This window comes from Schistocerca piceifrons, chromosome 1, assembly GCF_021461385.2.
Source record: "Schistocerca piceifrons isolate TAMUIC-IGC-003096 chromosome 1, iqSchPice1.1, whole genome shotgun sequence".
NCBI classification, from domain to species: Eukaryota; Metazoa; Arthropoda; class Insecta; order Orthoptera; family Acrididae; genus Schistocerca; species Schistocerca piceifrons.
This window is the reverse complement of record NC_060138.1, coordinates 951,568,523-951,640,611: the sequence shown is the minus strand read 5'-3', so window position 1 is coordinate 951,640,611 and position 72,089 is coordinate 951,568,523.

Below are 72,089 nucleotides of genomic sequence, written 5' to 3'. Positions count from 1 at the left end.
CTACAAAAGTTTTTTTTACCTTCATTGCACTGACGGGAACGTTTAAGTTCATGATGTTAACGAAGTAGTCGACTAAACCGGTGGCGTAAGAGAGCAAGAGAATACTGAAAATCTCGTGCGACGTTCATGAGCTGTAACATGGTTGGCTTGTGTAGACAAATTTGAGATTGTTTCACGGCTTCATAGACTCCATGTGTCCTATGTCAAACTCTTCGTCTCGACTTCCCTTACACCACAGTCGTACGTTGCAAAGATTATTCGTTTACACATTGTACCTGTGTATAAAGTCTGTGGAGCTCTTCGTAGACGATTCAGTTGCGAACAGGGAGGCGGCATCGTCAAGAACGGTTATGAAATTTATAGAGATTTGTAGATGATCAGTTCCTACTGAAAAGAATAGCAGCCGACCATAAACATAAATAAATATGATTTAAAGAGCGTAAATGGGCGAAAAGATCCGACGTCGTTTGGGTACGCGATTGGAATCAGCCAGTGAAATTGCTCACGACTTTCATAGTGTGTAGGAGGTTCTAACGGGAGAATCTAAAGGCGAAATAATCACAGACGTGGTGAGTCAAAACATAATAAGGATCAATTTAATAAGGTGTTGGTCTACCTTTGGAACGCAATAAAGCACCGATGGCATGGTTTCGACCCGAAGATCTCTTAGCGCAAGGCACACAGTAGTAAATTACAGGCCGGTGGTTTCCCATTGTGACACTGACATTTATCTTGCTGGAAGATGCCATCGCTAAGGAAAGCATCAAGGATGACGGGAAGCAGTGGCTCGCAATAATGCTGAAGTGGCCCACAGCTGTTATGGTGCCTTGATTACTGCCACAGGACCGATGGAAGCCCTTGTTAATGTCGAATACAGCTGCCCTCGCCTGTCTCAGTCCTTGACGCGGTGCACATTTCGAGCATCCGTTTGCCAGGATGTCTACGTATCCAGACGCGAAACAAGAAACTTGATCCACGCCACCTAGCGTCACGTATCCACTGGTCCACTGTTCCAGTCTGGAAGCTGCTGACTGCGGTGCTGGTCGGTATCGGGGCACATATGAGTCGTTTGCTGCGGAGAAAAGTTCTCAACATTGTGCCCTAAACGTTTGTTCCGAAACATTTGTGTGTGCACCAGCATTGTACTTTGCCATCATACCCGTCACAGCTCACTGCTTTTCTTTACATATCTGGCGACCCTCTGAACTCATCGTTCCACTATGAGGCTTGGACATCCAACACTTTGTCGCTTTTTTGTATGTTTGGGACATAAAGTGAAATCAAAACAGTTACGACTGTAAATAAGTTTTCCATCAAATATCGACAGCTAGGGATAAAAGACTAATAATATGCCACAGCAATAGGGGAAAACAAGATGAAAATTGGGAAGAGAAAAGTTCGAACACGAAAACGTGCTTATGTTTCGTAAGCGAATTTACAACGGATCTCAAGCATGTGACCAGATGAGGGCAAACGCAAGTGCCAATCAAAGACGTGAAGAAATGTCCCACTGAAAATGTCTTAAAGTCAAAGTCGAAACGCATCTCGGAGAAATAAAATACATTGCAGCAAGGAAACGAGGTTTTTATTTACAAAACAAAAAATTTCTGTGCTTGCTGCAGATGATGGCCACGCAAACAAACTTGTTTTCCTGCTCAAGCCTTACACTGATTCCACCTTTGCACTTGAGCCTACTCATCATACAGCAGACATTCATGTGTTTATCGATGTGACGTGAGGCTAAAGATAAGGCCAGCCCTCGCGATAAACGGGAAATCCAGGTTCGAGTCCCGGTCCGGCACAAATTTTCGTTGTCGTCATTACATTATTCAGCTAACGGTGTCCATATTCGCTACGGCGAGTATATATCATGTGTTTCTCGATGTATTCGCAACCAAATCTCCAAATAGAGAAATCTGCACCAATCAGATTTCTGCACCTTGTTTGTCTGCTCACAATGTGGTAGTCATGACTAGCTCGTTGCAGTGTCCAAGGAACGAACAACAACTGGCGAGTTTCAGTGATTTTAAGCCCTTGAATGACTGAGCTTCAGCTGACGTCTATGATATTTTTTGGCAAAAAGTGGCAGGAAATAACCTCAACATCAACAACGGAGTACCCAATTTCACTAAGACATTCAATAATTCATACTGCAAACAAACTCCTCTAAAAAAAAAGTAAGAGTAAGGAGGAAACGTTCACCATGGCTTGCAGACCACCTCAAGCACCCCATGTGTCAGATGTTCAGCACACTAGTACCAGACCTTTGATAGTCATCTCCACCTACAAGCAACTACGCAATCGTTTAAGTGATTCTGTGAGGAATGCGAAATTCAGGTACGCTCATTCGCTAACTAAGGACTTTCAGAGACCTGTTGTCCTCTGGAAAAGCCTACGGAGTCTAGAAAAAGCCAAACTCAAATCTGCAGCTAAACCTCTAATTCCTATTGAGGATGTAAAGGAGTTTTACACCACATCGATATCTTTACTTGACCATCGTTCAAGGGTACAAACGGTCGATTAACTTAAATGGTCAGTGAATGATACAAACGAAAATTTTTTTCACCTCCTAGTACGCCCTAACATAATTCGGAAATTAATTGCGCAAAATGGTTCGGTAGCTGCAGGGCACGATAATATAACAGCCCCAAATAACCAATCTTTTCGTCGATCCTCTACCACCTAAAGAAAGGGCCGTTTTTAACCATTCTCTGACCTCCAGAATTTTTACAGCAGCCAGGAAGCAGGTACTCATGAAAGGATGGAAGGAAGATTGGGTTTAACTTCCCGTCGACATCGATGTCATTAGAGACGGAGCACAAGCTCGGATGGTGTCAAGGATGGGGAAGTAAATCTGCCACCTTTCGAAGGAACCATCCGGGAAATTTCCTGCAGCGATTAAGAAAAATTGTGGAAAATCTAAATGTAGATGGCCGGTTGCCGGTTTGAACCATCGTCCTACCGGATGCGAGTCAAGTGTGCTAACCACTGCGCCTCTTAACTCGGTGGCTCATAAAACGATTATCCAAGAGGGAATCTGTCAATCGGACCTCCGAGTATAGGCCCATTTGCATTCTTTCAGCGTTTTCCGAGGGTGTAGAATACGTAGTTCACTATCAGCTTACTAATTATTTAACATAAAATAATGTTTGAATGAATACCAGTCCGGTTTCCGGCAAAACTGCAGCACGTCGACTTCCCTTATGAAAGTGACCTATGAACTAAAACAATTTGTAGATAAAAAACAGGAGACTATTATATGCTTTCTTCATTTCAACAAATCTTTCGACGCTGTCAACTTAGACCTTCTACTTGCTAAACTCATAAGCCAAAATTTTTCTTTAACTGCAGTGCGGTAGTTCCATTCATATATGTCGCCGACGGTATGGAATGATTGGAACAAAACGAAAGTTACAACGGTCCTACAAGGTCAGTGTCGGGCACATTACTCTTCTCATTTTAAATGTTAGTAATGTGTCAATTATTGTCTCCCACTCAGAATATCACCTATACACTGATGGAATTCATTTGTATCTAAGTGCAAATCTAAGAAACCCGTGCAGAGCCATCCGGCATGTAAATGCCAATTTATTTTCCTATCAGTGTGGGCACAGAGCAAAAATTTGAAACTTAACTCATCTAAAGCGAAAGCCATCTTAGTCGCTTGCCAGAAAACTTATTACCCCTCAGTTCGGAGAATCTCTTCCACCGTTAATCTTAAACGGTACGGAAATACGTCTTCCTCTTTTTCAGAGAATTTGGGACTACTTCTGGATCGTCATTCAGACTAGACTGGGCACGCAACTTCTTACCGTAAGAAAGTGTTTGCTTTACTTCACTCACTATGGAAAACAGAAAAAAATATTTCCTTTAGTGCTGGAAAGGAAGCTCGTAGAGACACTAATATTCGTATTATGTGATGCAATTTTCCAAGAAATTTCGTGTGATGACTGGAACTGGCGATGATTGCTTGTTTACGAGACATCAGTGACGTAAGCTTTCACAATCATATCGCACCAGCCTACGAACAATTGTCATGGCTACGTGCAGACACTCGTAGAGACTATCATACTCTATGTTTTCTCTATCGTGTTCTCAATCACTGAACTCCCTCTTATTTGTTTTCAGCTCTTACTCTACCGTATGAATAGCAAAGTAAAATTATCTCCGTATCATCATGAAGCACTGCCATGTTCTGTTAATATTTTCTGTATCAGAGATGCGACTTTGGAATGAACTTACTCAGAATGTCAGAGAAATCAAATACCTTCCAGACTTCAAATGACAGCCAATGGTCCACCACCTACCACAACAGCCATCTCTCCTACACTCTGTGCAACTCATTCTCGTCAGTCCCTGTCTCCCAGATCTTTTCTCTACCACTTGCACAAGGTCGGTTGTCGATTTAAAATTATATTTTCGCATATTTTACTGTTCGCGTCGCTTATTCTTCGTAATGTTTCATTGATTGTATTAATACCCGTTTGTATTGTGATACAGTGTGAAATTTCGAACATTCGCGAGTGCCGCGATAAACCAGTATTGTTGTCGTCAGTTGTAGGCTTAGACATAAATTGCGCTCTTTTAAAATTTTTAAAGGCAGTAGGCCCATCCTCGTTCAAAACAATCTTTCTCTAGTTTCACTGTACAATTACATGAGAAATACACTATGTGATCAAAAGTATCCGGACACCACCAAAACATACGTTTCCATATTAGGTGCATTGTGCCACCACCTACTGCCAGGTATTCCATATCAGCGACTTCATTAGTCATTAGATACCGTGAGAGAGCAGAATGGGACGCTCCGCAGAACTCGCGGACTTCGAACGTGGTCAGGTGATTGGGTGTCACTTGTGTCATACGTCTGTACGTGAAATTTCCACTTTCCTGAACATCCCTAGGTCCACTGTTTCCGTGCAGGGTTCCGGTCTTTCAATTGCAATCAAGACTTTAATAAATATGGCAAAGGTAATGTTAATCAGAACACTGGGAGGAGTTGTGGTCTATATAACAATTGATTTATTCATTCTTAACGTCGCATGACAAAAGATGGCAAAGGAAACGCCGAAACTCCACAAAAACATTTTTTATTTGAGAATCGCCTTCAATAATATGGGTCTATGGTTGACAAAGTGATCAGCTGGGGATCAACACACCACACTAATCAGAACTAATCGCTTCATAAATGTGAATCCGTGGTATTACCCAAGAACTATGCTACTATCAAGCATCTACACTTTACTACTCCACAAAGAAAAATATGGCTCCAAAGAACAGGGTGCTGAGAAGCATATATTGGAAACCTACGCCGTAGCAGCTAATAATTTACCCTTCTGCTGGTCAGGGCGGCACACCACTATGCACTCGAAGATTGCAGTAATGGACGGCGGCAATCTGTTACACTGAACAACAAATTTGAAGTGAAAGTGTGAAACTTGCATGATTTTGAGTTAGTTGTGTTTATTTAAGTGTAAAATGATACGAAATCATTATCTTCATAGATAATTAGCACCATTTTCTAAAAAAAAAGTAATCTACATTTTTGTGTAAATAACACACTAACTTAATATGCAGTCATGTTCAAATGTTCAGGATAACAAATTTTAAGTGAGTAACTACTTGAATTATATTATGTGTAATGCACTGATAAATTGCAGTGCCATTCTGGAAATACAAAATTAAAATATTAAGAAAAAAATGGAGATAATTTACATGACTGAAAATATTTTTAAGTCTACTTTGTACCAGAACTATGTAAAGCACAAAATAAAATACATAAATTGACTAGTCACAAATGTGTATAAAGGATTAAAAATGTTAAATGTCCATATGTACAGTATGTACAACTGCATATTTTGTTCAGAGATAAATTCAGAAGATGAACGTTTTTGCTTGGCTTGACGTTTATACGCTTACTTGGGAACATCCCTTATGACAGTCCAGCAGTAATTACTTCTGAGAGCCTTCATTAGACCATTTATGTCTACACAGGCCACAGGACTATCTTGCATGTTAAAAAAAGGAGTGAATTGTTGCTCTCTTCTGAGGTAGAATGAAACATTTACATTGCTTTCCAGAAAACTGAGCTGCTGCAAGCTTGATGCTAAAGTCTCATCCTTAGATTTAGAGAGCTCCAAACCTCTAATGAGATCACTTAACTCATTTTGATACAATTTTTGTGGATCATCAGTATATGATATATTTTGAAGTATCTCTGGATCTTGTGATGCACATGGTTCAGGACATTCAGAATCTCTATCAGAAGTAATCTTGTACTCTGTCGGTGGTTCAGTTATTGGAAGTCCTTCCCCATGTAGAACTGGACGTATGGCAAATGCAATGTTCGGATAGATCACTGTCTCCTTTTTCTTCTTAATAGGAGGAACCATACAAAAGTAGCAGTCACTGACATTGTTAGTTGGCTCATGTCACATCGTGGGCACTGCAAAGGGCATTGAATACTTTCCTATGTATCCAATTCCTGAGCTTGCTGACACAAGTGCTACACATCACATGAGGAGCCCAGGGTTTATCCTAATCACCTATCTTGCACCGAAAATGGCAACTGTATGTTTTTTTAATCAATGGAGTTATTTGCTGTCTTTGCGAAGCAAATGTCATTTCTCTGCACACAGATCAGAATGTGTCAGCACTGTTAACACAAACTCGTGGCATTTTTTTTCACTTCAGTAGCAGTCAACTTGAACAACTGGTAGTTAATTTGGAAGAAAATGTGCAAAAACTATTACATGCATTAATAAACTCACTGGAGTTGAAAAGGAGAGAGACAACACGGTCACAAAATTTTGTATCAAAATGTTTATATCCAAAATATTGCACACAAGTATGACCAGGGGCAATAATGTAATCCATTGTTACCAGTTATTATGAGTTTCACAAACCATTATAATATTTGATTTTAAACTTAACATAAGAAACCATTATATACTTCCTCACTGTAATAAAACAATGTAAAACGGAAACTGGAGCTAATATTGAATTGCCTTTGTGATATTCGCAATCAGCACATTAGAACTGATAGGAATTGGCTATTTTCATTCGATTTACATTTTCATTGTTGAACAGTGTTATTAATCGCGCACACCCGAAAAAAATGCAAGTACGCGGTCACTCGGTCGGCTGATTTGGAACACAGATACTTCGCTACGAGTATCTGAAACCCCGGTGGATTCCAGTGTGCACGTCGGCCCGTTTTCTTAATTGCCAAACCAATCTGACTTTTTGATACGAGTATGTGTGACGGAATATGTGAAATGTTTAGACGGCCAGCTCAGAACAAATAAGTACACCCACACATCACTTGTTGTGTGCATGATGCAAGAAGCAGTACCTCTGACAGTTCAGATAGTGACTGGCACAGGCTCCAAGTGGTACACCAGCAAAGGACACAATCTCACCATTTAGGTTAAGACCTTCCGTTCTTTACTAGCGAGGCGCTAGTCTAGAGGGAGTTCTTTTTATCTAAGCTTTCCTCGAGACCTAGGTAGCATAGCACATTTACATGCTTAGACTACTCCTACTTTAGCACAAGCCAGTCACGAGTTGGAGCATGGCATTCGAAGCTGAGAGACTGCCCTTTGCTCTGCATACACAGATTTGACCAACCAGCGACTTTAAAAATTAATTGGGAGTAAAGGAAAGAAGATTCAGCTTTGCGGCCTCTTTCCCACGCATTTACGCCATGTCTTTTCTAAAAGCATGGCCTGGCTGGAACCACAGCCCTCCATAAAAAGGTCATTATGTCCCGGTTGCATCCATTTCGAACTTTCCAAAGAATGGCCATAAACTTGCTAAAAGCCTTGTGCCTTCACAAATGTGTATCAGAGTCTGGACGCCTGGGCGCCACTGACCTGCTCCATGGAAATTCGCAGAAACTCACAGCCATATCATTAGCTTCCTACCTAACAAGGGCCCATCCTCTGCTTTACTGCCGGTCATCAATGCTCTGCTCATAGCTCCAGTGACTCCTCGGCGCTAGTCAGCCTACCTGGACATGGCCACTGACTGAGCAACACCACCCAATGTGTCTGGACAGCGAGACCGTGGGGCTGGGAAGTCTGCAAATGTTTTCATTCTTGTTCCGCAGAGAAAGCGCTCTCCTCATCCCCAAATGCTTTTACTGCAATCAATTAACTCGGCTCCCTATTCTTACAAACGCAACTAATGGTTACTGCTATTCCTTTACAAGAGCACACAAGCAAGAGTATTAACTACAGCCAAACATTTCATCATGTGAATGAAGTCAGATCGTATCAAATATAGCAGCCAAGCAATATGGATCATCTTCCCTAAGAACATTAAGCAGCACCAAACCATACAATAAGTGAGAGTGCCCTGCAATCTCTCATCCGATGTGATAGCGAAGTGGAAATGTGAAGGGACACGTACAGTAAAATAGCCGACCTCGTCTGTTGACTGGCAGAAACCGCCGACAGTTGAAGAGGGTTGTAATGTGTAATAGTCAAACATCTATCCAGACCATCATACAGGAATGTCAAACTGCATCGGGATCCACAGCGAGTACTATGACAGTTAGGTGGGAGGTGAGAAAACTTGGATTTCGTGGTTGAGCGACTGCTCATAAGCACACATCACGCCGCTAAATGCCAAACGGCGCCTCGCTTGGTGTAAGAAGCGTAAACATTGGACGATTAAACAGTGTAAAAACGTTGTATGGAGTGACGAATCACGATAAATAATGTGGCGATCCGATGGCATGGTGTGGGGAATGGCGAATGCCCGGCGAAAGTCATCTGCCAGCATGTGTAGTGCCAACAGTAAAATTCGGAGGTGGTCATGTTATGGTGTGGTTATTTTTTTCATGAAGGGGGTTTGAACCCCTTGTTGTTTTGCGTGGCACTATCGTAGCACAGGCCTACATTGATGTTTTAATCACCTTCTTGCTTCCCACTGTTGGAGAGCAATTCGGGGATGGCGACTGCATCTTTCAACATGATCTACTACCTGTTCATAATGCACGGCCTAGAGCGGTGTGGTTACACGACAATTATATCCCTGTAATGGACTAGCCTGCTCAGAATCCTGACCTGATTCCCAATTAATGGCTTTAATGTGTGTGAAATCTTATGGGACTTAACTGCCAAGGTCAATAGTCCCTAAGCTTATACACTACTTAACCTATATTATCCTAAGGACAAACACACACACCCATGCCCGAGGGAGGACTCGAACCTCCGCCGGGACCAGCCGCACAGTCCATGACTGCAGCGGCTGAGACCGCTCCGGTATTCCCGCGCGGCCCTGAATCCTTTAGAACACCTTTGGGATGTTATGAAATGTCAACTTCATTCCAGGCCACACCGACCGACATCGATACCTCTCCTCAGTGCAGCACTCCGTGAAGAATGACCTGCCATTCCACAAGAAACCTTTCAGCACTGGACTGAACGTATGCTTGCGAGAGTGGAAGCTGTCATCAAGCCTAATGGTGGGCCAACACCGTATTGAATTCCAGCATTGCCGATGGAGATCACCACGAACATGTAAGTCTTTTCAGAAAGGTGTCCGAATGCTTTTGATCACATAGTGAACATTACTTTCCAGATTTTCGGCCGCTTACAAAACTATATTTTCGGAAGTTACCAGTACGAGTGTTCTGGGTACGTAATTTTATTTGCAGTAAAACAGCGTTTGTGGTTCACAGTTCAGCCAAGTTCAGCCAAAGTATATACCACCCCCGAATTTCGTTGTATATCAATGCAAATAAACATGCGTTTTTTGAGAATTTTCAGAAGCTTCAGTTGTCCTTTGCATAACCTACGAGCAATTTGCAACAAATCGGGGTCTGTGATTTAGTTACTGTAGCAGTTTATTAACATATTGTGTTGCATGTAGTTTTCCCTTCAAGAGTAGTAGCCCTATATATTACCTGCTTTTATTGTAAGTTAAGTTGGTTTTCAAGTTTGATAACGACTGTAATTAATATTAAAACGTTTTAGGAAACTAGAAGCTTTTACTACATGTTTTTGTGTTGCCTTAATATAAATCTTGATTTGTTCGCCCCGAATTGCAAGACAACGATGCTGGCGCACCACTGTAAAAACAATACTGCCCATATTCATCCTCGAAATCACGTAATATACCACAATCTTGCAGTGCACTGACGCTTGCCTGCAAGCATTGGTGTGAACGTCTCGCGAACTGGTTGTGGCCGCTATGGAGCGTATCACCTCTTCCCTAAACGCTTCTCGGAGCACGTTCTGGTATGCGCCCGTTTGTGCGACATCTCACTGATCATTATCCCTCAACATGGAAACCAGATAGGAAAGGACAAAAACATTGCTCCATCGATATTGAAAGTCGCGAACAGAAATAAAAAAAAGGCTAGCAGCAGTAAATTCTTTTAAAAAACAACGCAGCGTGTTAATACGATAACAATCGTAATCTACTAACGCAATTATTATTGTGACCTGAAGCATGGTTCATGTATTTGCCCATTCTACTATGTACACCACTTACACTACTACTATTCCAAGAACTCCTTTATGTGAGAGATGTGGTGGAGTCCTATGGACTTCATTCCTTTCAGCGTCTCCAATTCATAAGCATTGTGGTGAGCTGCTCTCCTTACACGGTGCGGGCCGTTGTAAACAGAATAGAATTATTGACATTTCATTTTTTGTTTGGTCGAGAGTCGGAAAGACTTCACGAGCACCCTTTGCCCAATTTGTAAGTGTCGTACACGAGCTCCCGTGTCGGCACGTCCCTTCCTGACCTCTGCTGCAGCCCGTATCCTCTTGAAAGCCAAATCCACTACGGCTCGGTGCTGCGTTCGCACCCTTGGTGGGAAGTTTACGACCTCGGTTATCAAGTCCTTAGGAATCCGCTTTTTCAGTACTGTAATGGGTGCCAATTTAGTTACCCAATGGGATGCCTCATTGATCACTTCCTGGAAGTCTTTAAGTAAAACGTCCCATGTCGTGTGCTGTTTGTTACAGTACAACCGACGCAAGATTCCGAGTTTCTTAATAACCAGTTCTGCAGCATTCGAGCTCGGATGGTGTGATAATATAAAAATGCGATCAATTTTACATCTACGCAACGTCTCCTTCCATCTTTTGGACTTGAACTGTGGCCCGTTATCAGAAATCTATTCACATGACCAACCTGTGGTAGGAAATCCCGGATTAGGGCTCGTGATACAGTTCATCCTGTCGCCCTCTTCAGTGCCGTAAAGGTAACGTTTTTGGACGTTAGTTCAACAAAGACTAATATGTAAGTAAATCTATCTCTAGCGCTTGGCAAAGGCGCCATCAAATCCGTTGCCGCTAATTGTCTTAATTTTGTCGGTACGATTGGGTATAATGGAGCCTGCATGCTCACAGTGGTGTGCTTAGTCTTTTGGCAGTCTTTACACACCGGCAGTACCCTCCGAATTCGACTCTCCATGTTTCGGAAGTAGCACATGGTCCTTAGCTTGAGATTGCACTTGCGTGCTCCGAAGCGTCCGTAGCTGAGGTGAATATGCCATATAACCTTGTTTATTAGGCGTTCAGGGATGCATACCCCCCCCCCCCCCCCCCCAATTCAGTGTCATTGGCATAATTTCGGTGGAAGATTATGCCTTTCCGCAAGAAGTAGAACTGCCTGACGGTTGCGTGTCTTCTGTCTGTCTGTCCATTTCTGTCGTTCTAACACGCATAGTTTATCCGTACATAGACGGTAACTGACCTGGGATCAGCTGGTCGTCGAACTTAATGTGTACGGGATTCCCTTTCCTCAAAACCACTTCACCTCATCCTAGATCAACAATCGCTTCACGCTCATTTAGGAAGTCCGTTCCTGTTATATAAACTCCCCCTCCTCTGACATGAATTAGGTTTTGCGGGTCTGGTTTCAATCTCCTGGGTCCACTGTTCGCCTTGGTTTCGCTCTCTCCGATTACGGTCGCTTTGCCGTTCGTTATTCCTCCCGTCCCAGATTCCTTGTCTAGCTTGACCCTGTTCCCTGATGTTTTGGTTTCCGTGTCTCTGTTTTCCATACCCTTGATGAATGCAACCCTGGTTTCCTAACTGACCAGTGCGAATATGCGATCTGTTGTCGCCTTCAAATGTGTGTGTGAAATCTTATGGGACTTAGCTGCTAAGGTCATCAGTCCCTAAGCTTACACACTACTTAACCTAAATTATCCTAAGGACAAACACACACACCCATGCCCGAGGGAGGACTCGAACCTACGCCGGGACCAGCCGCACAGTCCATGACTGCAGCGCCTCAGACCGCTCGGCTTTGTCGTCCTCCATTGCTGGTCCTTAGTATTTGTTACTCTGCCCCTTCTTCCTGTCTTTTGCGTCTTGTATGTTAAAGCCTACTTCAAATTCACGTAATAGACTCTTGAATGTTTCTATGTCAGATCCACATTTCCCGACAAGTGTCTGTTGGTACCCAACTGACAATTTGTAAAAGCCAAATTAAATGATTTCTCCCTTGCTACATGTATTGTCTAAAAATTGATTCTTCTTGAGTAAATCATAATAAAACTGGGTTGCGCTCCTTTGCCCGGACACTTCTAGTTCAGGAAATCATATTATTTACTATTTAATCCTGCCTTGCGTTTCCTTTGACCAGTAGGTTTGCAGGAACGCACAAACAAATTCCTTCAGTGTGTCCACACATGAATTTTAATTTTGCCTGGGTTGGCAATGATGACGGTAATGAATTTGTAAACTGCATCAGCCAGCTCTTGGGATGCATTATCATTGAACTTCTGGAATTTTAATATCGACGGGAAGTGATTGTGATCAAAATCCTGTCCGATCCCCACACTGGTGTTGTCACTGGTTTCCGATACTTGCACGTCAGCTGAGTGTCCTGATCTATCTTGCTCATAACTGTGATGTGCTACCTCTGTATCACGGTGGAAATGGCATTCAGCATTTATTCCCCTAAGTGAGCTGCAATTATTGGAGCTATTACTCGCTGTTTCTGCGTATTCATTGTTAGTTCCGCGCTCTGTCACTGGGCTAGAGCACGGCGGGCTTTTCCTCGGAGACATAATTCTGTGTACTCCATCACTGGTATCCGAAAGCGCAGTGCTCGTGTGCCCGTTTCACTCTAGTTTTGCTGTCTGATTCTCTGCTTCTTCCATTCGTTTCGTGTTGCTCGTAACCGCGATATTACCTTGAGTGGGCTTGTGATGTACGTCGCAAGCGCCCTCCGAGTTTAGAAGTTGCTGCAGCGACTTTCATTGCCACTGTTGCTGCCGTTTTGGCTAGGCCTGCTACGTTTTGTGCAACCATTTATATTTGTTGTACTTCTCAACATTCCTTCTTTATTGTTAGTAATTCCCCACGAATTTCCCCTATGTGCGAAATTATTGCCCGAGTGTCCTTCTTACACTGTTCGTCAGCTTCTTCCTTCTCCTTCTTACGCTGTTTCTCAGCTTCTTCCTTCTCCTTCTTACGCTGTTCGTCAGCTTCTTCCTTCTCCTTCTTTCTCTGTTCTTCATCTTCTTCCTTCTCCTTCTTACGCTGTTTCTCAGCTTCTTCCTTCTCCTTCTTACGCTGTTCGTGAGCTTCTTCTTTCATTGATCGTAGGAAGCTCAGTATTGGGTTTATGTCATCTTTTTGATCCTGTTCAAACATGGGCGATGTAACTGTGGACACCTGAGCGCTAGAGCTCTGACGTGACCGAGGTGGCCCCTGTCTGCTCTCGTTCGTTTGACTATAAACTTCTGCTACCGTCTCGACCTGTGTGCCTGTCTCTGCGTCATCTTCTACCTCACTATCATAATCACGGCTGCGACGTTGCTCTAAGATCGCGTCCATATCACCTTCCTCATCAACAATTCTGTCACCCTGTCCTGCTAAAAATGTACCCATCTCATCTCCGAACCTATCCCCTTCAGTAACCTGCCCTTGTCCATTATGCTATTCTATTTTGATTTGTCTTCGCTCTCTAATAGTCGCGCCTTACTTCTCGTGAGTATTCATGAAAACAAATTTATCTAAAATAAATACACCAATTCTGCAATATCGTCATACTTCCTACTACTAGTGAAGTGTAATGAGCACAACAAAAATAATATACTCCCTATATGTATACTATCCACATAAACATAAAATTTCAACAACGCCGTTCTAACGCTGTGATCATATGCAAGATTTGTTGTGGTACAGAAACCGCACACAAACCCGAACACGTCTGATATGGTACAGACACCACATAAAAAAAACACAAAAGTCACTGAACAAAAAAAATATGTACACTGAAAACAAAGAAACTGTAATCATGAGTAACTACTTAAAACTAATCGCGGAATACCTGAATAAGAACTTGGGTAATATCATTAAAAAATTGAGAAAAAAATGAATGTTCCTACTGAGAATACTGTTTGCTTATCAGCAAAGGAAAGATCAGAGGTTGAGGGTCGCCATTTTATCCGAGGGACTGGGACAAGCTGTGTCATTAACACTAAATTCTTCGAGAATCTTCATATGAAAATGATGCTCTAAGCTCTCCGCTTTCCTAACTCCGACTTTTGCTGTTGCACATGGATTAAAAAGAAATGCGAACTGACAGTAACCGACCCTGCTGGTGGAGTAGGAAAGAGTTTGGCACCCGCAATAATTTAATTTGATAGAAATTAATTTGATAAAGAGAAGTTTCATTAACGTAGTGAGAAATGAAAGGGTTGTTCTACCGATCTACAGAATGAAAGTTCTGTCCAAAATAACAATTTGATTTATTATGACTAAACTCAAAACAATAAACAAAACACATCAAACATTTACAATACGTCAAATTGGATACTACAGTCAATGCTGTGAAGGTGAATTTGCCATAAACTAGCTGGTGACATTTATAACCAAGTGGTATGTGGACCCAATTCCTTGCAACGGAAATCTTAAGAGAAATACCCAGCCAACACAACATTAATTGCTGCTACAGTAGTGAGAACTCAGACAATGAACACCCAAGACAGAATCACGTTAGAAAAGGCGGTTACAGGCGCGCTCTGCTGTGCTGTGACCGTGGGTAAATGTGCCAATCAGCAACTCTAAAACCGGTGGAAAATTCCACTCTATTGCCGAAGCACTACTATTCCACCAATGGAGATACTTGGCGCCAATTTCTGCGCCGATATTGCTACGTCACGGAGCAATCCCCTGATCAAGCCAATCACAGTTATGATTTTGCAGAAAACGCGAGAATTTGCCCGCCGAGATTGCTGGGGACACAAGTCATTCCCACGCCTCGCCCGTAGCCCGTCAGAAAGCGATTTCACTAAATATCTGCGAAGTAACGGCATCTCTAACCCCACCCGCTCTTTCAGGCGCCTGTGGGCGTGTCGTCCCCGCTCATATGACAATGTCGACGTCTGGACAGCATCCACTCGGCTCCCTCACACCTGTCGGCATAACTCCATATGGATCAACAGAACCCGCCTGTCACCAGACCACCCGGGTGGCGAGAGACGCTGTGTGGGAAGTCCACGTGTGAAGGAATAGCAACTTTTCGCCGCATGCAATTAGAGAGGAAAATATTCAAATCTTCTGAGTTATCAATACTAGGCTTGTAATGACCACACACGGCTATACTTCCCAAATCGAATTACTCAGACGTAGATATAAATATGAGAGGGGGCAAGTCAGTTTGTGAACCAAAAAGGAATGCCACCTCTCAGAATATCGTGCACAGGTTGCAGCCACAACTTACTTTAAACTATCTCATCAAGTTATACCAGTTTCAAGTAAATATTAACTTACACTCTTAATAATTAAAGAAAAATAATAAAACACAATACACAAAGAAATATCAATATAAACAAACACAAAGGTTTGTTAAATTGAAGTTTGACTCTACTCTTTACACAGCTCTAAAGACAATAGTTCAGTGGTACGTATTCCGGAAAATGACGTCAGCTCTGTCACACCTAGCTGATGTAAATATTATCAGAGAGCCACTTGTACGATCTGCCAGTGCGCCCACCCCCATTTCAAATTACCTTAACTATACAATTACAATAAGCTTTGTTAATCAGACAGCGAAGTCGAGAGCAAGACCACAGCCTTCAGTACGGTGCGGTTTAGACGCCCCGCACCACCAAATCTTGGGTCAGCAACAGAACGCTGCACTCTCGTTTTCTGGTTATCGACGGTTACACGACTGCCTGCCTCATTGCCTGTCTATTTCAGGCGTGGAAGCCAGCACTTTAACCCAACAAGTATAAGGTTTCTTCACTGACCATTGTACGCTCCACTCGCTTCTCAAAAGTACAAACAAAACCCCTTTCAGCGTCTGCGCACCGCTTAAAACTACTCCAGACCATGGTGTGCGTCCCCTCGCCACGAGAAGGACATTTAACTACTTGCACCAATAAAGTGGACCTGGGGGACAAATGGTTACGTATGTATCAAATACGTTGTGGATTGTGGATAGCCTTACAAAATTCCTAGTGCCCACGTGGGGAAATGAATCAAGGAACATATTACTTTCTACACTATATTTTTCACGTAAGGATTGCTACGCTAAAATTACAATCAGGTGTATACAGACGGGTACTGATAATATTTCTTCCTGTGTAACTTTCGCCGATGGAATGGAAGGGTAAGACAGGAGGCACACGTATCGTTTGCCAGACACTGCGCGATGTCTTGTGGAGTACAAATATATACTAACGGCCATTAAAATTGCTACACCAAGAAGAAATGCAGATGATTAACGGGTATTCATTGGACAAATATGTTATATTAGAACTGACATGTGATTACATTTTCACGCAATTTGGGTGCATAGATCCTGAGAAATCAGTACCCAGAACAACCACCTCTGGCCGTAATAACGGCCTTCATACGCCTGGGCATTGAGTCAAACAGAGCTTGGATGGCGTGTACAGGTACAGCTGCCCATGCAGCTTCAACACGATACCACAGTTCATCAAGAGTAGTGATTGGCGTGTTCTGACGAGCCAGTTGCTCGGCCACCATTGACCAGACGTTTTCAATTGGTGAGAGATATGGAGAATGTGCTGGCCAGGGCAGCAGTCGAACATTTTCTGTATCCAGAAAGGCCCGTACAGGACCTGCAACATGCGGTGGTGCATTAACCTGCCGAAATGTAGGGTTTCGCAGGGATCGAATGAAGGGTAGAGCCAAGGATCGTAACACATCTGAAATGTAACGTCCACTGTCCAAAGTGTGGTGAGTGCGAACAAGAGGTGACCGAGACGTGTAACCAATGGCACCCCATACATCACGCCGGGTGATACGCCAGTATGGCGATGACGAATACAAGCTTCCAATGTGCGTTCACCGCGATGTCGTCAAACACGGATGCGACCATCATGATGCTGTAAACAGAACCTAGATTCATCCGAAAAAATGACGTTTTGCCATTGGTGCACCCAGGTTCGTCGTTGACTACAACATCGCAGGCGCTGCTGTCTGTGATGCAGCGTCAAGGGTAACCGCAGCCATGGTTTCCGAGCTGATAGTCCATGCTGCTGCAAACGTCGTCGAACTGTTCGTGCAGATGATTGTTGTCTTGCAAACGTCTCCATGTGTTGACTCAGGGATCGAGACGTGGCTGAACGATCCGTTACAGCCATGCGGCTAAGATGCCTGTCATCTCGACTGCTAGTGATACGAGGCCGTTGGGATCTGGCACGGCGTTCCGTATTACCCTCCTGAACCCACCGATTCCATATTCTGCTAACAGTCATTGGATCTCGACCAACGCGAGCAGCAATGTCACCATACGATAAACCGCAATCGCGATAGGCTACAATCCGACTTTTATCAAAGTCGGAAACGTGATGGTACGCATTTTTCCTCCTTACACGAGGCATCACAACAACGTTTCACCAGGCAACGCTTGTCAACTGCTGTTTGTGTACGAGGAATCGGGTGGAAACTTTTGTCATGTCAGCACATTGCAGGTGTCGCCACCGGCGCCAACCTTGTGTGAATGCTCTAAAAACCTAATCATTTACATTGCACAGCATCCTCTTCCTGTCGGTTAAATTTCGCGTCTGTAGCAAGTCATCTTCGTGGTATTAAAATTTTAATGTCCAGTAGTGTAGATTCAGTGCAGAATAAATATTGTGGCGACGCAAAAACACGGAAATATAGCTGTGGATAATGCCTAAACTACAGCGGTCTAATTTCACGCCTGTCTCTGGCCAGCAGAAACCACAACAGCATGAAGGAAGGCGAGTTACGTCTCTGCGATCCCCTTGCCGAGAGGCCGTTCCGGTCTCCTAGGCAACGAATGTAGAGAGCACCTTGTTTGTCGCCAAAGCGTCCCTCGCGCTCAGAAGGGTGCGGAGGGCGTCTTGCTCCCCTCCCCGCTGTCGGAGGCTGCGTGGGTGGCTGGCTGCGGATTTCCCGGGGGAGCTGCGCTTCGCGGCCCTCATTAGGAACTGCCTGCGGACAGATTAGCGGCCACTATCGCTGCCACATGGTCGCCGCACGGTAGGGAGCGTGACGTCTGCAGCCGGTGACCCGCGTATCGCGAATGCGCAGCTGCCCTCTGCGTACACTGGTGAAAACGAACCATTATCATCAACGTAGTCTCCATTTCAAGTATTAGGCCCTTGCCTGTTCCGAACTCACAAACAAAATTGTTCCCATCTTTTTCGAGGTGTTCCAAAATCTTTTTTACCATTCCTATCGTACTTCAGGATCTACTGGTGAAGTCTGTGACTGGGCATTGCCATGAAGTGTCGTTTCCAATGTTCATTATATTTTTTAGTTTTTTCACTCATGTTGAAAATATTTAAATCTTTTCTAATATCTTCATTTATAATAATATTTCTTCTTGTGCAGTCCCCATGCCTGCTTTCAACATTTTACTTATTTCTTTATTTATTTTACTATTTTCTGGGGTAATACAGCTTTCGCTTCCGTAGGATAGCACAAGAACCATCTCTACTTTACAGAATTTCATGATGGTCTCTTTTTGTACTTTATGACCTCATATTCTGATAATGGTACCACAGACGGCTTGTGTATTTTATTTCCAATGTCAGAGTCAAAATAGAAAACTTATCGGACAGCCTAAACAAAAGGTCTGGTGCCCTAACTGAATTATCCAAAACAGTTTATGATCTGATACGATATTAGCCTCGTAATACCATTATTTTCGTTTTATTAGTAGGAATTTAAATGTTGTACTTCTTACAAATTTCGTTCAGTTGGTATACTGATGTTTCGAAGTCATCTTCATTCTTTGTGTTAATTCCTTTGAGTAATTTACAATTTCATTAGCAAAGAATGTAGTCAACATAGATATAAATAAGTGTAGGTCATAGTCCACACTCTTGTCTAATACCTTGGTAAATAATTATTTCTTCTAATTGGTTCCTACCTGTGTTTATTATAATGCTTGTAGTTCTGTAAGGACTTTTCACTACCTCTATCAAGTATCCACAATCAGGTATAATTTTCCATAGGGTATCACCGCTCAGAAGGTCAAAAGCCTTCTCGACGTCGACAAAGGACCATACGGGTTTCTATATTAAAGTCTCTCCGTTTTCCTGTAATGTTTTTAATTACAAACACATTGTCTGTGCATGTAAGACACTCTCAGTGGACGCCGCCTTATCGAAGGGCGCCTTCAGCACCAGGCGTGTTTGCGTGCTTCGATAAAGTCCAGAGCTTTGCCGATAGCGTAGCTACTTGCAGAGTCACCCAAGCTGGAGTGGCCTCCACTGAGGAGCCAGACAGATAGTGTCCCACAACGTAGGGCAGGCAGGGCCTAGAGGCGCGGTGTAGCCAGCTTCCCCAAGGGGCACAACCCCGACAGGAAGTCAGCCAGTACGCGATACCTAGAGGTGGCAGCCCAATCACGCGACTTAGCTGCGCACCCCCGTAACGCAGCCAGGGTATTGTAAAATTACTGGCAAACTCACAAACAACTTCGGATACAAGAGTGGATAAATTGGTGAAAAATCATTTGAGCGAAATCAGATTTACCTCATGAAAAGAATGTCAAAAGAATTTCAGAAAATGGAACATATTCTTGGTATATTAAAATTTATTCTTTTTTACAAATACTAAATTAAAAATTTCCAGGCACTGTATACAGTAGCAGCAACTGTGCCTCGGTGCTAATGATGGCTTTCAGAAGTAAATAAGTTACCGATGTAGTCATATTTTCTCAGCACGATTTTCCCATATCGGTCGCTCCTATGTGTGATATAGAGTGTAGCGTATAATGTGAAGAAATCATTGAAATACACCGACGGAAGCAAAATTAGTACACCTGGAAAGACGACGTCGATTTTGAGCCGATGACGGCATACGATGGCATATGCCAGCTGTGGGATAGCAGGTGTACTGATGATGGTTTCAACGTCGACCGCAAAACAGACAGTTGTGAGCCAAGTCTACCAGAGCGCCGTCAGTGTCCACCGTTTAACAGTGAATTCTCACAGCCAGACGGCTCAGCATGGTGCACACGTGTGAAGCAAGCAGGCAAATATGCCAGAGAGGCGCAATCGTGCTTCCTACAGTCAAATGAGCGAGGTGGCAAGAGATAAAATTCTGGGCTTCCGAGTGGCAGGATGGTCCTTAGGACGCAAAATTGCCACACAAAAAGGACGTGCTGCGTCAATTGTGCATCGATAATGATATCAGTTGTCACATGAACATTCTTACATGCGTAGACGAGATTCTGGACGTCCACATAGCACAGGCGCCCGTCAGGATCTTCATATTGCAAGGGCAGCAGTGGCAGATCAGACATCTACGACAGCTATATATGAGGGCTTGTGAACCGAGACCGGTATGAACATGAACCGTTGCAAAACCTGTTATTAGCAGTGGGACTTCGGGCATGCACACCTCCAATCCATCTTTCACTCACGCAACAACATCGACGTTCACCGCTCGACTGGTGCCGTAAAACGATGGCTTGGAAGATGAATGGACGTGATGTGGTCCTCAGCAATGAAAGTAGATTCTGCCTGCAAGTAATGATGGTCGTTAGCGTATAAGACATAGAACATGGGAGTAATGTCTCACAGAGGGCATTCGTCCAAGACGCAGTGATCCCACCCCAGGGCCGGCCGCGGTGGCTGTGCGGTTCTGGGCGCTCCAGTCCGGAGCCGCGCTGCTGCTACGGTCGCATGTTCGAATCCTGCCTCGGGCATGGATGTGTGTGATGTCCTTAGGTTAGTTAGGTTTAAGTAGTTCTAAGTTCTAGGGGACTGATGACCATAGCAGTGGAGTCCCATAGTGCTCAGAGTCATTTCAACCATTTTTTGAACCCACCGCAGGTGTTGTTTACTGGTATGCGATTTAGAATGTTGTCCAAGTGTGTTTCAACACTTTGGCGTTAAACTGAGTTTTTTTGGCACGCTTTTCTTCTATCCAGCCTAGATGGCTGTGACTGTGCTGTTCTGGCGCTCATAGTTTGGCCAGAGGGCGCGGTTGGCATCGTTTGAAACGCAGGAACGCCGTTCAGACCTTAGATTGGGCAGCGCAGCAGAGAAGAGGATAGTCAGCTACGAGGGGCACACGGCAAGTGCCAGAACTTAATTACCCAGACATTTCACTCAGTGGAAGAGGAGTCAAAATAACAGAACATGTGTCGCAGCCTATCTGCAGATACTCAACTGTTTCCGGGGAAACAGAGGTCAGAATTTACGACGTAGTTTATACGGCTTTTAGGGTTGGATGGATAGCAAAATGACTAGCGTCGTGGTTTCTGACTCTCGCGCCCAGTGGTCGAAACCCGCTGATTGTTTTTATTTATTTTTTTATTTTTTTATTCATCTACCCATGACCATAGGCGGTTATTAATCGACTGTTTCTTATCATGTTAGGGGATACAAGGGTGTTATATTCATTGTAAAATTACAACTAGATTTCACAAAAAGTGTCATACATTTACTATGTAACACAGGTATATATGGTATTTTGAAATGTTACAATCTATTTAAATTTCTAATACAGGGTGATTCAAAACGAATACCACAACTTTAAAAATGTGTATTTAATGAAAGAAACATAATATAACCTTCTGTTATACATCATTACAAAGAGTATTTAAAAAGGTTTTTTTTCACTCAAAAACAAGTTCAGAGATGTTCAATATGGCCCCCTCCAGACACACGAGCAATATCAACCCGATACTCCAACTCGTTCCACACTCTCTGTAGCGTATCAGGCGTAACAGTTTGGATAGCTGCTGTTATTTCTCGTTTCAAATCATCAATGGTGGCTGGGAGAGGTGGCCGAAACACCATATCCTTAACATACCCCCATAAGAAAAAATCGCAGGGGGTAAGATCAGGGCTTCTTGGAGGCCAGTGATGACGTGCTCTGTCACGGGCTGCCTGGCGGCCGATCCATCGCCTCGGGTAGTTGACGTTCAGGTAGTTACGGACAGATAAGTGCCAATGAGGTGGCGCTCCATCCTGCTGAAATATGAATTGTTGTGCTTCTTGTTCGAGCTGAGGGAACAGCCAATTCTCTAACATCTCCAGATACTGTAGTCCAGTTACAGTAGCACCTTTGAAGAAAAAGGGACCAAAAACTTTATTGGCTGAAATGGCGAACAAATGTACAACTAAATGAAACTTTATAGCTCCCTTAATTCGCCGACAGATAGTGCTTACCTCTGCCTTTTGTCGTTGCAGAGTTTTAAATTCCTAAAGTTATGGTATTCTTTTTGAATCAACCTGTATTTCATTCCTATATCAATTATTATATTTTATTGTTATTTTTGTTAATTAGGAAGATTTTGTGCATTCCATTGGATGATACTGATCGTAGAAATATTCTAAACGTAGGAACTCCGAACGCCACAAGCATTGCACGTAGGCAGATTTTCCCAAGTGAAATTTCCTGGTACGAATCTGACTCGAGAAAGTGAACATAGCTGAAGATTTCAAGCACTGGCTATAATTTCGTTGCAAACAACACGTGAGGAATCACTTTTCCAAAAATTGCCGCTTTCGGATGATTATGAATCAAAATACGATACAGGAATTTCACCGAAACCAATTTCAAATAATTTTCTCCTTCATTTATTGTTTTTTATTTATTCATTCACCAGACATACAATCATCAGAACAATTGGGACACCGATATACCAGTGCATATTACCAAAAATTCGTGTTGTAAGCTCCTACAGATATCAGTAGGTAACTGAATAACAAAAACTAAAATTGAAATAAAAGTCTTGTTTCGAACACGGGTCGTAAAGGTGGGAAGCTGGCTGTTGTGCCACCGCTTCGGTTGAACCACTTAACCGCTAAAAATCAATAAACTTACCTCGAAAAGTTTGATCGTCGTTTTCTCAGAATCGGTCGAGTAACTACGGGTAAGCCAAGACTTGTGTTCGCTTATTTCGACCTTCCCATCTCTGGGCGAAGTTTCTAGGAAATCGTGTGATGACACTTGCCGTGTTCTCCTCGTGAGTGGTGAAGACCTAATCATCTGGAAAAAATGGAAATCAGCGTATTCCATCGTTGGTCGGTGCAAGTCTTATTTCAGTCGACGCCTCATTGAGCGATTTGCATGCCGGTACTGAGACTGAAATGATGAGGACAACACAGCACCCAGTCCACGAGCGGAGAAAATCTCCAACACGGCCGGGAATCGAACCCTAGTCCGCTTGCACGAGCGACAAGCACGTTAACTCCCAGCTAAGCAGACGGACGCCTCAACTGGAGACGAGCACCGATACGAAGGTGGAAGTTGCGAACAAGTGTGCGGAGTGCCGTCAGACCAAGGATTTGGGGGGCGACCGAGGTTTTCCGTATCAGCTGGACTGGCCTGAATGTGTTGGTTAGCGGGACAGGGAGAATGCGGCGGCTACAACTTCAATCACCACCAGTGAAACGTCCCCTTAGAAAAGTTGTACATGACTGTGCTTAAACTGATACACAATATTTTTAGCGCAACGCAATCTGACTTTCAAAAATCCCTACAATAGAATGGTCCTGACTAACATTAATCTATACCTTTCACAAATCACTTACCTCACCAAAAATCTTCGTTACTCGAACTACTGCAATACAGCGAGCGCCACTACTGCCAGCTAAATAAAAGATTCAAACTACTGAAGGCACTAACTACTGATAGGCATAGTTAGCAAACGAAAGATTTTGATAGAGAACAAACAATGTATTTACCTTAATAGAGTTCAAAAGTGATAATGTATATAGCAGTTCATGACATCCAGTCTTACAAATTTCAAAATTCCGCCATTTCTCTCCACACATCCACCACTGCTGGGGGCTCACCTCCAACTGCGCAACGCTACGCGCTCTTAACATACAGCTGCCCAACACTACAATGGCAGACAACAATGCATACCAGCCACAGACTGCACACAGCACAGGCAGTGATTTTCATACAGAGCGCTACGTGGCGTTACCAATATAAAAACCTAAACAACCTACTTACGTAGCCCCCATGCTCCCCACAAAAATTTTATAAATTGTTTTGGGCAGTGGCCAATAGAGATTTGAAAAAATTTTTCATAATTGGAATAACAAAGAAATCAAATGCACACACTTATTGATACAATGTTGGTCAAAAGCTACAATTTTCTCACAGTCCATGAAGACAGTCCTGATCGTTCATCACAGTAAAATTGCGGTGATTTTCTCAAAGTCTGAGCAGTAAAAGAAAATGCACACAGAAGTAGTGGATTTCCATGCAGTCTTTAAGAAGTAGTGTTGTCCTTCCAACGGAAAGACAGTGCTGACTCTCGAGATGCAGACAGGTAATGGGCCACAACAGAGCAAACCCACCGCAGATTCAGTCGAAGTTTTGAAGAATATTGGTAGGTAGCTCTTCAAAGAGCAGACCCACTGTAGTCCTGGTAGGGATTACGGTATTGGTGGGCCAGGAGAGATGCAGACCCACTGCATTCCTTGTACAAATAATGGTATTGGTGGGCCATCAAAGATGCAGACCCACTGTAGTCCTTGTAGACATAATGGTACTGGTGGGCCGTCAAAGATGCAGACCCACTGTAGTCCTTGTAGAAATAATGTTATTGGTGGGCCATCAAAGATCCAGACCCACTGTAGTCCTTGTAGAGACGGCCAGCAGCCATCCGTTGCGACTGTGCAGGTGCACAGTCACCATCGAAGAGTCTTGCGGAGAATATAGCAAGTCCATGAACCACCAATTGTGCACTCACAAGAAAATTTTTTTTAAATGTCCTTAGAACCTTCAATGCTGTTATCCAGTCCCTTGCTGAATTATTAACACACCTGCAAGCACAATGAGTCCCTACATCTCACATATTGTCCATATAATATGACCAACAGAAACGTGTGCAGTGAAATGTAACTTACAAGTTACTTAATTTGACGAACTGGTGTCAATTACAATTTTATAACATAAGAATACAATAACAAAGGTACAAAATACATCATTAAAAACATAATAATACGGATAACATTTGTAATAATACAGGCTTTACAAAACAATAGAAATAAACATGTACATCAGTCTTACAGGAATTATGACATAAGTAAATACATAAAAGATCAGAATAACTTTTGAAACATCAATTTCACACATGAGCATTAAAACAAAACAGAATAAATAATATCTAAGCATCTTTACAAGGTAAATAACATATTATCAGAAAAATTCTACAACATATTAAATCTTATTAGCTAAACACATACAGACAGGAAAAACACAAATTCACATAGTGTAACAACACAAAAATACAAGCCAGGGTTTGTTTTCAGTGTGACATTTGGTACTGCAGTTCACCCCAAAACTACATTCCATATATCTTTGCTCTTATTTCAACATTTGTTTCCACCAAAAAAATTCTATCCAAGCATGCTTTCTGTATTTATATGTTCACACATTTCTTACCTCATTATTTATTTTCCATTATCTTACCTCATCATTTATTCCCAAGAAAATCCTACCTAAACCTGTTGTCCCTAAACCCTACTTTTTTCTTCATATCCTCTTTCAAAATACTTTTTGGCCAAACTATTTTATTATAGCTTCTCAATGCATTTCTTCCAATTCATCACAACTTCACCCCATCTTAAGCTAACTTAAATCTACTGAGCTCAGATGCTAAACTAAGGGACGAGGCAATGCAGCAGCACAAAACAATTAACACAAACAGCAATGACAAAAAATGCAAATTGGCAAAGCAAGCAGCATAAATAAGCAAAGCAAATGCAATATTACAACTAATATAAAGCAATGCACTCCAAACGAGAAAAATAAATCCGTAGTAAAACTGGCTTAACAGAGTAATACAAAGTCATATTCAGTAACATTATGTCTGGCAAACAGCAGCAGCAAATGCAATAACATATCTAAACATGACAAAGCTCAAGCAGAAAAAATGTTACAGTAAAAATGGCCATGTTTAATACCTATGTCACATCTTAACACTAGAGTGATGCATCACGATAAGTTACTGTGGCAGACAAGCTACCAAATCGTTTAAAAAATTATGTACACAGTTCCTGTGAAGGGAAATGTCTATTTGTGCTCCCTTTTCTAAGAAAGTACATCATAAACGTATTCTTTACTGGGTCTGTAGACAGAAAACAGTGATATTAGTACATCTATTAAATTTTATAATAATCAATGCTGCAGTGCAGCTAGAAACTAGATATTAAAAGAAATGAGCAAATATATATAGTCTATATAGAGCAAGGCATGAAACGTCATTCACTAGGCAAATGGTGTCTCCAAAGGCAAAAGAATCTCTCAACTACAAAGACAATTAGGCATTTCAGTGAATATCATAAATTAAGAGCTCCACAGTGTAATCATATGTTTTCAAGTTTGAGCGTGCCGAATTTGCGATGCTTTCGACAAAGAAATGTCAATAGCGAGGATAATGGCCTCTTTTTTCTCTCCACCTACTGGCTTTCTTTTGTCAGACGACTATCTCTCAGCTGGGCGCCCAAAACGCATTATGTCAAGGTGACCTACATTTCCTACCGAAATATTTACGACAGCAGTTTCCGCTATAGTGACAGTCTCACATAAAAATTTCACAGGACGAAAATTTGCGTTACAAATGTGTAGAAACAAAATCCTGTAAATATAACAGTGTCCAAAAACTTTTTGCCGGCATTGTGATACATTACGTGCATACACACATTTCATAACACTTTAAAAGTACGATTCTTGGTTTCCATCATCCTTTTTCACAAGTCAGAGTCCCTAACCACTACTCCTTATTCCTTACCTTATTACACATATACATATTCATCAAGATGTCTTCAATATTTCATCATAATAAATACATAGCATAATCAGATTCTTCATATAGCATCATCTCATTGATCATAAACATGCCTCAACAGCATAATACACATCGTCGTTGTAATAATAGCATCATAACAGATCAATCACATCTCAAAATCGTCGTAGCTTTCTGAATGTTTTAAAACCTAAAAAAAGTTCTCTGCTCGTTTCAAAAGTTTTATCTACCTCAAATGTACTTTAAAAATCATAATCCCATACCAAATACGTCATTCAAAGGTCTCATAGTATTACAATGTTTCTGAAAAAATATGAAGAGTTCACAAAGTACAGACGAAATACAATTTCATAAGTGTGAAGTTATCCAACGGTGTAATTACGTAAACATCTGTCACTGATGTAGTTAAAAAAATGTTTGTTTTTCTGTTAAATAAACAAGAGGCTGTGTAATTCTGTGTTGGAGAAATATGGTACCGGTGTGTAAAGTTGTATAAGCAAATACCATATTAGCTAGGGCTCCTTGTTCTTGTCACACACATAGTACACTAAAGAAGCATGTACCCCCCTGAGGATTAATGTAATTATACCCTCAGGTGTTACAGATTACAGCAATGGAATGAAATGTATCACGGAAAACTTTCTTTGTAATCCAAAAATCTTTAAAAATGAATGTTTTAAGTACAAAATTAATCACTCAAATGCGTGTCCTGTAGCGCTAAATTGTGCATCTTGTTGTAACATAATCTCTGTCATTACTTAAGGGTAAAAAATGTGCCAAGTGTCGTAATTATCGTCGTCCGTGAGCAAAGTTCTGTGGAAGTCAATCTACTTACCTCATAATAAACAAAAGCGAATTGCTATGCGTATAGATATCGTAGTTATTACTTACAGTACCGGGATCAAGAAAGTACTACACTGTAACGTATTGTTGTGCTACAAAAAGTCTGTCTTATTGTAGCTATACCACAAAGTAACTACTAAAACATGTTTTACTTTCCAGAAGAATTCAGAAAAACTGTGCAGATATGAAACAATGTAAATTGTGTCACATATTAGTAGCTTCGTGATATAATCGTGTAGCTGTCAAAGAAACCAAATACTAAGTCATCTTTAATCTCACAGAAAGTACTTCAAATAAAGAATGTGAGAGGCACCCACATGCCTTGCTCATACTGTGGCATCAAGCAGTCAGGCCTGCAAGATGAGTGGACTGCCATGCGAGTGGACTCATTCTTATTTATCGAGTAACATGAACTCTCGTACTCACAATTAAGTTACAAATTATCCTCCTATATGAATAATACGCAACGGAAACGCACCTCCGACTATTAGTAATTTACACAACACTGACTGTTCACTACGCACTGGCAATACCACATTTTCTTCCTTATTTAATGGCTTTTATCAACACGTGGCCATCACACTGAATATGAATGGCGCAAACATTATAAATTCTGGATATCATGACAACATACAATTCGAAGGAAAAGGCCACCAATCTTTTTCTTTTCACTATCTTATTTATTCCGATAAATTCTATAACCTAAACACACAAATTCTATAACCTACAACAATAACACATGAGAAATTCCGCCCAGTGGGCATGGCTTTACATTGGTGATTCTCTATCTTATGGTCTCGTAATTATTTCTGGATAGGATGGTGGATGTTTTGCTATATCTCACACTTCGACTCTCACAACCATCATCACGAAACTTTCCTCCAGACCAAGCGGTACAAAAGGAACATGCATAACCCACTACCTCTGAAACTACCTTGCTACTCTCCCATGCAAACCACACATGCTTAGATATCATGATATACACCACACTGCAACATGGAATACAACACAGGGAATAGTCACAACATTATAATCACATCACTTTCAGTTTTCCCAATTCAATTAGTATTTATCCCAGTTTCACATGACACTGCCTCACTTCGTGATTTTTCTTTCCTACTATGAACTCTGGAGGATATATGCACGTCTTCCTGTGCAATGTAAGCCAAGTGCCGTTGCTGGATAGACGGCTGACTCACCTTGCTTCTCTCTCAGAGTATTATAGTTTGAATCAAGCGTCACACGGAAACATAACACGCAAAGTAGTATCAAGAACATATTCATCACACACACAAGTACTCAACTGATACCATGGACGAGTACTTCTCTTTATCCTTTGTCTCATACACAGATTGAGACTCACACAGTACTCACCACGTGGAAGTACTCGTCTCTAATTTCAAGTCCTGCACACGCCATTTCTTAAATATTTTCAACTTATAGTACACACGCTAGTAATTCAGCTTAACTTAAGCACTTGGAAGTATTTCAACTTATTGCTACACTTGGTTTCATTGTGACCGTTGGTCACTTCCAAAGATTACTACGATTCCCTTAATTTTACCTGCCTGACAATTAATTCTCCCCACAAAAGTTCCTGAAATGGCGAAATTATTATTCTAGACTACTCTTAAGTATTTCACATGCATACCATGTCTCCACTCTTTTGTCCTTACAGAGCACGCCTAAGACAGGTCTTACCAACACTAGATCTAGCGGCAGAGTGCTGAAACATGGCCGTTCTTCAGCTCCTCTCGCACCTCTGCCGAAGTGGGGGAGCACCTTGCTACTGTATTGGTCAGCCACATTTCAGGTGCTCAAAGCTCAGGTAAATTTCATCTCTTTGGTCCCACCAAAGGTGACCCAAGCACCATCTCAAAGATGATCATATATTCACAGTCAGTATCTGAGGTTAGCAGACGACCATACATTCATTCATTTCACAGATCTCATGAAACTGGATGTAGGGATTTATTTTGTGGGAGTGCACATGTGATCAGTTAAATAAATAAATTGTCATTCTTTCCCACACTGGTATCTGGCTTCGCTGTATTAATTGAAATTGAATTATTATTAGAAAAAATATGTTGTTCTGACAAGAATAACGAAGAATGTTGTACCTATTTTCAATGTCGGGCGGTACTGTGCCCTTTCAAATGTCATTTCAACTAAACCAAAATGTTTCATTAAAATCTCATTAGCAGTACCTGTATATCTACTAAGTATGTAAGCCTTATAGTCGTTGCATAATCGTGCAACTAACAGGCAAGAATGTACAAATAACAACACTGTGTCGTCTGTTTACTATAACAATGCATTCGTAATTTCTGTTTAAATAAGTTCTCTTGGTTCTTGACTGGATATTTAACTTAAGAACATAATTACATGTTAACAGTTTTTCAGTGTGACAAATTGTACTAGTAGCGTTAAGTGAACAATTTCATGGCAAAGACTAAGTTAAAAAGCGGATTATCTCTCAATAAACGGTTTTACATGTGAAATGTGGTGCAGGCCTTTACTCTTCCTACTATGCAAAGCTCGAGCTTCAACGGCATTATCATGTCGTACACGTCGGCAAAGAATACTGCAATTTTTCTCAAGGTTAGTGTCTATGTAATTTTTCCCTGAGCTAGCCGACGCACGTGGCTACCTGCAGTGCGAGTCATTGTCTGTCTCTTTGTTGGCGCGCTTCGTTATTGGGATTAAGAGGCCTAACTTCTACAAATTCACCTTGCCAAGAGGGCCCTGTCCTGTTTGAATCCCGCCAGTTCTGATGAAATTCAGGTCTGTCGTTACGATAATATCGACTGTCGTCAAGTCGGTAGTTTCCATTGTTTCTTATTTGTCGCTCATGTGGTGGAGAATTTCTCCTGGAATCGTAACTGCGTGGTGGACCGTTGCGTCTGACGTTATTCTGTCTCCTTGATAATAATTATTTTGGTTTGCATATTGTCCGTTTCTATGGTTGTCTCTGTCACATTCATTACTATGCAAATGTGATCTTTCTCTGCAACTGTTACTCTGCCGGTGGTTGTCATACGGGTGGTGTCTGTTTTGATCACGATTTACCTTGTAAGAATAGCCTTGTCATGTCCATTTATTATTTCTGTCACCGCAGCATGGTGACGGATGTGACCTGTAATCGTTGTGCTCCTGTTTTCACGTTCCGCGATTGTCAGTGTCAATTTCCAATTCTTGTTAGAGTCCCTGAAAAGCTTCAACGTCATCTTTGCAACTTCCTTCCAAAACAATATGTCATAAATGTTCAGGCAATTTGATTAAGCAAATGCGGGTGAGTTCTGAGAGGCCGTAAAAAATATTTCATAAGACTGGAAAATTCACATTGTTCGAAATGTTTCATCATTATGATGCTATGTTTTACTCGGTCTTGTGTAGCTTGAGACCAATATGCTGAGAGGAAGGCATGATAAAATTCTCCTTCACTGTGACAATCGTGAATGACCGATCGCATACTTTCAGCTGGTTCATTCTCTAAGTAGCCACACATTAATTCTAATCTGTGCTCTAATGACCAGTTGGGAGGAAAACAATGAGAGAATTGATGGAGCCACACTTGTGGATGAATGTCGTTGTTAGAATTCTTAAATGTTTTGAATTTACATGTAGTAATGAACAGCTTATAGTCAAAACCATCGTGTCGGCGAGTAGCACATCGGTCATTGTTACGTCGTGTCGGCGGTTCCATCTCAAATTTCGGTGCACCTTGCCAATTTCTTTCATAATTTCCGAAATGCCCTGTGTTATTATTTTGTGGCTTTTCCGTATTTCTAAGTTCCTCTTCCTGTGTTGGAGCGCGAGTGTCCTCTGAAATATGTAATTTTTGTATTACTTGTGCCAACTGATCTTGTACTTCCCGGATTTCTCTTCTGTATTGCGTATTAATTTGATTCTGATTTTGTTTGAATTTCTTAATTTGTTGATACTCTTCTGTGTCAGTGGTGGCTACAGGTCTTGTGTCATCCAGATCATCATCTACCTTTGCAGATAAGTTAGTGAACTGATCCGAAAGTTCGGCTATTTTCTCCGATAGTGTACCTATTTCCTCAGTGTGTTTTTCTGAACCAAGTTTCAGAGTGTCCATTTGTGTTGAAATCGTATCTACTGTGTCCTTTAAGTTTTCTTGAGTTTTTGCAAGTTGCGTAACCGAATCGGTAGATGCAACTGAGTCAATTTTAGCTTGCAAGGTATCGTGATTTTCATGAACAATAGTTTGCAGTTCTTTTATGGCTGCTTCGTGATTCTGTAATGCATTTTCATGCCGCGAAAAAATAGGTTGAAAATGCTCACAAATTTGTGTTTTTACGTCATTACAGACTTTTTGACATTTCGATTCAATGTTATGTAACTCAGTAGTTAAATCTTCACGTGTTTGATCAAGTGTGGTGTCTAACGTTTGAAGCTTTTGCTGTGTTTGTCTCTGATTTTGTTCCATTGTGTCTAACTTCTGAAGGTTTTGCTGTGTTTGTCTCTGACTTTGTTCCACTGTTTCTAACTGTTGCTGTGTTTGTCTCTGGTGTTGTTCCATTGTATCTAACTTTTGAAGCTTTTGTCCCATTTGTTGCATTAATTGTAATAACAATGCACTGGTGTCTGAAACATGTTCCTCGGTGCTATTCGGCAATGCATTTGAACCGGCAATATTCGCATTTTGAAAAGCAGAAAATGTGTCCTGACTTATATTGAGAAAACTGCGAGGATGCAAAACCTGAATCAACAGTATTTGCAAGATTGTGTCCTGTCATTTTGGATTCCTGAGGTAAGCTGTTGCCGACCTATGGATCGATAATGCTTCCCTGTTCACTAATTGTTTCACTGCCTACACTGTTATTTGCATGCCGCTCCATTTCCCTATGCACGATTACTAAATTACTACTTTGAACATTAGTTAACTCATTACACGGTGGCGCTAACACAGTGCTTTCGTCTTCACTGTCATTTCTCAGTTTCCTTTGGAGCCTAGTATTACGTTTTTCACACGCCATTATTGTCACAATATTTCACACGACAACACAGAAAAGCACAATTTGAAGAGAAAAATAAGAAAATACATTAACATAGCATTCAAAATAATATCTCGTTAATTGCTAGCGCAGCTGCGAAATACTTGGTGCAAATCTACATGCATGCCACAACTGTTTACTGTACAAGAATGAAAAACTACAACTACAAAGGAAATTCTTTCTACAATTACGCGCTAGCGATAAACAAAGGCTGCACTAATTGAACAAACTACAAGAAAAAATCAGAAGATTCCAGTGAGGTATCCTCGGCTAAGGGTCGACATATGAAACGTCCCCTTAGAAAAATTGTACATGACTGTGCTTAAACTGACACACAATATTTTTAGCGCAACGCAATCTGACTTTCAAAAATCCCTACAGAAGAATGGCCCTGACTAACATTAACCCATACCTTTCACAGATCACTTACCTCATCAAAATTCTTCGTTACTCGAACTACTGCAATACAACGAGCGCCACTACTGCCAGCTAAATAAAAGATTCAAACTACTGAAGGTACTAACTACTGATAGGCGTAGTTAGCAAATGAAAGATTTTGATAGAGAACAAACAATGTATTTACCTTAATAGTGTTCAAAAGTGATAATGTATGTGGCAGTTCATGACATCCAGTCTTACAAATTTCAAATCTCCGCCATTTCTCTCCACACATCCACCACTGCTGGGGGCTCACCTCCAACTGCGCAACGCTACTCGCTGTTAACATCCAGCTGCCCAACACTACAATGGCAGACAACAATGCAAACCAGCCACAGACTGCACACAGCACAGGCAGTGATTTTCATACAGAGCGCTACGTGGCTTTACCAATATAAATACCCAAACAGCCTACTTACACCAGAACCCGCAGTGACTATCGACCGCTGAATTATGGAACATGGAAATTTGTGGTAATGTCTTATGGGACCAAACTACTGATGTCGTCGGTCCCTAAGCTTACACAAGACGCCCTAGACGCGCTGAATGGTTCGTGTTGGTCCTGCAATTGGGTACTTGAAAGGTCCCATTAGAAAAATTATAAATGACTGCTTAAACTGACACACAATATTTTTAGCGCAACGCAATCTGACTTTTAATAATACCTACGAAAGAATGGCCCTCACTAACAATAACCTATACCTTTCATGAATCACTTACCTCACAAGAATCTTCGTTACTCAAACTACTGCAATACAGCGAGCGCCACAACTGCCAGCTATATAAAAGATTCTAACTAGTGAAGAGACTAACTACTGATAGGCATAGTTAGCAAATGAAAGATTTTGATAAAGAACAAACAATGTATTTACCTTAATAGTGTTCAAAAGTCATTATATATATATATATATATATATATATATATATATATATATATATATATACCGGTTCATGACATCCAGTCTTACAAATTTACTGTCTCTGATGGACACACGTCCAGATCATCCGCTCTCAAAACTCCGCATTCTCTCTCCCCACATCCGCCAATCCTGGCGGCTCACCTCCAGCTGCGCAATGCTACGTGCGGTTCACATCCAACTGCCCAACGCTACAATGGCGAATATTCCAACAATGCAAACCAGCCACAAACTGCACAAAGCACAGTCATTGATTTTCATATAGAGCGCTACATAGCGTTACCAACATTAAAACCTAAACAGCCTACTTACATACTCATTTACGTTTTCATTTACATCGATACTCTGCAAATCACTGTTAAGTGCCTTGCACGGGGTTCATCGAACCATTTTCACTATAACTCTCCATTATTCCAGTCTCGAACAGTGCACGGAAAAAACGAACAACTATATATTTCCGTGCTAGCTTTGATTTCCCTTATTTTATTATGATGATCGCTTCTCCCTACGTAGGTCGGCGTCAACAAAGTATTTTCTTGCTGAGAGTAGAAAGTTGGTGACTGAAATTTCATGAGAAGTTACCGCCGCAACAAAATCGCTTTTGTTTTAATGATGTCCACTCAAATCCAGTATCATGACAGTGACACTCTCTCCTCTATTGCTCGTCCCATTAACCATGGACCTTGCCGTTGGTGGGGAGGCTTGCGTGCCACAGCGATACAGATGGCCGTACCGTAGGTGCAACCACAACGGAGGGGTATCTGTTGAGAGGCCAGACAAACGTGTGGTTCCTGAAGAGGGGCAGCAGCCTTTTCAGTAGTTGCAGGGGCAACAGTCTGGATGATTGACTGATCTGGCCATGTAACACTAACCAAAACGGCCTTGCTGTCCTGGTACTGCGAACGGCTGAAAGCAAGTTGAAACTACAGCCGTAATTTTTCTCGAGGGCATGCAGCTTTACTGTATGGTTAAATGATGATGGCGTCCTCTTGGGTAAAATATTCCGGAGGTAATATAGTCTCCCATTCGGATCTCCAGGCGTGGACTACTCAAGAGGACGTCATTATCAGGAGAAAGAAAACTGGCGTTCTACGGATCGGAGCTTGGAATGTCAGATCCCTTAATCGGGCAGGTAGCTTAGAAAATTTAAAAAGGGAAATGGATAGGTTGAAGTTAGATATAGTGCGAATTAGTGAAGTTCGGTGGCAGGAGGAACAAGACTTTTTGTCAGGTGAATACAGGGTTATAAATACAAAATCAAATAGGGGTAATGCAGGAGTAGGTTTAATAATGAATAAAAAAATAGGAGTGCGGGTAAGCTACTACAAACAGCATAGTGAAAGCATTATTGTGGCCAAGATAGACACGAAGCCCATGCCTACTACAGAGTACAAGTTTACATGCCAACTACCTCTGCAGATGATGAAGAAATTGATGAAATGTATGATGAGATAAAAGAAATTATTCAGGTAGTGTAGGGAGACAAAAATTTAATAGTCATGGGTGACTGGAATTCGAAAGTAGGAAAAGGGAGAGAAGGAAACATAGTGGGTGAATATGGATTGGGGGACAGAAATGAAAGAGGAAGCCGCCTGGTAGAATTTTGCACAGAGCATAACTTAATCATAGCTAACACTTGGTTCAAGAATCAAAAAAGAAGGTTGTATACATGGAAGAATCCTGAAGATATTAGAAGGTATCAGATATATAATATATAATGGTAAGACAGAGATTTGGAAACCAGGTTTCAAATTGTAAGGCATTTCCAGGGGTAGATGTGGACTCTGACCACAATCTATTGGTTATGAACTGTAGATTAAAACTGCAAAAAGGTGGGAATTTGAGGAGATGGGACCTGGATAAACTCACTAAACCAGAGGTTGTACAGAGTTTCAGGGAGAGCATAAGGGAACAATTGACAGGAATGGGAAAGAAATACAGTAGAAGAAGAATGTGTAGCTCTGAGGGATGAAGTAGTGATGGCAGCTGAGGATCAAGTAGGTAAAAAGACGAGGCCTAGTAGAAATCCATGGGTAACAGAAGAAATATTGAAGTTAATTGACGAAACAAGAAAAGATAAAAACGCAGTAAATGAAGCAGGCAAAAAGGAATACAAATATCTCAAAAATGAGATCGACAGGAAGTGCAAAATGACTAAGCAGGGATGGCTAGAGGACAAATGTAAGGATATAGTGGCTTATCTCACTAGGGGTAAGATAGATACTGCCTACAGGAAAATTAAAGAGACCTTTGGAGAAAAGAGAGCCACTTGTATGAATATCAAGAGCTCAGATGGAAACCCAGTTCTAAGCAATGAAGGGAAAGCAGAAAGGTGGAAGGAGTATATAGAGGGTCTATACAAGGGCGATGTACTTGAGGACAATATTATGGAAATGAGAGAGGATGTAAATGAAGATGAAATGGGAGATACTATACTGCGTGAAGAGTTTGACAGAGGACTGAAAGACCTGAGTCGAAACAAGGCCCCGGGAGTAGACAGAATTCCATTGGAACTACTGACGGCCTTGGGAGAGCCGGTCATGACAAAACTCTACCATCTGGTGAGCAAGATGTATGAGACAGGCGAAATACCCTCAGGTTTCAAGAAGAATATAATAATTCCAATCCCAAAGAAAGCAGTTGTTGACAGAAGTGAAAATTACCGAACTATCAATTTAATAAGTCACAGCTGCAAAACACTAAGGCGAATTCTTTACAGGCGAATGGAAAAACTGGTAGAAGCCGACCTCGGCGAAGATCAGTTTGGATTCCGTAGAAATGTTGGAACACGTAAGGCAATACTGACCCTACGACTTATCTTAGAAAATAGATTAAGGAAAGGCAAACCTACATATCTAGCATTTGTACACTTAGAGAAAGCTTTTGACAATGTTGACTAAAATATTCTCTTTCAAATTCTAAAGGTGGCAGGGGTAAAATACAGGGAGCGATAGGCTATTTACAATTTGTACAGAAACCAGATGGCAGTTATAAGAGTCGAGGGGCATGAAAGGGAAGCAGTGGTTGGGGAGGGAGTGGGACAGGGTTGTAGCCTGTCCCCGATGTTATTCAATCTGTATATTGAGCAAGTAGTAAAGGAAACAAAAGAAAAATTCGGAATATGTATTGAAGTCAATGAAGAAGAAATAAAAACATTGAGGTTCGCCGATGACATTGTAATTCTGTCAGAGACAGCAAAGAACTTGGAAGAGCAGTTGAACGGAATGGACAGTGTCTTGAAAGGATATAAGATGAACATCAACAAAAACAAAACGAGGACAATGGAATGTAGTCGAATTAAGTCTGCTGATGCTGAGGGAATTAGATTAGGAAATGAGACACTTAAAGTAGTAAAGGAGTTTTGCTATTTGGGGAGCAAAATAACTGAAGATGGTCGAAGTAGAGAGGATATAAAATGTAGACTGGCAATAGCTAGGAAAGCGTTTCTGAAGAAGAGAAATTTATTAACATTGAGTATAGATTTAAGTGTCAGGAAGTCGTTTCTGAAAGTATTTGTATGGAGGTAGCCATGTATGGAAGTGAAACATGGACGATAAATAGTTTGGACAAGAAGAGAATAGAAGCTTTCGAAATGTGGTGCTACAGAAGAATGCTGAAGATTAGATGGGTAGATCACATAACTAATGAGGAGGTATTGAATAGAATTGGGGAGAAGAGGAGTTTCTGGCACAACTCGACAAGAAGAAGGGACCAGCTGGTAGGACATGTTCTGAGGCATCAAGGGATCACCAATTAGTACTGGAGGGCAGCGTGGAGGGTAAAAATCGTAGAAGGAGACCAAGAGATGAATACACTAAGCAGATTCAGAAGGATGTAAGTTGAGTAAGTAGTGGGAGAAGAAGAAGCTTGCACATGATAGAGTAGCATGGAGAGCTGCGTCAAACCAGTCTTAGGACTGAAGACAACAACAACAAACAACAAAAAATACCTGCTTTTCTTCGAACTTTCTCGATGTATCCCGTTAATCCTTTCTGGTAAGAATCCCAGACCTCCCAGCAGTACTCCAAAAGAGGACGGACAAGAGTAGAGTAGGCAGTGTCTTTAGAGGATGTTTTATATCTTATAAGTGTTCTGCCAATAAAACGCAGTCTTTGGTTCAACCTTCCCTACATTATTTTCTATGAGTTCTTGCTAATTTAAGTTGCTCGTAACTGTTATTCCTAGGTATTTAGTTGAATTTACGGCCTTCAGGATTAACTGATTTATCGTGAAACAGAAGTTTAACGGGTCCCTTTTAGTACTCATGTGGATGACCTCACACTTTTCGTTATTTAGGTTCAATTGCCAGTTTTTGCACCACACAGATGTTGTTGTTGTTGTTGTTGTGGTCTTCAGTCCTGAGACTGGTTTGATGCAGCTCTCCATGCTACTCTATCCTGTGCAAGCTTTTTCATCTCCCAGTACCTACTGCAACCTACATCCTTCTGAATCTGCTTAGTGTATTCATCTCTTGGTCTCCCCCTACGATTTTTACCCTCCACGCTGCCCTCCAATACTAAATTGGTGATCCCTTGATGCCTCAGAACATGTCCTACCAACCAATCCCTTCTTCTGGTCAAGTTGTGCCACAAACTTCTCTTCTCCCCAATCCTATTCAATACTTCCTCATTAGTTATGTGATCTACCCATCTAATCTTCAGCATTCTTCTGTAGCACCACATTTCGAAAGCTTCTATTCTCTTCTTGTCCAAACTATTTATCGTCCATGATTCACTTCCATACATGGCTACACTCCAAACGAATACTTTCAGAAATGACTTCCTGACACTTAAATCAATACTGGATGTTAATAAATTTCTCTTCTTCAGAAACGCTTTCTTTGCCATTGCCAGCCTACATTTTATGTCCTCTCTACTTCGACCATCATCAGTTATTTTGCTCCCCAAATAGCAAAACTCCTTTACTACTTTAAGTGCCTCATTTCCTAATCTAATTCCCTCAGCATCACCCGACTTAATTCGACTACATTCCACTATCCTTGTTTTGCTTTTATTGATGTTCATCTTATATCCTCCTTTCAAGACACTATCCATTCCCTTCAACTGCTCTTCCAACTCCTTTGCTGTCTCTGAGAGAATTACAATGTCATCGGCGAACCTCAACATTTTTATTTCTTCTCCATGAATTTTAATACCCACTCCGAATTTTTCTTTTGTTTCCTTTACTGCTTGCTCAATATACAGATTGAACAACATCGGGGAGAGGCTACAACCCTGTCTTACTCCCTTCCCAATCACTGCTTCCCTTTCATGTCGCTCGACTCTTGTAACTGCCATCTGGTTTCTGTACAAATTGTAAATAGCCTTTCGCTCCCTGTATTTTACCCCTGCCACCTTTAGAATTTGAAAGAGAGTATTCCAGTCAACATTGTCAAAAGCTTTCTCTAAGTCTACAAATGCTAGAAACGTAGGTTTGCCTTTCCTTAATCTTTCTTCTAAGATAAGTCGTAAGGTCAGTATTGCCTCACGTGTTCCAGTGTTTCTACGGAATCCAAACTGATCTTCCCCGAGGTTGCCTTCTACTAGTTTTTCCATTCGTCTGTAAAGAATTCGTGTTAGTATTTTGCAGCTGTGACTTATTAAGCTGATAGTTCGGTAATTTTCACTTCTGTCAACACCTGCTTTCTTTGGGATTGGAATTATTATATTCTTCTTGAAGTCTGAGGGTATTTCGCTTGTTTCATACATCTTGCTCACCAGATGGTAGAGTTTTGTCAGGACTGGCTCTCCCACGGCCGTCAGTAGTTCCAATGGAAAATTGTCTACTCCGGGGGCCTTGTTTCGACTCAGGTCTTTCAGTCCTCTGTCAAACTCTTCACGCAGTATCGTATCTCCCATTTCATCTTCATCTACATCCTCTTCCATTTCCATAATATTGTCCTCAAGTACATCGCCCTTGTATAGACCCTCTATATACTCCTTCCACCTTTCTGCTTTCCCTTCTTTGCTTAGCACTGGGTTTCCATCTGATCTCTTGATATTCATACAAGTCGTTCTCTTATCTCCGAAGGTCTCTTTAATTTTCCTGTAGGCGGTATCTATCTTACCCCTAGTGAGATAGGCCTCTACATCCTTACATTTGTCCTCTAGCCATCCCTGCTTAGCCATTTTGCACTTCCTGTCGATCTCATTTCTGAGACGTTTGTATTCCTTTTTGCCTGTTTCACTTACTGCATTTTTATATTTTCTCCTTTCGTCAATTAAATTCAATATTTCTTCTGTTACCCAAGGATTTCTACTAGCCCTCGTCTTTTTACCTACTTGATCCTCTGCTGCCTTCACTACTTCATCCCTCAAAGCTACCCATTCTTCTTCTACTGTATTTATTTCCCCCATTCCTGTCAATTGCTCCCTTATGCTCTCCCTGAATCTCTGTACAACCTCTGGTTCTTTTAGTTTATCCAGGTCCCATCTGCTTAAATTCCCACCTTTTTGCAGTTTCTTCAGTTTTAATCTACAGGTCATAACCAATAGATTGTGGTCAGAGTCCACATCTGCCCCTGGAAATGTCTTACAATTTAAAACCTGGTTCCTAAATCTCTGTCTTAACATTATATAATCTATCTGATACCTTTTAGTATCTCCAGGGTTTTTCCATGTATACAACCTTCTTTCATGATTCTTAAACCAAGTGTTATTTATGATTATGTTGTGCTCTGTGCAAAATTCTACCAGGCGGCTTCCTCTTTCATTTCTGTCCCCCAATCCATATTCACCTACTATGTTTCCTTCTCTCCCTTTTCCTACACTCGAATTCCAGTCACCCATGACTATTAAATTTTCGTCTCCCTTCACAATCTGAATAATTTCTTTTATTTCATCATACATTTCTTCAATTTCTTCGTCATCTGCAGAGCTAGTTGGCATGTAAACTTGTACTACTGTAGTAGGTGTGGGCTTCGTATCTATCTTGGCCATAATAATGCGTTCACTATGCTGTTTGTAGGAGCTTACCCACATTCCTATTTTCCTATTCATTATTAAACCTACTCCTGCATTACCCCTATTTCATTTTGTGTTTATAACCCTGTAGTCACCTGACCAGAAGTCTTGTTCCTCCTGCCACCGAACTTCACTAATTCCCACTATATCTAACTTCAACCTATCCATTTCCCTTTTTAAATTTTCTAACCTACCTGCCCGATTAAGGGATCTGACATTCCACGCTCCGATCCGTAGAACGCCAGTTTTCTTTCTCCTGATAACGACATCCTCTTGAGTAGTCCCCGCCCGGAGATCCGAATGGGGGACTATTTTACCTCCGGAATATTTTACCCAAGAGGACGCCATCATCATGTAATCATACAGTAAAGCTGCATGCCCTCGGGAAGAATTACGGCTGTAGTTTCCCCTTGCTTTCAGCTGTTCGCAGTACCAGGACAGCAAGGCCGTTTTGGTTATTGTTACAAGGCCAGATCAGTCAATCATCCAGACTGTTGCCCTTGCAACTACTGAAAAGGCTGCTGCCCCTCTTCAGGAACCACACGTTTGTCTGGCCTCTCAACAGATACCCCTCCGTTGTGGTTGCACCTACGGTACGGCTATCTGTATCGCTGAGGCACGCAAGCCTCCCCACCAACGGCAAGGTCCATGGTTCATGGGGGGGGACCACACAGATATATATACATCAATATATACATCAATATATCTACATCAATGATTTCGGAGACAATCTGAGCAGCCGACTCAGGTTGTTTGCAGGTGACATGCCTTTGTCGTCTATTAATGTCATCATAAGTTCGAAATGAATTGCAAAAAGTTTTAGAAAATATACCACACAGATATATTTTCTAAAACTTTTTGCAATTCGTTTCGAACTTATGATGACATTAATAGACGACAAAGGGCATGTCACCTGCAAACAACCTGAGTCGGCTGCTCAGATTGTCTCCGAAATCATTGATGTAGATAAGGAACAGCAGAGGACCTATAACACTACTTTGGGGAACGCCAGAAGTAACTTCCGTTTAACTTGATGACTTTCCGTCAGTTACTACGATATTAACCCCTCTGATAGCAAGTCACGAGTTCAGTTGCATAACTGATACGATATTCCATAAGCATGCAAACTGACTGTAAGTCGCTTGTGAGGTACAATGCTAAAATCCATCTGCAAATCTAGAAACACGGAATCAGTTAGAAATCCCTTATCAATAGCGCTCAACACTTCGTTTGAATTAAGAGCTTGTTTTGTTTCACGGGAACGACGTTTTCTAAATCCGTGTTGACTCTGTGTCAGTACCCCGTTCTCTTAGAGATAATTCATAATGTTTGAACACAATATATGTTCCAAAATCCTACTGTACATCGACGTTAATGATATTTACGTCCAATTTAGTGGATTCCTACTGTCTGTCCTGAATATTGGTGTGACCTGTGCCACTTTCAAGACTTTGACCATGGACCTTCAGTCGGGCGAGTGGTTGTATGTGATTATTAAGTAAGGAGCTAATGCATCAGCATACTCTGGAAGGAACCTAACTGGTATACAGTCTGGATCGGAAGACTTGCTTTGGTTGAGTGATTTAAGTAGCTTCACTACTCCGAGGATATCCGCTTCTACGTCACTCTACTTGGCAGCTGTTCCTGATTCGAATTCTAGAATATTTACTTCCTCTTCTTCCGTGAAGGAAATTCGGAAGGCTGTATTTAGTAACTCCGCTTTGGGAGCACTGTAATGGATAGTATTTGTATTGCTGTCGAGCAGAGAAGGCATGAGTTCACTAACGACGAAAATCTCTTTGGATTTTCTGCTAGTTTTTGAGACAAAGTTTCGTTGTGGAACTATTATAAAAATCTCGCTTTGAAGTCCGCACTAAATTTCAAGCTTCTACAAAAGATCGTCAACCTTGGAGATTTTCCTTCAGTTTAAATTTTGTATGCTTTTTTTCGTTTTTTCTGCAACAATATTGTGACCCGTTTGTGTATCAAGGGGTTCCAGCTCTGTCGTTTGTTAATTTATTTGGTACAGATCTCTCAATTGCTGTTGATACTATTTCTTGAATTCAAGCCACATATGATCTACACTTACCAGTACGTTGTTAATTTAGAAGGAGTGGAGATTGTCTACCAGAAAGGCCTCCTTGAATACGTATATTTTTCGTTTATTTTTTGATGATTTGGGAGTTAAAATATTCAGTCTGTCTAAGATAGCCATGGGTTCACTAATTTAGGTAACCGTTTTCATGTTCTTTATTAGCTCGGGGTTATTTGTTACTAAAGACGTCAAGTGCATTTTCACAACCGTTTGCTACAATTTTCAGAGAATGCGCTTAGCATAATTTCGGATGATATTTTATGCGTACCTCAGGATGTAAACATATATTTTCGCCAACATATTGAGCGTAAATTTAAGTCAACACAACTGTTGTTGTTGTTGTTGTGGTCTTCAGTCCTGAGACGGGTTTGATGCAGCTCTCCATGCCATACAGTAAAGCTGCGTGCCCTCGGGAAAAATTACGGCCGTAGTTTCCCCTTGCTTTCAGCCGTTCGCAGTACCAGCACAGCAAAGCCGTTTTGGTTATTGTTACAAGGCCAGATCAGTCAATCATCCAGACTGTTGCCCTTGCAACTACTGAAAAGGCTGCTGCCCCTCTTCAGGAACCACACGTTTGTCTGGCCTCTCAACACAACTATAATTTCAGAAATTGTATCAAATGAGTTGGGAGGTCCGGAACAGGGCCCAGTAAATATTTTATTCAGTTTACCAACAATGACCTCTACCCATACGAACAAACAAGAACTATCTACTTCAGTTTCGCTACAGGGTAAACTATTTCTATCAGCAACAAACACGCCACCACCAACTACGTTTAGCCTACCCTTTGTGAAGACCATTAGGTCCATCGCAAAAATTCCGCGTGAGCTTACCTCCGGCTTTAGCCAGTTATCAGTGCATTTAACGATTTGAGCATCAGTGCTTTTTATTAGCGCTTAGAGCTCTGGTACTTTACCAACACAGCTACGACAGTTTACAACTGTTATACCGATGGGTCCTGGATCTACGTTCTTCGGACTGGTTTTGTGTAAGGTGTGGCGGGCTCTAGTTCTCGTCCCAGGTCACAGTTTGGAGCTGACCACAGATTTGGTTGGTGACCAGCAAGCCAGCAGCCGAGACAGAATTCTAACTGGAATGTGGCGTGCCGAGGAGCTGGGCAGCGTGTGCAGCCAACGGTCAGTGTGGAGCACGTCGTGAATATCGACTACCTGCAGGGTGGCCGTATCTCTGTCTGGTGCCGAGGAGAGATGTCAGCCATATCTAGACACTGAGAAGAGTGGTTTTGTTATTGCTGTAAGACATGGAGCCTGCAGGGTTTGGCGGGCAACCACCGTCAGATAGTGATTATTGTATAGCTGGTACTGTGTACAGTGAAGACAGCCAGTGGCTGGTGTATGTGTGAAGTGTTCGTTACAAGTTCCAACAGCACATGTCATTCACGTGGAGGCGCAAAGGTATATTTTTATTGTGCCTTGTCTCCACGCTGAGGGTGCGGCATACCGTTGTACAAGAGAGAGCTCTCTATTCTGTTTCCAATCACTCTGAAGACGTGTTCTACTATTGTTTTCTGACTTTTATATTGCTGTGCTGTTCCGTAAATTAGGCAAGCTTGGTAGCCCCGTTGTAGGTAGCAGCGGTAAGTTGCTGGGGGAGAACCTCGGCAGCAGAGACAGATCCTGTTAACACTTCATTCATTTGCTAGCTAACAACCCTGGCATTGTCTGGGTATTCATTCTGCCAATATTCTATTAGAAACGAAAATAAAAAATTAACTGTGTTTGTAGTGAAGTATCTCTTGATCTATGTGCATACAATGATATAATTATTTTAGGTACATTCAACTGCATATTTAGATACAGTCTGCAAAATCTGTTGACAGTACAGTTTGTAGGAAACAAATAATAAATTTAAACTTCACGCACAATGCGGTAGTTTTTCACGCATCTCCTGTTCTACGTGTGGGACCATGATACAATACTGTAGGTGCATTTAGTGACATATGTAGATACTGTACTCAAAATTTATTGCGAATACATTTAGTATCTCAGAAGCAATACATTTAAACCTCACAAATGATGCGGTAGTTCTCACTATCTCGTTGTTTATGAAGTCGTAAAAAAAATGGTTCAAATGGCTCTGAGCTCTGTGGGACTTAACATCTGAGGTCATCAGTCCCCTAGGACTTAGAACTACTTAAACCTAACTAACTTAACGACATCAAACACATCCATGCCCGAGGCAGGATTCGAATCTGCGACCGCAGCGGTCGCGAGATTCCAGACTGAAGCTCCTAGAAACGCTCGGCCACATCGGCCGTCTTATGACGTCGTATCTCCTGAAATACGTTATGTAGGTGGTTCTTATCCTGCAACGATTGTTGCCTGCCAGTAAAGAGATGCTGGCCGGGGTGGCCGAGCGGTTCTAGGCGCTACAGTCTGGAACCTTGGGACCGCTACGGTCGCAGGTTAGAATCCTGCCTCGGGCACTGATGTGTGTTATGTCGTTAGGTTAGTTAGGTTTAAGAAGTTTTAAGTTCTAGGGGGCTGATGACCTCAGAAGTTAAGTCCCTTAGTGCTCAAACCCATTTGAACCAGTAAAGAGATTTGTAGTGCACTTGGTTGAAATCGCTTCGATGGTTTAGGAGGGGATGTTAAACACACGCACACACACATACACACACACGCACGCACACATTTTTCTAATTGCATTGTGCTATGGGCGGAGCCTGTGGATCATCTGCTTCCTATTCTGTTTTCTTGTTTGGTGCTTGCATGTGTGTTGCAAGGTCTGAAACACATTTGAATTTCTTAGGAAAATGTTATATTTATTTCATTATTGTATTATGCCCATATTTACGTTAGCATTGGTTCTGGACACAATATTATTAACATGTTATTAATTACCTATCATTGTATTGATGCCATTGTGTTTGTAATAAATTTCTTATGTTGATTATAAAAGATTTACAAAATAATCCCACGCCATCCTTAGCCAAAATACCACTCCACACTAAACTTGCTCTAAAACACGTCGCTCACAATGTGCTGCTGCTGCTGTTGAAATGATTTTACAGCAGAGTCCGCGTATTCGCGAAATAAATCGATTGAATGCACCTGCTGGTTCATGTTTCATTTATTTTTCAGATAAGACTTTAACCCACGTCTTCATGAAAGAGCAACCAGCAGGAAGTTTCGTCGTGAACTTTGTTGCCTCAAAACTCTAGAGATAAGAAATACTGCTTCGATTATTATGCATCTGGAACAACGTTGGAAGGAAAACAAAAGACCGTTCCCGCAGAAAACGTTAAGAAAACTTTTGCCTTTGACTGTGATTCCAGAACGCGGAAGCGGTGTGTCTTATCCGTATTCAGATCTGGATGTCTTCTCCTCTTTGCATACCGAACTTCATCGGCGAGAGACGCTTCGGTGCTTATAGGATTATTAGGCCGGTACGAGGTAGTTTATCGAATAGTACTTCTTGTTTACGACTTCTCTTTCGATAGGCTATTTCACGAAGTTTTATGAGTCAGAATGCATTGGGGCAGAAGTCAACCAAAGTTATAACTCGATACATCGTGGCCGAAGCAGCCTCGAGAAGCAGCGCAGCGCAAAGGGACCGTCTCACGCCTGCAGCAGTGGGCCAAGAAAAGTTCACGAAAAATCACTGCCAACGTGTCGCTCGAATAGGACTCGCTACGTAAAATATTGCATTAATGCCTCTCCATCAGGAATAGTTTTACTCTGAACTCAAGTTAAAAACACAAGATAGATGTCTTTTTACATCTGTTAATATAACGGGCGTCGGGAAGGCAAATTTATTGAGGCACTATTTCTGCCGACGTTACAGAAACATATGCCAATGGATTTAAATATAACTGCATGTACCTTTTTTGTTGTAACATCGAGAGAAGGTGTGCCCCCCTGTGGGTGTAGAATTCAGCAGGGTAACTCAAAGACGGAGGAATTAGTCACTTATTTCGATGTGAAGAATTATTTTAAATATCCAGTTTCAAAGGTAGATTCTCTCCTAGTGCTCTTACGAAGAACGTACACAATTTACAGTGGACGCAGGCTACACTAGAGTGGAAGAGTTATCGTAAAAATATTGTTGTGCGCCTCAGTCCCAGTCCTGGTTTGATGCATCTCTCCATGCTATTATGATCTGTCTCCTCACCTCTGCATAACCATTGCAGCCTACATCCGCTTGTATTTGCTTGTAAGCGAGCCATGCTCTCCACAATTTTCTTCCACCGACAAATTTTTGATTCCTTCATGCCTAAAGATGTGTCTTATCAACAGATACCTTATTTAGTCAGCTTGTGCTATAAATTTCTCTTCGATTCAATACGTCTTCCTTACTTACCTACCCACTGATCAACAGAATACTTCTGCAGCACCAAATTTGAATAGTTTCTGTTCTCTTCTGGTCTGTAGTATTAAGAGCTCCTTCCCTGCCTTATAAAGGTATACTGGATTCAGATATTACCACAAATTATTTCTGAAAGCAATTTTGTCACATATGGACATGGCTGTTACATAAAATAAATTGTTGATAATGTACAGCAACCAGCCACAATTTTTTAGGTTACTTTATCCAAAAAGTACCGTTACCGGTTTCGAAATTTTTACGGTGCATCATCAGACATTTTTTCATGCTTTCATCAACACAGGTTATACATCCGTTTCCTATGAGTTGCACTAGGATAAACAATAATTTACAAATTACAAACGTGTAACCAAAATAACTGCGCTACGTATTTGTGTTGGAATGCAACCTACGTCAAATGTCCATGTTGCGCATTTCTATTAGCAGTTTTCTTGCAACGAGATAAAGTCCCAAGAAAGTTTCTATTTTCACAGTCGCAAACGTTTCACTGTAAACCACTTTCGCTCACAAAACGAATTTTCCATGTACACGACATGTTTTGATTGATAGTATACAACACCTAATAGACATATTGCGAAGTACATGAGTGTCAAAGATGCTACAATGCAATGATATTAGATTGGAATTTTTTTGGAGGGGGTGGGGGGTAGGAAACGCAAACTACTGTTATGTTACATTGAAACAGCTTTTTTCATTGAATCTAGGGCATTAAATGCAGACAGAAAGGATAAACACATAACAATTTGTGAATTACAGCTCTACAAACTTATTTTATAGAACGATAGAGATAGACGTGTGGGCAAGAAGTGAGCGAACTCTTATGTGCTATTTGAACAACGGTGATGATAATTCATTAGAATTTATGAGTGTTTAGTGCCATAAAAAATACTGACTATTGTGGATATATACAATATTAAAAGGTTTGTTACTTGATCTGAAAATAGGTGTACAAATATTGTTTATATTGGAGATCAGAAAGTACTTTCTAGAAGATTTATAGGAAGGGAATGATAGCCACTACCGGCACATAGACTTTTCTCGCATGGCACAGAGAGAGCCGCCAAGCTTAACACCCGCATAAGACACACAAGTCACCACATGCTCTCACTGTATAAAACATTATGAAGAGGTCCCAAACTTAATACAGTTTATTTGAACAGAGTCAGGTGATTAGGGGTTTAAGCTACCAAATCTTCTTTTACTGCCCAAATTCTGACGGTGAGATTTTTTCCACCGTCACGACTCAAACCGATTACCATGAAGTCGAGCGTTAGAACATCAGTGTGTATTAACAGTCCCGGATACAAAGTCTAGCTCGTTTGCTACTGGACAGTGAGCATTTACTGGTGTAAGGTTTGTCTTATTGAAACTGCATACATTAAAATTCTTACAAATGGTTATTATTCCACTTGATACGTCGTGCAGTGCACAGAATGTAATAAAATGGTTAACAGAGCTGAATACTGTAACTTGAGGACAATTTAAATCCGTGTTCCAGACTTAATGGCAAACGTAATAGCTTGTTGCCTGCGTTAAAAGTTTACATATCCGTCCCTTCGACCTGAAACATTTGTTGTCGGGTATGACTCTAGCAGAACACTGTAGTTCGTCATTCAAATATTACGAAAATCTGTAGCCTTTCGATGTACATTCTAGCGGCATTCGCCAACCACAGCAAAGGAAAGAAAGAGAGGGACACTTTTGACGGCAAAGATGCTACTTAGGTATTCTCATCACTTACGTTTAATGCAACTTTTCTCCTCCCCTCCGCCTAGCGAACCCTTCCTTCAAACCCCTCCTACACATTAAATTTTTATTATGAAAGAGGTTTCTCATTCCCTCAGCGTTAATCGTGGCGGCCATTATATTAATTTTCTCAGCTGCCTTAGCTTTGATCTTTTAATTACCGGCAACATTTCCAGCCTGTAGTCTTTGAGTTCTCCCATCTTTTCATCTTCATTCGCGGTTCCAAAAGCCACGATTGAGGTCCTTCTTTATCTCACTAAATCCCTCTGACTACACGTAGCCCACTGATAATACTACACACAAAAACAGCGATGTTAAGAGAGAGACATCACTTAGGACGGAATCGTTAACCTACAAATAGCCTTACACTTAAATGGCTTTCTGATTACGAAAACTGAAAGAGAAAAAAACTACGTTTCCTTATGGATAGGAGCTCATATAATTCTCTAGGTTGTTATGTATCTCTATCGTACTTATTCTTAAGATGTAATGTTGTCAATCGCCTTGCCATGATGCAGCAAGACAGTCGGGAATGGGCAACGGTTTGTGAACATGTGTTTGGCAGTCGGCATACTGGCTAACAGAGCTGAATACTGAAACTTGAGGACAATTTAAATCTGTTCCAGACTCGAACTTGAAATGTGACTGAGGCCTTTCTTGGCAGTACTTTTACAACCCGACTTAACTGCCAATTTTATAGAAAATAACATGGCGCTAGGCCAAAATGTTATAAATACAGCCGTTTTTGCATTATCTCTATTGTATATACTTGTCAGAGATACTGACTAAGGAAGATAAGACAGCTGCGATATATTCCTTTCATTTCCGTTGATGGGAGTGATAAACAGCGCCTTCAAAGCGGAATACCATTCACTTTCGAATTCAGTTCTAGCATAAACTAGAGGTGTGAAGTTGATAATGATAATTACTTCCGTGCAAGTGGTGAGGGGTGCTGTTGATAGATTATCCCTGCAGGTGCCTGTACTGTACATTTTCGTGAATCAATTGAGAATATCGATAAACAGAGCAACATTGTTTTTCAGATTAACTAGGCTTGTAAGTAGTTCTGTGCTCCTATGTCTGTTAACTTTTAACTATGTTTCATTGTTGTTTCATTGTTATTAAGTGAACATGGCTAATATAATTATAAAATTATCTATATCTGAAAAAAGGAAAGAACCTAAAAAAATTAGTTGCTGCCATTGTAGACCTAATAGAAAATGTACTAATGTCGAGTTCCATTTTCTGTGTAAAAGTCTGTAATAGAGACCGTCGTTCTGTATTCGCTGCGATAAGTCTAGAGAACGTTGAGCCATCTGTTTCATCCTCATGCTCAAAGAAAGTAAAACAGTTGAGAACCAAATGGTTCAAATGGCTCTGAGCAGTATGGGACTTAACTGCTGTGGTCATCAGTCCCCTAGAACTTAGAACTACTTAAACCTAACTAACCTAAGAACATCACACACATCCATGCCCGAGGCAAGATTCGAACCTGCGACCGTAGCGGTCACGCTGTTCCAGACTGTAGCACCTAGAACCGCACGGCCATTCCGGCTGGCAGTTGAGAACCAATGTAAATACAATGTTGCTCCTTTTCCTCGGGTAGCCACCGTGAATTACTACCATCAAGTGGTAAACCGATTTCTTGATATATTATAGAAAACAGATCCTGCATTGTGGCGATCAAATAACTGGCTCTATCATAAAGATATTTCTGATCAGTCAGACCGTGCTAAGTGTTAGGCTATGATTCACAAAAACAAATACACATCAAGTTCGCAACTAACATTCACGCAAGATCTCAATCCCTGAAGAAGTTTTGTTTTCTAAGGCATCAACGCGAGGAAAATATTTTCAGGTCACACAAGAGCTGAAAAAAAAGCGCGGGAGACACTACGAGGCATAAGATTAGATTAATTTAAAAACGATTCCCAGATATACTGGATTCGTGATTTGATTTGATTAGCCACCGCTTTAAACGATATAACCAATAAATTGCGTAAGTCTGGACGTTCTCGTACTCTGACCTAAACACAGATGCTTTCCAATTACATTATATTTTATCTTATCCATTTTAGGTCATTATATGGCAAGAAGAGAGAAGGGGGTGAGGGGAAATAAGTGGAACACAAATATGGTACTTAGCATGTTTTGGAAAGAACGAAATTTTTGCCGAGCTGGAATTCAGGAAACTTTCGGAGGGAAAGGAAACAGCTGTAGGAATACCATGAGCTTAGATGGCAAGATAATGTTCAGCAAAAAAGAGGAAGATGAAGGGTAGAAGGCGTATATGGAAAAGCTACACACGGGAAATAAACTTGAAGGCAATATTATAGTAAGGGAAGAGTGAGTAAATGAAAATGAGAAGGGCGAATACCTACAGACTTCGAGAAAAATGTAATAATTTCTGTGCCTTACGAGGCATGTGCTTACAGTTGTGAATAATATAAAACCAACAGTTTAATAAATCATGGATTCAAGATACTGACTCAAAGTGTTTAAAGGAAAACTTTGTGACACTGTTGAGTGGTACACACTCTGAAATTCTCAGGGTGGCAAGGATAAAATACAGGGAGCGAAAAGTTACCGCCAGCTTGTTCAGAAACCGTACAGCATTTATAAGAGCGGAAAAGCACAAAAATGGGACAGTTGTTCAGAAGGGAGCGAATTTTTTTCGGTCTACACATTACTCAAGCAGTAAGCTTAGAATAAGTTTGGAAAGAGAATTAAAATTCATGGTGAAGAAATAAAATGTTTGGGGGTACCGGTGACACTAACTTTGTAAGAGACGAAAAACGCAAGAACAGTTGGACGGAAGGAATGGATTTTTGAAACGTAGTTGCAAGATGAATGTCAACGATAATAAAACAAGGTAATGCAACTTTGTTGAATTAAAAGAGGTGAGGCTAACAAAATCAGACTGGAGATTGAGACCCTAACTGTAAACAATATGTTTTTCTATTTGAACAGCAAGTTAACAGACAATGGCCAATGAAGGGAGGATAGAGGTTCAAACGGCAGACTGAGAGTAACAAGAAGAGCGTTTCTGAAAAATGAGTTTTTTACGTCGAATGTACATGTAGCTGAGAGGAAGGCGTTTCTGAAGGTATTTGTCCGGATGTACCATTGTACGAAAGTTAAGCGTGAATGGTAAACATTTCAGATAGAAAGAGAATAGAAATTTGGAAATGAGGTGCCACAGAATAATGTTGAAGGTTGGATGGGTACGTAGAATAATTGTGAGGATTAATCAAACTGGGGGATAGAGTCAGTATGTAACACCTTTTTCATAAGTCAGGAAGTCATTTAGTTACCACCAAAAGTGGCGGAAGAGAAAGCGAGATAGATTTCATAAAGTGCGTTAGATTACACTTGGAAGGAAGATACAAACTCGAAATTTATAATGCGAGAACATGCATTGGTTCAACAGGCATTAATGGTGTTGACTATGAATACACGGAAGACTAACTGTAAAGTTACAAGGGGGAAACATGTGTCGACTCCACACAGGCTAGTAGTAACTGTCTATGACTGCACTTATGAAAGAAACAGAAAGATAAAGAAAGCAACTCTAGGAAACGAGTGACGGAGACCAGCACCGGAATCAGCAAAGTTATCAAGGTGCAGGTATTAAAGGAACTGCAGCCAGTAAAGGGTTTAACGTCCTTTCGACGTCGAGGATATTAGGGACGGAAAAGGAGTGTACAAGAAAGGCGGAAAGTAAACGGACGTGTGGTTAAATGAGCGGCTGAAGAATTGTAAGGGTAGCCTTACAGATAAAGACCGCTGGTAGTGGAACAGTGACATAGATGAGGCTATAACAATAAAATGGAAAGCCACGAAGATGAGGGGTGATACTGGAAAGCTATGGACGAAAAACTATACAAGTTCGTAAACAAGGAACAGAATACACAATGAAAAAGCGATGGTAATTGCAATGAAGGTAGACTGTGAGACACTGAAGCCGCAAGAGGAAGAAGCAAACCGAAGGCCAGAGACTAGGCAATCAAGGATTTTACCTACACAAGTAAATAATAAATGGGGATCCATACTCCGAATAAAGATAAAACTAAGGAACGATGAAAAAAACAGCGTTGAGCTACTACTGAATGAACAAAACCTGAAAGCTGCTCCGAAGCATCTCAGCCAGAACGTGAGAAAAAGTGTATCATGGGAAATAGGTCTATCAGCTCTGAGAAAAACCGAAACAGGGAAGACAGGTGGGTGAGATGAAATATCCATAGAAACTCAGAAGCGCCTGAGTGCTATAGAACTACCCTTACTGTGGCGCTGGATGAGACAGGTCTGTAAAGATGAGTGGATTCTAGATTGATGGCCACTGTACAAATGTGGCCTTATACGAGGGCAAAGATCATTAGAAGGCTGTGCTAACTAAAGAACAATTAAACTGATGTCACACGCCTTGAAATTCTAACAGGGGAGCACGGGAAAACTGCTCATATATGAAACATCAGTAGGAAAACAGCAGTTTGGATTGGCAGTCCTGTAGCTGGTGGAAAACCATCGAGAGAAGAATCAGGAATTATTTGTGTTCTTCATATACCTAGAGGAAGTATATGACAGATAGCCCCGTCTAGGAATTTGGAGACTTATGAGAAAGAAGCTAATACCCGAAAAGTAAGTACGCCTCAACTAGGTATGTACAAATATGCAACAACGTCGATAAGAAGCAGTGTAGGCATGACAGAAGGGATACCAGTTCACCCCAACAGTCTGCAGCCCGTTCATATTTGATCTTGTTATGGACCTCCTGTCACAAGGATTTAGAAAGAAATTGGTACAGTTCATGGTGTTTGCAATGATATTTTTTGTGCAACATCAGCAAAGACAGGGCGGAGTGCAAACTGGAAGACTGGACGTGGACACTAGAGTACAGAGGACTTAACCTTTTGGGTCCCAACAATTCTAAACAATTTATTTTAAAATTTGTCGCAAAATTGAACTTTAGCTTCATAGTAAGCAACGAATACAACAGGAAACTGGCAATAAAGTAAAAAAATCAACTGTTTTAATAAGATGGTTTCACTCGTGAACCACAGAGTCATAAAGTTTTCAATTACCCATCACTTCATGACATATATTTGAAAGAAAATTCACGTTTCTCCTAGATACGATACCATATCTCAAAACTTCCAAGGAATCATAATGTCTAAATCTATTACAGCCCTAAATAACGAGCAAAAATGTCCTTAAAATTTAATAAATTTGTATCAAAAGTACATACTGTTCCAGTGGTTACACTCGAATTTAAGTTGCAAGGCCTTTACATATGCTTTCTTTCGGTGTCAGTGATTTACTTAATACGACCACTATAAAAAAACCAAACGACACAGTCTCCTAGAATCACGTAGCACATCCTCAGTGTCAAATGTTACTTTGAACACTGTAGCTGACAGCTGCAATGTGGTACATTCGTTGGTGTGCTGCATATCTCTGCCCTGTTATAACGTCGGTGGTTTCATGAGAAAGGTGGTTTCATGAGAAAGGTGCTGGTAATTCAAAAACAACTGGTTCTCAAAGGGCTGAAATCGGTAGAAGGAAAATGGAATACTTAAGTCTGGGAAACAGGGAAGGTGACAGAGTCACAATGAATGTTTGGAACCTAAAGCGAATAGATCGTTTCAAACACTTCGGATCAAGAAAAGCAAGTAATGGAAATCTGGATTCAGAGATAGAACTCAGAATGCAAGTTGGATGCAGGAATTAGAAAGGGATGCCAGAAATCCTCTGCGGCCAAAATAGAAGTGTCAGAGTCAAGGACAAGGAGTATAGGGCAGACGTAAAGCAGGCACTAGTGTTTTGAGCTGAGACGCGAACAACAAAGAAGAACTAGTGCAACATGCTAGATGTAGCTGAGATAAATATATTGAAGTGGATGTGTGTAATCAGCAGAATGGACCGGATTCCAAATGAGGATATCCGAGGAAGCATAAAAGTTGCTAAAGTGTCGAAGGAGAGATCAACATTGGGCTGCAAGGAGCTGATAGTAGTGGAACCCTCGTGGGAAAGACAGAGGCTAAAGAGAGGGGGAGGACTGTGTTCGAGAGGTCCATAGGGAGAAACAGCTGTCAGAGTACGGCACTCAGGGCCGGGCAGAGTTAAAGGAACTTGCCAGAAACGTGAACCCCGCATAAGACAGGAAATGGTAAAGAACACTGAATCAAACTGACGGAAATTCTATGGCTCAATGTGAAGGAAAGAAAGGATCGGTTGATACGATACATTCGGAGCCATCAAAGAATTGTCAATTTGGTAATAGAAAGAAGGATGAAGGATAAATATGGTACACTGAGGTGAATGCGATACCTCCTAATATCGATTCAAAGCCGTCCGTATGTGCGAAATTTGCCAGTGTAGGATATTGTGCACGAACTGACCTTTCGATTATATCATATAAATGTTCCATAGGATTCATGTCGGGCGATGTGGGTGGCCGTGGCCCAGTGATATGGTGGATTATCGCGCATAAAAATTTCATCGTTATTCGGGAACTAGTCCAAGAATGGACTCCAAGTAGCCGAAAGTAACCATTCCCAGTCAACGATCGGTTCAGTTTGACCAGAAGACGCAGTCAATTCCACTTAAACATGGACTACACCATTTTGGAGCAAGCATTACCTTGCCACATTGCCTTGTTGGCAGCTTGGTCCGATACGGTCACGAGCCCAGGAGAGGCGCTGCTGGCGATGTCGTGCTTTTAGTAAAGTCACTTGCATCGGTCGTCTGCTGCCAAAGCCGAATAACGCGAAACTCGGCCGCGCTCTCGCAACGGATTTGTTCGTCGTACGTCGCACATTGGTTTGGTTCAAATGGTTCAAATGGCTCTGAGCACTATGGGACTTAATACCACAGGTCATCAGTCCCCTAACTAAACTAAGGACATCACACACATCCATGCCCGAGGCAGGATTCGAACCTGCGACCGAAGCAGCAGCGCGGACTGAAGCGCCTAGAACCGCTCGGCCCACTTTGATTTCTGCAGTAATTTTACATAGTTCTGCTTGTCTGCTAGCACTGACAACTCTACGCAAACGCCTCTGCTCGGTCGTTAAATGAAGGCCGTTGGCCACTGTGTTGTCCGTGATGAGAGATAACCACTGAAGTTTGGTATTCTCGGCACATTCTTGACTCTGTGGATCACAGAATATTGAGTTCCCTAGCGATTACCGAAATGTAATGTCCCATGCGTCTGATTCTATCTATCAGCCTGCGTTCAAAGTCTGTTTATTCCCGTCGTGCAGCCACAATCAAGTCGGAAAACTTTTCACGTGAATCGTCAGAGTACAACTGACAGCTCCACCAATGCATTGCTCTTTTATATTTTGCCACGCGATACTACCGCCATCTGTATTCGTACATGTCGCTATCCCATGGCTTTATCACCTGAGTGTACAGCGAGACCAAGCCTTGAATACGGTAAGTGGATGTAGATTTCGGTAATTATGCATGGATGAAGTTCCTTAGCTAGGATGAACTATCTGACTGGAGTGCTGCATCAAAGCTGGAGACCACAACAACTATCTGGTGGGGAGGCGGGGAGGTGGGGGTGGGGGGGGGGGGGGGGGGGTATTGTGAACTGATGGCAGTGTGTGCATACGTGCATGCATATGTGTGTGTGTATGTGAGAGAGAGATTGTGTGTGTGTGTGTGTGTGTGTGTGTGTGTGTGTGTGTGTGTGTCTAGTCAAGAGAGGCCAGGGCCTCGGAGCCGCGGCTGCTGGTCTAAATACTGTGGCCGAGCGAACGCCTCCACCGCGGCGGCGTGCGGAAGCGGCTGTCCCTGGCACGTGCGCCACACGCGCCTCGCGCCTCGGCGTCTCGGGGGCGGACGGGGCTGGGGTGGGTGGCGTCTTGGGTATAAATCAGGCGGCATTCCGCGTCCCGACCTGCCGGCCCGCGCCTAATTAACGGGACGGCTCGCGATATTAAACTGCGCCGCGCTGCGCCGCCTGAAATATGGAATTCATGAATCAGTGTCGCGTTAGGCGTTCCAGTAACAGGTGTGCTATTATTAGCAGCACAGCGCATTCGGAAGCCTCGTCAACCTGTTATCCGTCTTCCTGGTACCAAACTGGATACACTGAACAGACATCGCCTCCAGTCCCTGTGTCGGCGTCCATCGAAGCACAGTGTCCTTAAAATTTTTCTTGGGCTCTTAACGTACGTACTTGCCTCACAGCAAGGAGTCAACATTGCTATTTACTGACACAATTTTCCGAGGACTTTAGAGCAGATAGAAAGTTGGCAATAACAGGGCAGTGACTTTACAGTAAATAGTTGATTTCTTAAAGAAAAGGGTCCAACATCAAGAGGGGGCTCCTGAACCAGAATGAAAGGGTTTGCCTTACCGCCGAGTATCCATGAAACGGCAACGAAACGCTACAAATTACCTGGAGAAGTGTAAGCTTCAACCGTAGTAAGGTTAGTGATGTGCCACAGCTGTCTGGAAATTAAGTACGTCACTGTAGAGCGCGGAAGTTGCATATTCTCGCAAGGAGCGTCCGTTGTAGTAAAGATCAGCAAATGAAGAGGGATCGACTCGATTGACTTTTTAGGAGATTTGTTGTTCGTTGTTGGTAGCGAAAATAGAGACCTTGTTCGCTAGCCAAACGTGCCGTGTTGAAGCTGCAATATGGCAACTTCCGCTAGAGGGAGAAGAAGTTACTCCTGCTACAAGAAACACAGTATATGGCCAAAAGTATGTCCACACCTATTAACGGTGATTAATGTGGGGTTGTCCACGCTTCGCCTTTATGTCAACTTGAACTCTGCTGGTGACATTTGTGTCTCAACGTCTTCTATCTCAAGAACCGATACCAGAGAAGGCAGTAAGTGATATTGAACGTTGGGGTCAGGAGGTCCCAGAGGCGTTCCATTGGGTTTCTGAGCAGGCCTGTCCATTTCAGGAAGGTTACAGTCCACAAATTACTGCATCACAATTGCAACTTTGAGACAGGGTGCACTGTCATGTTGATGCAAACAGTCATCGCCTCCGAACTGTTCCTCTGCTGTACGAAGTACGCAATGCTGTAAAATGTGGTCATATCTTTCCGTACTTAGCAATATCCCAAACACAATGAGGGGACAAACCCTAAAAAAGAAAAACACTCCCATTCTACAACACCACATCCTCCGTATTTCCCTGTGGTACAAAACATGAAGGCAGATAACGTTCACCAGACAATCGTCAAACCCGAACCTGTTTATCTTTTTGCCACAGGGTACAGCGTGGCTCATCACTCCAAATCACTCGTTTCCAGTCATCTCCTGTGGCGTCACCGTTTATGCCACCAGTGTCGCTTACCACGGAATAGAGAAATGTGTGGTTTATGAAGACCTGCTTGACCACTGTTCAGCATTCCTTTTAGCTCGCTATGCACAGACATTACGCTGGCTCAATCAGCACTTTACGCCAGATACGGTGCGCTGATTTCATACTCGATTTTCTACCACCCTTAGCAATACTCGACTGTCCCTGTGAGTCAGAACGTGAGGTCTGACTGCTGCTGGTTTATCTGCGTTGTTTCTTCATGTTTTCACTTCACAGTGATTCCACCAGCAATCGACTTGGGCAGCTTTAGAAGAGTTGAATTGTGCCTGGTGGGTTTGTAACATCCAATGACTAGTCAAAAGTCACTAAAAAAGTCACTGACTCCTCCTGATCATCTTATTCTGCTGTTCGTGTGTCTCTACTAACACAATACTTCCCACCCCCTTTCTATGTTGGCGGGTAAGGGGGGGGGGGGGGCCGTATACTTTTTATCAGATAGTGTAGTTTATGATATTACAGTACGCAGGGAAAAATCAAATCCAAACTAACACATTTTCTCAAAAATCGAGATACTGGTACAGCAGGTAATGCTTTATTTCAGATCAATTTGTCTACAAGAAAGCGCAGCTTTGACGACATCCACATCCGACAAGCAGGTCATCAGCTCCATCTTCGGGGGACCTCATGCTGGCCGCACTTACGTCTCGTGTGCGGGAGATACGCAACACCAGAGGACAACTTGGACGACTCATCCAGTGCTGCCTGTCCACAACGTGATTTCACAAGCTAACGTCGGAGGACACCAGACTATTTAGCCTGTGCAACATCAGATCTGAGGGGCCAGGCCTCCCTCAGTGAGTGAAAAGGGGAAAGTAAACAGTTTTTGATGTCGCTGAGTAACAGTCATACAATAATTTTTAAATGAACACACCGCCATTTGATTTTATTGTTGTTTATTTAATTACGACCCAGGCTTAGGCCTTTAGTGCCATTTTCAAGTGATTTTGTCATTAACATATATTGCAGGATATCAAGCTCAAAATTTGCCATAAATTAACAAAAATGTTAGCTCCCCACGAAATGCCAGATGTAAAATCACCAGCTTCTAAAAACATTAGTAAATAATAGTGGGAACACGACACATTTAGTAAAAACAGATTTACTTTGGTATATTTTTCTTAGTTTATGGCCAATTTTGAGCTTGATGTGCTGCAATATATGTTAATGACGTAAACCCAATCACTTGAAACTGGTATAAAAGGTCCAAACCTGGGCCGTAATTAAATAAATAATAGTACTGTCATATAGTGGTTTGTTCATTTTGAAAAGGAGAAAGGTTCGTTGTAAAGTTCGTTATATGGCGCACTTGACTGTTGGCTTATAGTGAAGGTAGACGGCGAACTCGCATGCCCGAGCTCTCATACGGTGTGAGAAAGTGTGAACGGCAGTAGATCGCTGGACCACGTGAACAGCAAGGCGCACAAGCCACCCAGTCTGTAGTCTTCTTCAAACGATTGTAAACAAACTATTCAGGATAAAAAAAAAGATAATCTCGATCGTCTCATGGCTTAATTCGTCAGTTTCATGATGAACTGCCTATCGTTTCTTTAACAGTCATAGTTATTGTGATACTTCATGATTAAGAAAATTAAGACAAGAATTTCGGAAAGTTCGCATTGAAGAAAGAGGTCTGTATGAATTTTCATTTGTTGCATGTTTGATCATATGTTTCTTGGTGAAATGTAGCTAACAGATCAAATTATTCTTTAAACTTTCAAGGATATCGCTGTCTATCACCAGTCTCGAGACAATACTTGGTATGTAAAGTACTTCGTCCTGAATTCACTAGCCAGTGAAAAAGACAGCATGAAATATTTTTAACATTCGTCGAATCTCATAAATGGTTTAAGATTTCCTAACAATACTTTGGGAAGTAGTATTACGCCAAGAGACGAGTATTTTGACAAATGATTAACATGCGAAACATCCATGTCTAGCGATACATTCAAGTAACTACAGATTTTTTCCAGTGAAATAATATAATTTTTAAGGGCCATTGATAGCTGGTAAAAAGAGAATTGCGGTGGATTTGGAAAAATATATGTAGAGAAATTACGGTTTATTTTTAAACTGAGAAAGGACGTTTTCATAAACTATTAACATTAACGTTCCCTCATTCACTAATTTAAAAACACACCTTTTCAGGATTCTCTCGTTATTTCAACTGCATTATGATGTTAGTGCGATGAATATTTATATAACTCACTGTGGTTTGACAAAATAAGCATATTTTAATGTGGCAACAAGGGAACTTAGGTATTACTCATATCTCGTCGCTGATAGGGCTTCTTTGTATGCAAAAGGGACTAAGGAACCTGGTGAATATTAATCACTGCTTCTGTTGGAATTTTAACCGAAACCTATACATCATTGTAGTTTTAATGGTGAATGATATGGATTGAAACTGACCAAAGGATTTTATTTATGTATCTCAGTGATCTGAGAAACATGAAATCATTTAGATTTGCGGAATCTTGTGGACTGTGCATCAAGGTGTAAACAGCTTATCAATATCTTTGACGAATTAAACCATGCTCCTCCACTCTGCATAGGCATAGGAGGTAACAGATGCGCATTTATGTGCTGTTAATTGTTTTCATGTTACTGAGATATAACTGAGATATAATAATTGAGATGTAGAAATAAATTCCTTTGGTCCCTTTCAGTTCACACCATTCATTATTAAAAATACACTGGTGTATAGGATTCTTCCGAAATTTCAACAGAATTGGCGATTTATTTTCCCCAGACTACATATTTCGTATATTTTTCTACAGAGACAGGTTATCAGTTATGAATAATACCCCAGTTTCATTGGTGCCACTTTAAAATATGCTTATTTTACCTAAACACAGTGGAGTTTATAAATATTCATCACTTTAACATTCTAATGCAGTTGAAATTGCTACAGGACTCTGAAACAGTACATCATTAAAGTAGTCATTCAGGGAAAGGTCAGTCAGTAATTTATGAAAAATCCATTCTCGGTATAAAAGTAAACAGCAATTTCTTTACATATATTATTTGAAACCCTGCACTACTCCTGTTTTACCAGCTATCGATTGCCTTTATAAATTACAGTGGTTGCTTGAATACCGTACTAAATATGGATGTTTCACATGTTAACCAAATGTCGAAATAGTTAGCGTGTTATAATTTGCCAAAATCTTGTTTCAATATCTGAAACCATTTATGAGATACGGTGACTCTTACAAATATTTCATTTTGTCTCTTCACTGACATGCGAGTTCAGGGTGAAGCGCTCCCATGCAATCCATTTTCTCGAGATTGATGATAGTGATATCCTTCTAAGTTTGAAAGTAAGTCAATATGTTAGCTACGTTTCATACCTATTTGACTTAACCTGCACCAAACGCAAATTCATAGAGACATCTGTTTGGGGTCAATCCAAACTTTCGCATTTCTTACAGTAGTTTACTTACTGTCAAAATGTCACAATAACAATGATTATTAATGAGATAATAAGCAGTTCATCATGAAGCTGAGAAATTAAGGTATGAGATGCGTGACATTCAAATTTTTTTTACCTAATAGCTTCTTTACAATCGTTTGAGAAAAATTGGAGATTGGCTGATGGGTGCGTGACTTTTTGTATAGTCACAAAGTCTGTGATCTCGCCCTGTAGACAGTGACACCAAACGTCGAACTAGACTTCTGACTGGCCAGCGCAGATAGCATTGAGGCAACCTTAGAAGCAAAACAGCACTATACTTGTCAAAGAAAACACACACAGATTCCTGCTAGGCAGCCAGCTGACAGACGACGGAACCATCGTGTAAGCCAGCAGGCCAAGTTAAAGTTAATCTAACTCCGTGTGAGGAAGGCCTCAGTCTCGAAGTAGTGGAGAAGTTGGAAGTAGATGACGATCAGCGAAGAAATTCACATCGTTGTACATGATGACAATGTTTCAGAGAGACCAACAAAGTACCATATCTGATGTTATTCTCTGCTGCCTTGTCCCTTATACACCTGAACGAAGTCACAAATCATCTTATACGAACAACTCAGATAACGACTGAGGTCTATGATTTCGTGGTATCTCACGCTAGTCAAATGCGGTACTCAGTGCAGCATCAGTGATACATAACCTGAATAAAAGTCTGGAAGGGAATCTGTAGCACTATAAGCAAACTTTTTTTTTCTTAAATAGTCTACGTATTGTATTAGAAACGTAGCCCATGTAGGTCGTCGAGACAAAACTTTGTCTTACTATGCGTGAAATGCTTGTATGTCACCATCTGAAATTATTAAAACTTGCAGCACACTCAGTAGTTCAATAGTAGTCTGCCCTAGCAATTTGTTTTAAAATATACACTTCCTTTTTAATCTCGTTATACTCCATGGGTAGTCATAGCATTCTGGATTTTCTTGGTACTGAAATTTTGATCATTTAGGCATAATGTCTTTAAAATATTGTTTAATTCAGAAGAAGTACAACTGATGACGTTAACAATTGGACGAAATAAAATGCTATGATTATGAAACTTGGCTGGGCTCTGTGCTTAGGTACTTGGGGATTCATCTCTTTCAAATATGTCTCTTTTTTTTAACTGGTATTTGTTACTACGGTCACAGAATAGTGAAGAGGCACGGGCAGGCACAGGTATAACATCGTATTAATAGGGCACTTCCCAAGTGGTGCAATTAGTAGAAGAAAGTTCGTTCTGCCCCATTATGCATTGTTGCCAAATTTCTTCAAGATGGGGATCAAAGAAGGCTGCGATAGATGTGGCAATGTTACAATAATGTCTTTGCAGGAAGTTCAAATTTTGGCAGGAAGAGAGGAAAAGTGGGATACCTCCACTAATTACCCCCTCCACTCCCCTCTCCCTTCCACTCCCAACCACAGAAAATGTCGGGAAAAATTTGCCAGTAAAATAGGACAATTGGGTCTACTTCCACTAACATAACTCATCCAACCACCACCTATTTGTCAGAATTGGCTGAAAAAGTGTTCATCCTGTGCTGGGCTGCTGGATAGGATGGACATAAGTCTTTATTTTACAAGCATTGTTTATTTAAACAATTCGAGTTGTTGTAGGCAATAGCTCCATCCAGTGTGTTCAGCATGACATCCTGAGTCCAACTGTGCTAGTACACAGTGCCACTACTAGAGGGAACTGCCGTCTCTCGTGAGACGTTAACCACGATATTGGCCTAAGGAAAAATGGCGGGAAAAGGACTCAGTCTGTGTCCAGCTGACGGAGAGGGGAAGGAGTGTACTTTATTTAATTTGAGAGGGAAGCTGGAGAAATTTATTTAGAAATGGATTTAATGTAGTTTATTTATTACGCTGATACAAAACACTCGCCCTGATGTGATTGGGCACATAATAAATAGCCTACAGACCTAAAATCTATGCGTAAATCGCCGAAATAATACTGTACACTGATGTACAGACAAGAAAACCACTCATAAATTGTCAAAATAATGCATTCATGCAAACATGCTCACTAATTATAAATTGTCGAAATAATGCATTACACAGTCTACAGAAGGCAAACTACGCGTAAATCACCGAAATAATGCAGTACACTGACGTACAGGCACGAAAACAACTCGTAAATTGTCAAAATAATGCATGTACAACGCTCTGCTAACAAGCTAACTAATTGTAAACTGTCGAAATACTGCACAGCCTACAGACATCACACTGATGCACAGACACGTTCACTACGCATAAAATTGGCAAAATGATGCATATACAATACTCTGAAAACACGTTCACAACGCTTAAATAGCCGAAATAATGCAGTGGACAAACACTCATTGCATGTAAAAATGCTTTCAAACTATTGTTAGGAAATTCGACAGTGGCATATCAGCGAACTGTTTCCTACAGAATTCCAAAGCGGAATGATGACTGGATGCATTCTTCCTAACGATCCTAATGGGACAGCCCTTCCCACTTGCACATATGTTCACCTATCCACAGGGGCTGACGCTTAGCTTTCATATATGCGGGTCCAACGCCAAGCAAGATGTTTACATATCGGCCCACCCTCGCAGGCGCAGCTAAATCGTTGTCAGTGCTATACTGATGCCTTGTCCCTGTAAATGAGAGCCAAGTCTCCCTCTTGGAAATCGTAAAGTGTTGCAGAAACAGTTAACGGATGCGTTTGTTGTTGTAGGAGCTTTTCTGATGTCTCAGCCCGTCTGCATGGAAATTCTTGTCCTAACGGGACCTGTATACAGAAATAGCCTGGAATAACACCGATTGAATTCTCCTTGATGGTCCTAAGCATGCACCCCATCCATCCCATAAATCGTAACATCCTGCTTTCAACATACATATCAGAAATGGTGAAGGCTGTCATCGCTAAAAGCCTTTTTCATGTCTGTGCATGCTTGTGAAAACACAGTTAAGCAAAAAAAACATTCTTGCTGTTTGGAAAGAGGGCACTGTCTAAGTACAGACAGGAAAATCACAACAATTATGCAAACAGAATCCGAAGCACTGTCCTACAGAATACAAAAAAGGTTGAAACGGTTGGTGTCCTACAGCTGCTGGTCTGGAGATGTCCTAATGCCACAATGGTGGATGAGGGAGAGCTTCTCACTAGAGATGGTGGTCTACTTCAACTTGTCTTTGAACACTTGAACAAAAAAGAAGACATTATGTTACTATCCGAACTTTCCTTAGATACCTTTCCCTATCTCGATCACGAAGGCTGTCCAACACATACTGAGTTTTAGTTCACTATTCAGCTGTCTAAAGGACGACACAGTGTAGTCAGCTACAATCCTGTGTCCCAACCACTCTTTACATTCAGATAGATCTTGTCATTAGCTGGAAACGTGAATCATTCCCGCCACAGGCCACGACCGTGACGTATTTCTCGCACACCATACAGAATCGTCTTAGGAAACTGACCACATATATATTTGATCAGTTACATATGACGATTTCGGTCTCAATTGAATGACATTCTCAATGAGCGAAGTATATGAAATAGCCCCTCCTGACATCTGTGGCCCTCGAAGTAGAAATATCTGTACCATTCTTACGACACGATATACTGTTCTAAGTAATAAAAAAGTCTTTCAGTCACTTTGCGGCTATCGAAGCATTCCACATCAAACCCATAACTTCCTTACGACTGGACATAGTCATTCTATTTGCACAAGTTGGAAAACACAAAAACATACTTTATAAGCCTGACGCTCAAGGCGAATCTGTCACACGTGCCCAAAAAGTATAATAAGTCACGAAGAACTAATTGCTCGCGATACGAAACAATACAGAGCGAAAATCAGCGATGGGTGGGCATGTGTCATACGTTTTCCCTGCGAGTGGTGCCACTGGTTTTATAAAGCGAGGCGTAATCGCATTACACGCCGCCAGATGTTAAGAACACGATCGCAACCACCATATTACTATCACAGTCGGCCTGGGTTCTACAGGTGCTCGAAGGTGTTGCTATCGATGTCCATACTAAAAACTATACAAGCCTTATAAATCGAGGTGTGGCATCGCCTCCGAATGAAGTGATTTTTCCAGACAAATACCACAACACTGAATACAAATGGTGATCGATGAAGGGTACGTTATCAGACCAACAGTGCAGTTACACGTCACCGATGGTGCAGACTTGTAATAAAAATACCGATTTTAGAAAGTGATTCGGCTATGGAATGTGGGATGAAGCCGGTATTTGCAACTCCCTCATTTCCTCACGCTATCGCTAGATATTTCTCGAGTATTTGTTATGCATTCTGTCTTGATGCCATGTCAGAAGTTCTGCGGTCTTGTAATGTTAATCACTTAAATAGTTACCTAGACAAATGCATTCCCGAAATTTCATTACTTTTTCTTGAGACATTTGAGTCTCATCTTTATGATAATGACCAAAACTGAAGAAACGGATTAGAGTTTGTGCTATGGCCAGGACTCGCACTCGGGTCTCCTTGCTAGGAGACCCGGGTTCAAGTAATGGCCTGGGAAGAAAGTTTAGTTCGTTTCTTTAGCTTTTGTCATTGCCTACATTAATTATTTTTTGGTGCAGCGATTTTTTTTCCATCAGTGTGTTATTTACAAACACATTTTTTTTTAATTGTTTTCATGATGTGTACAGCGTGTCCCTCTTAAGAGTTGTCAGGTGGCTTTTCTCTGAATTTCGATTTCGCAATGTGTGTACTTTCATATTACTTTTCTGACGATCAGTCCACATTTCATGTCATTTTTGTAGTTTTGTCAATTTCTGCCCAGGATCTTTCTTATTTCCTTATTTTCTTGAAATTTTTAGCATGCCACGGGGATCGATCACGTTGGGAACCAAATAACAGAGTTTTATTTTCAGTTTTATTGCGTTTGATAAGAACCGAATTAACGGAGATTTACTTTAACAGATTTATTACGTTTGACTTTAAGTACACCACGTACCTTTAATCTCCTTTCCTAAATGTAGACGACTGTTAGATTGTACAAATGTGCTGGTATTTGCAAGCAAGCACGTCGGTGATTTGAGGCGCACTGATTCGGCTCATCTCTGGGGCAGAGGCGTGGGAACAGGGACTGAGTCTTCCTTCACCAACAGCTTTGCGACCGGTGCTTTAAGACTCACGGGCAACGCAAGAGTTTGTTCAAATTGTAGACGTTGAATCGTCTGACTATACAGGGTGTCCAAAAAGTCTGCCTATATGGGGAATTCTAATAAATAATAATAAAACACAGTTTAGTCACTTAACGGTAGTAAACAATATTTTCAACAAGTTCTCCGAACTTATCAACGCATAATTCGATGCATTTTTCAAGATTAAGGTGAAGTCACTGGAATAGGTCCGAACTGCCGTCGCTTTAGGCACACAGACTAGTAATGCATTCTGCCAGGTGGTTTAAATTAGTAATCTTCATCGAGTAAACTTTCTCTTTCGCCATACCCTATAAAAAGATATCAAGGGGAGAAAGGGCTGTCGAACGAGGGGACCACGCCTTTCCTTAATTTTCATTTTAATCATCAGTCCTCTGACTGGTTTGATGCCACCCTCCACGAAACCTCTGCCAAACTCTTCATCTCGGAGTAGCACTTGCATCCTACGTCCTCAATTATTTGCTGCATGTATTCCAACCTCCGCCTTCCTCTACAATTTTTGCTCTCTACAGCCATCTCTCTCCAGTGCCATGGAAGTCATTCCCTTATGTCTTAACAGATGTCCCACCAACCTGTCACATCTCCATGTCAGTACCTTTCACATATACCTTTCCTCTCCGATTCTGTGCATACCCTCCTCGTCCTTACCTTTTTAGTCTACCTAAATTTCAACATTTGTCTGTAGAACCACGTCTCAAATGCTTTGATTCTCCTCTGTTTCGGTTTTCCCACAGTCCACGTTTCATTATCACACAATGCTGTCCTCCAAACGTACATTCTCAGAAATTTCTTCCTCAGATTCAAATGGTTCAAATGGCTCTGAGCACTATCTGACTTAACATCTGCGGTCATCAGTCCCCTAGAACTTAGAACTACTTAAACTTAAATAACCTAAGGACAGCATACACATCCATGCCCGAGGCAGGATTCGAACCTGCGACCGTAGCCGTCTCGTGGTTCCAGACTGAAGCGCCTAGAACCGTTCGGACACACCGGTAGGCCCTTCCTCAGATTAAGACCTATGTATGACACTAGTAGAATTCTCTTGGCCAGAAATGCCCTTTTGCCAGAGGTGGTCTGCTTTTGATGTCCTTTTTGCTCCGTCCGTAATTGATTATTTTGCTGCCTACATAGCAGAAAGTACTTCATCCTCCTTGCTCCGTCCATTATTGGTTATTTTGCTGCCTACATACCAGGTCTACTTTCTGACCATCAGTCCTGATGTTAAGTTTTTCGCTGTTCGCATTTTTGCTACTTCTAATTATTTTCGTCTTTCTTCGATTCACTCTCAATCCATATTCTGTACTCATTTAACTGTTCATTCCATTCAGCAGATGATATAACTTTTCCTCATCTTCACTCATAATAGCAATGTCGTCAACGAATCGTATCATTGATATCCTTTCACCTTGAATTTTAATTCCACTGCTGAACCTTTCTTTTATTTGCATCATTGCTTCGTCGGTGTACAGACTGAACAGTAGGGGCGAAAGACTGTGTCCTTGTCTTATACCGTTTTTAATACGAGCACTTAGTTCTTGGTCACCCACTCTTATTATTCCCTCTTGGCTGTTGTCCTTTATTCAGAATTTCGAACATCTAGCACCGTTTTCCATTATCGAACACTTTTTCCACAGGTCGACAAATCCTATGAACATGTCTTGTGCATGGTTCCCCCCCCCCCCCCCCCCCTCCACCTTGCTTCCATTGTCAACCGCCTCGTCAAAATTGTCTCTCGTGCCTTTTTTTCCTAAAGCCAAACTGATCGTCATCTAACACATCCTCAGTTTTCTTTTCCATTCTTCTGTATATTATTCATGTAAGCAACTTGGACGCATGAGCTGTTAAGCTGATAGTGCGATAATTGTCGCACTTGTCTGCTCTTGCAGTCTTCGGAATTGTGTGGATTATATTTCTCAGAAAGTCAGATGGTGTGTCACCAGACTCATGCATTCTACATACCTACTTGAATAGTCGTTTTGTTGTCACTTACCCTCACGATTTTAGAAATTCTAATGGGATTTTACCTATCCCTTCTGCCTTATTTGATCTTAAGTCGTCCAGAGCTCTCTTAAATTCTGTTTCTAATACTGGATCCCATATCTCTTCCAAGCCGACTCCTGTTTCTTCTTCTATCACGTCAGGCAAACCTTCCCCCTCACAGAGGCCTTCAATGTACTCTTTAGACCTATCCGATCTCTCCTCTGCATTTATCAGTGGAGTTCCAGCTGCATTCTTAAAGTTACTACACTTGCTTTTAATTTCACCGAAAGTTGTGTCGATTTTTGTATATGCTGAATGAGACCTTCTGATGATCATTTCTTTTCTCATTTCTTCATATGTTTCATACATGCATTAGCTTCCCTGCATTTCCTATTTATTTCATTCTTAAGTGACCTTTACCTCTGAATTTCCCATAACTTTTTTATACTTCCTTCTTTCATCGATCAGCTGAAGCATTTCTTCTATTACCCATGGTTTTTAGCAATTCCTTCCAACTACTATGATTGACCATTTTTGAGGCGTCCATTCCTCTTCATCTCTATTGCCTACTGAGCTAGTCCTTATTGCTGTATCTATAGCCTTCGAGAGCTTCAAGTGTATTTCGTCATTCCTTAGTACTTGTGTATCCCACTTCACCGTGTATTGATTCTTCCTGACTAATCTCTTGAACTTCAGCCTACTCTTCGTTTCTACTACATTGTGGTGTGTCTATATATGCTCCTGGCTACGCCTTACAATCCAGTATCTAATTTCGGAATATGTGTCAGACCATGATAAAACTGAAATCATCCTATATAACGCGTATACCGCCTGCTCTTGTGGTTCTTGAACAGGGTATTCGCTATTACTAGCTGATATTTATTACAGAACTCAATTAGTCTTTCTCCTTTCTCATACCTTGTCCAAAGCCTACATTCTCCCGTAACCTTATCTTCTACTTCTTCCATTACAGCTGCATTTCAGTCCTCCATGACTACTATGTACTGTATTACCCTTTTGGTATCCTGATATACTTTCTCTATCACTTCATCTTCAGCTTGCGACAGCGACATATAACCTTAACTATCGTTGTCGTTGTTGCTAACTTTTCACAGTAACATATTGTCTGCCCTAACTCCCTATTCATTTCTAATCCTACTCCCATTATACCATTTTCCGCTGCTGTTGATATTACGCTATGCTCATCTGATCTAAAATCCTTATCATCTTTCCATTTCAGTTCATTGACATCTACTATATCTAGACTGAGCCTTTGCATTTGCCTTTTTTAGATCTTCTAGCTTTCCACCAAGTTCAAACTTCTGACATTCCACGCTCCGACTCCTAGAACGTTGTCCTGTCGTTGGTAATTCAGTCTTTTTCGCATGGTTACTTCCTCTTTGGCAATCTCCTCCTGGAGATCCTAATGGGGGACTATTCCCGAATCTTTTGCTAATAGATTGATCATCACGACACTTTTTCAGTTCTGTAGAGACACGTTATGTAGCTTTAACGCAATTGTTTCCATTGCCTTTGCATCCTCATGCCACTGATCGTTGCTGATTCTTCCTCCTTTAGGGGCAGTTTTCCACCCCAATCACAAAAGAGTGCCCTGAACCTTTTTTCCGCTTCTCAGCCCTCTTTGACAAGGCCGTTGGCAGAATGAGGGTGACTTCTTGTGCCGGAAGTCTTTCAGCTCCCAGTGCTGATTATTAATCGAAATGCGAGCGGTGGCTTTTTTCGGACCCGGAACAGAGGAACTTTTGATTACTAAACAAAGACACTACCGTTAGACCATGGGTGCAAGCCAATCTGTAACAGCTGCAGCAAAATGAGCAGGGATCCCATCCTGCTGAAACCAGTCTGGAAGTCCGTCACCTAAACGCTCAGTCTGAGGCGTCAGTTTGTGTCTCAGCGAGTCCAGATAAGTCTCACCTATTATATGTTCATCGAAGAACAAATGGTCCTAGCACATGAGAGTTCGATAAGCAACACCACGAAAGTGGTCGCGATATACAAACCAGGGAACGACACCGATTTCCAATTCGGATTCCGGCAGAACCACTCTGTCCCACAATAGATCATGAGAGTGGTTGAAGCAGCCACAGAGGGCTTCAACCACAGAGGCTACTACTGGATACTGCTACTAGATGTAGCCATAGCCTCCGACTCAGTATGGTATAGAGGGTTACTCTACAAGTTGTACACACAAGGGTTCCCCGGGAGAATAGTCAAGCAGATCCAAAGCTATCTCACAGATAGAGCTTTCTCTGGCAAAGTAGGAACCTCCACCTCCACCAAAAAGGCGTATACGTGCCGGGGTGCCACAGGGATCGGACCTGGGACCCATGATGTACAGTCTGTACAATGCGGACGCACCAGCAGCCCCCAGGAGCACACCCCACAGTACGTAGATGTCACAGCCTTATACACTCCAAATGCGAACACGAACCTGGTCATCCGTAGAATACAAAGGGTTTTACATGACACAGAAACTTGGGCCCGTCGCTGGCGCATCACCATCAACTCTGAAAAGACGCAGGCTATGCTGGTCACCTGTAGGATCA